This window comes from Haemaphysalis longicornis, unplaced genomic scaffold (assembly GCF_048455015.1).
Source record: "Haemaphysalis longicornis isolate Haplotype H1 unplaced genomic scaffold, Haemaphysalis longicornis Haplotype H1 scaffold_1, whole genome shotgun sequence".
Lineage (NCBI taxonomy): Eukaryota > Metazoa > Arthropoda > Arachnida > Ixodida > Ixodidae > Haemaphysalis > Haemaphysalis longicornis.
This window is the reverse complement of record NW_027526203.1, coordinates 135940203-136011244: the sequence shown is the minus strand read 5'-3', so window position 1 is coordinate 136011244 and position 71042 is coordinate 135940203. Positions and strand designations below refer to the sequence as shown.

Sequence of the window (71042 nt, the reverse complement as noted above, 5' to 3'; positions counted from 1 at the left end):
CGGTTGACATATTATGCGGCTGCGAATGTAAATATTACCCGAAAAAGACCATCACAAGGTTATACAAAACGCCCTACAAAATCAGCGTCCTCACCGCAAATAACTATTAAATGTGGCAGCCGTAATTCAGAAAAGAATAATTAAGGCCCCACGTGAGCACGCGTGGGTCCGAAGGACTTCCATTTTTCTCCGCAGCGGACACCAATGAGTCCCAAAACTCTTTCGTTTACATGCAGCTTATATAGCTTTAAGAAAGTTGAGAGAATATGAACGCTCGTTCAGTCTATATTTTCCCATTATTTATACGGCATTGTCGAGTACTAGTAATACGTGCAATTACAATTTTTCTTTCACTTCTGCCCACAAAATATGCACGTTGGAGTATATGCTGTACGAGGATAGGTCCATTTAAAGAGAATGTCGGGGGTATATGCACAGTTTGTGTATATCTTGTTTGCAATAACTTCTCCTTTTCTGGGGAGACGTTTTAGAGGTGTTACTCCAACGTGCATATTTTGTGGGCAATCAGTCGTTTCCAATCTTTCACCTTATCTGGATGTGTTCTGCCTTTTCACAAGGACGATCGGAACTTTTAACACTACACTCCATCCCGTGTGATGAACAGGACCATATTAGCCAAATGCGTGCTAATCCCTCTTTATTAGAGGCAATTGTAGAGTTCTCTCTCCAGAATGGTCTCTATAAAGCAGTTTGATTCGTGATTGATTCAGCCCTGTATGGGCCAGTGATTCTGTGACAAGTGCGAACTGACTTTCTAATGGGACAAAAAAAGTGCGAATGTGTTATCGATTACTTTTCTTTTCTTTTTTTTTCTTTTCCCACTCTCCCCCATCCCCTTCAGGGTCTTATGACCTCCTCCAATAAACAGCCAATCAATCAATCAATTTCACTTCTGCGAGCCCGCACGGATGCCGCCGGCCGCCTCCGCCGGAGCGACCGGTCCGCCGATCACCATCTCCCGGCTTCGGACAAATTCCGCGCGGCGTCACTAGCGTCGCTGGAAAGAGCGAATAGGCGACAGAGTTCATCGACTTCACAGAGAGTATAGTCCCTTGCGCTACAGTCTGCTGTGCAAGTTCGTTGTTTTTAGGAAGCACAGGAGCGCTTTTGTGGCCTTGTGCGTAGATTCTAGTTTTTAATTATGGTGCTCTACCTTGCGTCTGAGGATATTTTTACCACTCAAACGACAGCGTTGTCAAATATTATGCATAGTCTGTATCCCACAACCCATCAGTTTCCCTTCTTATTATTACCCTCAACTTAGTGCAAAGTTGTCCGTATATGCTACCAGTTTGTCTTAGACACTCCCCCTTTCCTCCAATTTTCATTTGCATTTAGAATAATATAAGTTCGGACGTATATTCCGAGGCAACCTATCATTCTTCGTGGTTCCTACGTGCATGGTGTTTCATATTGTGTAAAGTTTTCAATGTGTTGTTTATTCAGGTACATCATCGACCATAAATGCATTTCATCCACTTATTCTAGTTTGAATAGGCAGTAATATACAAACAGCGGTGAGACACAAACACTCGCAGTCCTCTACGTCACCGGCTCTTATTGTACAGTGACATTGTATTGTTCACTGCTCTAAGAGAGCATGAGAATTAAAAAACAAAACAACCTTGCGGCCTTCTCAACTCCACTTTTAAAGCAGATGCGACAGCATTTCCATATAATCTTGAATCTGCTCAACCTTAAAATTTAAGGGGCGCATGGATTAAAGCCGGTGAATGCGGATTAGCCGGTAAACAAGGGTGGATTTAGTAAGATGAGTGGGTGAGCTAATGTGAAATAGTGGATTGCTGTGTAGATTAGTTTGAATTAGAGCCATTAGCGGGCCGATTAAGGTGGATTGGTGGGTCGGACCAACCTCGCTACTTTTGGAGTCCTTGGAATGTGGAAATTTTGCGGCGCTCTCCCTCTCGACCAATTAGGAAATTTAGTTGCGAGCAATATAGCCGGAAAGTTTTTATGCGACGCGGAATGCTATACAATGTCTTTCTTTATGCACATATTGCGTTATTATGTTGCTCCTAGCGTAATATTGGCACTTCTCACGGAAGGTTGTAAACAAATGCCTAGTCCACATTTCATATTCATCCAAGAGTTTTCAAACAAGTATATATACAAGGTGAGACTGTAGGAAGCAACTAAACTGTAAGAAAAAAATGAGGAGCGATCAACTGGTTTGATGAGAAGGACAACCGATAGCATTCTTGAATACATTCTCTTCATTTGTGCTACCCTTCTGCAGCTTTGGACTACCAGCGACCACTACCGCTGCTAACGATCTCGCGTTAAAGGAGTACTGACACGAAATTTCAAAGCTGTGATAACTATGTAAAACGCTTCCTTTTTATCAGGAGATATCTCCCAGCAAGTTTCAACAGCAACAGTTCAGCGAAACATATTTAAAATCCATTTTAATCTTCGCCCGCACGAGAGAGAGAGATACAACTTCTTTATTGAGCCTGCGTGGAACCGTTAGGTCACCTACTGACGCCGCCCTCCAGCCCCCTGTGGGGGGGTGGGTAGCAGCGATTTCGGCCGCTGGCGCTCGATGGCCGCAAGCGCGAGCTCGGCAGCCATCTTCTGGTATTCGTAAGTTCCGCTGGTCGCCGCGCGCTTCATACGCGGTGGTAGCGGGTCGTCTTCGTCTGCTAGTGGTGATTGGTGGCAACCCCACAGCATGTGCTGCATGGTCGCCCGAGCGCTACCGCACAGCGCACACGTGTCCGTTGGAAATAGTTCGGGGCACACGTGCTTGGCGAACACGGGCGTCCATATCGCTCGCGTTTGAAGCTGTCGCACGAGCACCCCTTCCCTTCTGGTAAGGTTCCGGTGTGGCGGCGGGTAGGCTCGTCTGCCCTCCCTGTACCATGCCAGCACGTCTCTGTAGGAGCTAAGTGGGGTTGTCTCCTCTTCGTCATCCCCGTCTTCATCCGTTTCTTGGTTGCCTTCCGCGTTCGATGGAGGGGGCGGACTCGCTGCGGCCGCAGCCGCCACCGGCGCCGCCGCCCCCATTGCGGGTGCGGCAGCGGTAGCAGCGGCCGCGCCGACGGCACTGCCGTGACTTGTGAGCACGCGCGCCGCGCGGTCCGCCTCCTCGTTGCGGTTGGTCCCGGTCCCCACTGGTCCCACGTGTGCCGGGAACCATTTGAGGACCACCGGTAGCGTCCGTCGGGGCAGGGCCCCGCACACCCTGATCGCGCACTGTGACACCGAGTTTCTGGCGTAGTTCAGCACTGCACTTCGCGAGTCGCACAGCACTGTCGCGCACCGTAGGTCCACTGGGGCCAGCGCGATCGCCAGCTCCTCCGCTTTCGTTGAGTCCCGGGCTCTGACGCTGCCCGCCGAGCACAGCTTCCCGGAGGTCGCTGCAATCACAGCCACAGCGTACGTGCCCCGGCGGTTCGGATATTCCGCCGCGTCCACGTAGTATGCATTAGTGTCCGTCGCGTGCACGGCCGTTAGGGCTCTCGCTCTGGCCGCGCGGCGCTCCCGGTTCTCTTCCGGGTCCATGTGCTTCGGTAGCGGCGGTATCTGCATGAGGCCGAGCAGCCCGCGCGGCAGCGACCGCGCCGGCACCGGCAGCGGCCGTCGCGGCTCCTCTCCGCCGCCGCAATCGCCGCCGCCGCCGCCCCCGCCGCCCTCGCCGCTCCCGCCTTCATTTTCCCGCAGCGTTCCCGATCGGTAGCCTATTCTGCGGAGAATTGACCTACCGGTTCTAGTGAGTGTAAGCCGCGTGAGCTGTGCGGTGTTTTGCGCTTCCGCGATCTCGCTAAGGGTGTTATGTACCCCCAGTTCTAGGAGTCTGTCTGTGCTAGTGTGTGTATACAGGCCTAACGCCGTCTTGTATGCTTTGCGCAGCAGAGCGTCCAATTTCCCGCGCTCCGCCACCGTCCAGTTGTGAAAGGCAGCAACGTACGCCACGTGGCTCACGGCGAATGACTGGACCAGCTTAAGGAGGTTGGCCTCTCTCATGCCTCCGTGTCTGGACGCCACTTTCTTGATTAATCGCATCGCCGTCATGACCTTCAATTCGAGCTTGGCAACGGTGAAGCCATTGTGCCCGTGAGCGTCGACGTGCAGTCCGAGGACTCGAAGCGTCTTCACCCGCGGAATGGCCGTCCCGTCCCGTGTCTTTAGGTTGATGCCCGGCTTCTCTTCTCCTTCTTCTCCTCTCTTGTGGCTTCTTCTTCTTCCCTTTGGTGTTAATATCAGCAGCTCCGACTTGGTCGGGGAGCACGTCAGGCCCATGTCTTGTAGTTGGTCTTCGACTGCGTCTATGGCTTCCTGCAGGGACGCCTCAATCTCGCCGTCACTGCCGCCGGACACCCACAGCGTGATGTCATCTGCGTATATGGTGTGTCCGACCTTCGGGATGCCCTGGAGGCGCTGGGCAACCCCGATCATTACGATGTTGAACAGCGTCGGCGAAATCACGGCGCCCTGCGGCGTTCCCGTGCTTCCCAGACTCTTCTTCGGCAGCTCCATGTCTCCGGCCACGATCTTTGCGGTGCGGCCCGAGAGGAAGTCGCGAATGTAGGCGAACGACCTCTCCCCCATGTTGAGGCGCGAGACCTGGTCGAGGATGGCTGAGTGGCGGACGTTGTCAAACGCGCCTTTCAGGTCTAGGCCGAGCACCGCCCGGTTGTCCATGGAGCCGGCCGGTCGGTCGAGGACCTCGTGTTTGAGCAGCAACATCGCATCTTGAGTGCTGAGCTTGGCCCGGAAGCCCAGCATGGTGTCCGGGTACAGGCCTTCCTCTTCGAGGTATGCTTGCCACCTGTTTAGCAGGACGTGCTCCAGCACCTTCCCCACACAGGACGTCAGGGATATGGGCCGCAAGTTGTCTATGCTCGGTGCCTTACCCGGCTTCGGGATCAGGACCGTTTTGGCCTCCTTCCAGCTGGCTGGGAGCTTGCTGGTCCGCCAGCACTTGTTGTAGTACCCCGTCAGCGTCCTTATTGCCGCATCGCTCAGGTTACGCAGCGCTTTGTTGGAAACCCCGTCCGGCCCCGGGGCGGACTTGCTGTTTATCGTTTGGATGACTGCCCGAACCTCCCACTCCTCGATGTCGGCGTCGAGCTTGGCGTTAGCCTCGCCCGTGTAACTCGGGAGGGGGGTCGGCGGGGTGGACGGGAGGTACTTGCCGTCTATGCGCCGGCGGACCTCGGCTTCGCTGAGCTCCTGCTTCGCCTTGTGCATCGTCCGTGCGAGGATGTGGTGTTGGGTCCCTTTCGTTTTACTCTCGTCCAGAAGGTGCCGGAGCAAGTGCCAGGTCCTGCTCTTGTGGATTTGGCCGTCCGCTTCTTGACAGACCGCCTGCCACTGCTGTCGGCAGAGCACTGCGCTGTGCTTCTCGATTTCGATGTTTAATAGTGCAATGCGTTTGCGGAGTCTTCTGTTGTGACGTTGCCTCTGCCATCGGGCTTTCAGCGAGTTTCTCGCCTCCAGCAGGTGCGCTAGGCGGCTGTCTATCTGCGGGATCCCTTCGTCTGCCTCGATTTCCGTGGTGGCTGCCCGCGCGGCCGCGTTCAGGGCTCGCGTCCACTCTTCGATGTCATCTTCCACCCGTCCAGTCAGGGCGTCCAGCTCCTCTCTGTACTTGTTCCAATCTGTGATTGCCTGCATGCGGGGGGCCGGGGGTCGGCCGTGCAGCGGCACCGCAATCTCGAGGACGCAGTGGTCGCTGCCGAGCGTCTCGCCCGTGTTCCGCCAGCGGACTCCGGTGGTGGCTTTGTTGCAGAAAGCGAGGTCCGGGTTCGTGTCTCGCTGTACCGACGTGCCGTGTCGCGTGTGGGTGTTCGGGTCGTTGAGCAGGTGGTATTCCGCTTCGAGGGCTTCGTCGTGTAGGCTTCGGCCCTTGGCCGTGGTCTTCGGGTACCCCCACGCCGTGTGCGGCGCGTTGAAGTCCCTGCACACGAGCGCGGTGTCGTCCCCGGCCAGCTGTTTCGTTTTATGGATGAGTGTCCTGAACTTTTGCTGGAACTGTTTGGGATTACTGTAGACATTAATTATGTAGGTGCTTTCTTTCCTCTTGCGACCCGTCACGACTTCGATTGCCAGGTGCTCGATGGTGCTGTTCTGTAGTAAGCCGTGTTCTACGTAGGTGATCCCTTTCCTTACCAGGGTACACACTCCCTGCCCCGCACCTTTCCCGGCCGTTCTTGCGCTGGGCGGGCTGGCGTAGGAGCGGTATCCCGGCAGGCTCGGGGGGTCTTCTGCGTGTGTCTCCTGTACGAGTATAACGTCCGGTCTTCTGCCGACACTCTTGATGTATTGTTGTAAAGCTGCCTTCTTTGCGCGCAGGCCATTCGCATTCCATTGCCACACCACGAGCTCGCGCGCTAGCGTTGTTCCGGCCATGTTGGGCGAGTGGCTTCGGTTGTTTGTTGGTGTTGTTGTGGCGGCTGCTGTTGCGGCGGCTGTGGCTGTGGCTGTGGCTGCAGTGGCAGCTGCGGCTGCTGTTTTTGTTGGTGGGTGAGATCGGGAATTCTTGTCAGTAGTTGTTGGAGCAGGCGTCCGACGTTAGCCATGCGGGTGTTCATGTCCGCTGTTGTTGCTTCCACCTTTGCTATCCTTTGGTTGATCGCTTCTAGCTCCCTTTCCGTGTGGTTGACACGCTCGTCCAACCGTTGGTGGCGGCGCTCGAGCGCTTCTAGCATTGTTACCCGCCTTTTGGCTCTGGGGCTAGAGTTCTCTGCTTCCTTTTCTTCTTCCGTGGTTGTAAGTTCGCCGCTTCCGCTTGTCGCTGCTATTACTTCTCCCTCTCCTTCTTCTTCTTCCTCGGTGGATTCCGCTGTCTGCAGGCCTGCCGCGTATTCCGGCTCCGACTCCTCCTGCAGCTGCATCTGCTCTTCCTGCTCGTACGCGCGCCTCTGCGCCTGTCTACGCGCGACTTGCGGTAGTGCCTGTAACGGTGGCTGTTGCCGCTGTTGTTGGTGTAGTTGGTTGTTAAGGACCATGTCCAGCTTGGTGCTGAGCTCTTGTCTGTCCCTCTGCGCTAGCTGCTCCTTGAGACGCGCAACCTCGCCGCGAAGCTCGATCGTCTCCGCCGTTGGTTGCTGTTGCTGCGCTTTTGGCTGCGGCGGCAGCGGTAGCGGCGGCGCCGCCACTGCCTTGGCCCACGCTACTCCTTCTCGTAGCTGACCGCTGCTGCTGCTCTTTCCGTGATTTCCCGCGCTGCCGGTTGATCTTTCCGCCGGAGCGCTGCCATCTGTTGCAGTTTTTGTTACCGTTGCCGCTCGGATTGACTGTTGCTGTTTCGCGCCTTTTTCGGGCGCGCGCTGCAGCTGCGGGAAGTCGGCCAGGCCTAATGTCGGCACACGCCGCTGTTGCTGCCTTTGTTCTTCCGCACGCCGGCGCTCCCACCGGCGTTGCTTTACCAAGTGGGGGGTCTTGTAGCGGTTACTGCATCCCGCCGCCCCGGTGGGGTGAGCCCCGCCGCACAATTTGCAGCGGGGTTTGCATTGCAGCTCGTGCGCGGGGCCCGGGTTGGGCACTCCGCACGCAAAGCATACTTTAGTGTTCGGGTAGGGGCACACGTCCGTGCGGTGTCCCAACCTGCCGCAGCAGTGACACACTTCGTAGTGCTGCTTATAGAGACTGCATTTGGTAATTAGAGCTGCGAACTTGATTGTACTGGGCACTGTGGTGCCCTCAAAGGCTACGATGAGAAAGCTCAGAGCGGGCCGTGTCATCATGTGACATCATGTGCTACTTGCCCCAAACTGCCGACGTCGGGGCTCCCGTGACAAAGCCGACGCGCTGGCTGTGGTTGGCGCGCGCTGCTCGGGCGTGTGTACACGTCATGGTTTTGGGGCTGACGTCATGCTGCCCGGGCCTGTGGGGACGGCGAAGACCTCGGCCGGTCTGGCGCGCGCGTGCGCTCGCTCGCGCGCGCTTCCAGAGGCAGCGATGCGGCAAGAATGATGACGTCATGTGATACATTATGTTAATGCAACCGCTCGGCGTTTTTCAGTCGAAACCGAAACTGGCACGAATAAACGACGCCGTAAATGAATGTTTACGCTGCGCTCGACCGTCTAATCTGTCCTTCTATGATTAGTGGGCTGGTAGGCACGCATAGCAGCGATAAAAACGTAACACGAAAATTTCGTGTCAGTACTCCTTTAAAGCAAAAACGCCGTTCACACTATTGGCACATGAAAAGCGTAACCGAACAATTGGATTGGATTGGAAAAAACTTTTATTGGGCCGGCGGTTAAAGCCTTACACTATGCATGGTCCCTAGAAATAGACTTCCGACTTGGTCGGCGTCGCTCTTGCCGTTGCCGCCAGGCCCGAGCCTCGCTTCCCATCATCGGGTCGCTCGGGCTCCTGCCTGGTCAGCGCTACGAGGACCCACTGGACGGCCTGGATTTGGAGGTCTTGGTCTTCGGATCGCTTCGCCTCCTCAAAGGCGGGTGGCAGTCTTCCTGTCGTGGATTCTTCCGGGAAGTTGAGACAGTCCCAGACGATGTACTCGAGGGTCTCGGTGGCTTTACGATACACCCTGCACGTGTCGTCTGGGTGCGTCTCCGGGTACATCTTGAGCATTAGAGACGGGCTCATGATCGTTCTCGTCTGGCGCTGTCTGTACACTACTGCCTGCTTTCTGTTCAGCCCATTGCAGGCCGCGGAAGCGTACGTCTGGCGAGTCGATATGCCTGGGTGATTTCTTTGTAGCTCGTGATTCTGTCTCTCGTGCTGTGCCACGGGCGTTTCCCGCTTGGCCCGGCGCGGCGTGTAGTTTGCGCGCCCGGGCGTGTGCGGTTTCGTTGCGGTTCGCACGGACGTCCGACACCTCTCCTGCGTGTGCCGGGAACCACTTGATTTTCTTCTTTTCCAAGGTTGTTGGCGCTCCTCTCAGGATTTTCTCCGCAGCGGGGAGACCCTTCCTTGTGCGAAGTTCCTGACCGCTTGCCTCGAGTCGCTTAGCACGGTGGCGCACCCTAGGTCTTTAAGGGCCAGTGCTACGGCCACTTCCTCAGCTTCTTCTGGTTTGTCGCTTTTCGGGCCGCCGCCCTGACGTTGCCTTCGGCGTCGACCACGGTTACGGGGAAACCGCTTCCGTTCTCGTACTCGGCTGCGTCTACGTAGCGGACTCCCGCGTCTCCGGCGTGTAGTTCCGCCAGAACCTTGGCCCTCGCTCTTCATCTGCTCTCGTTGTACTCGGGGTGCATGCTCCGCGGGATCGCGTCCACCCGGATCATGCCCCTGACCTCGTCCGGGATCGGCATCTTGACTGCTTGCTGCTCGTGGTATCGAAGCCCCAGCCTTTCCAGGATTCTCCTTCCAGTCTTAGTTGTTGCCAGTCTCTCCAGCTGCGCTGTTTTCTGAGCTTCAATGACTTCTTCTAGGGTGTTGTGGATGCCTAGGCTGAGCAGTCTCCCGGTGCTTGTAGACTCGGGTACGCCGATGGCCGCCTTGTCTGCCTTTCGGATGGTCGCCTCCGACTTATTCTTCTCGCCATTCTTCCACCTGTGGAAGGCGGCCACGTGCGTGATGTGGCTCATTACGAAAGAGTGCACGATTCTTGTGAGGTTCTCCTCGTGTAGCCCCCTCTTTTTGTTTGCACTCTCTTAATTAGTCTGATGGCATTGACCGCCTTGCCGACGACCCGCGCCACTGTACTTCCGTTGTTTCCGCATTCGCTGAGGAGGATGCCCAGGACGCGGATGTCTGATACCCTGGGGACCACCGAGCCGTCTTTGGTGTATACCGCGATTTCTTCTCGTTCCCTTCTCCTCTCGGCGTGCGTGCCTTCCTTGGATCTGTACAACAACAGCTCGGACTTGCTCGGTGACCATTTCAGGCCTGTGCCCTCCAGACTGTCCTCGACCACTCTCACCGCTCGCTGCACGGACTCTTCCACTCAGGCATCACTGCCGCCCTCGACCCACAGCGTGATATCGTCAGCATATATAGTGTGACCGACGTTCTCCACCTCTGCGAGTCTGTTGGCGACTTCGATCTTGGCTAGGTTGAATAGGAGCAGCGAGATCACCGACCCTTGCGGTGCACCTCGGTTCCCGACCTCTTTGACTTTCGTTGCAATGTCACTCGCGGTGATCTTCGCCGTCCGACCCGTCAGGAAGCTTCATGGGTTCTCTTTCCCATGTTCAGCTTCGATACTTGACTTAGAATCGCCGAGTGGTTGACGTTGTCGAATGCTCCCTGCTGATCGAGACCGATGATGGCCCTCGAGTCGCGGGAGTCCCTGTCAACGATTAGGTGCTTCAGCTGGATCACAGCGTCCTGTGTGCACCGGTTTGTTCGGAAATCAATCATGGTCTCAGGATAGAGGTCGTTGTCCTCCAGGTAGTCCTGCCATCGCGCCATCAATACATGCTCCAATGCTTTGCCCACGCACGACGTGAGCGAAATGGGCCGGAGGTTGTCTGTGCTCGACGGCTTGCCTGGCTTGGGGATCAGAATCATCTTCGAGTGCTTCCACTCCTTCGGCACGACTCCCGTTCTCCAGCACTTGTTGAAGAATTTCGTCAGTGCCTCGATTGATGCGTTGTCGAGGTTCTTGTGCGCCCTGTTCGGTACACGGTCCAGGCCCGGCGCCGACCTGCTGTTCAGCTCTTGCAGGGCAGTCCACACTTCTACGCTAATGTCTCTATCTAGCTTCTCGTTGAGTCTTCCGAGATAGTCTCCGTGAAAGACCTTCTGCGTGATGGGGATGTACTTCTCCGGCAGCTTCTTTTCCACCGCCACCGTTCTCTTCTCCTTGATTTCCGCGTGTAGTTTTCGCCAGCCTGTCCCTCTGGTGAGACTTGGTCTTGGTCTGGTCCAGAAGGTGCCGGAACAGATTCCAGGTCTTGCCGTTGTGCAGTTGTCCGTCTGCCGCGTTGCATATCTCGTCCCACATGTGGCTGCCGAGCGTGCGGCAGTGCTCCTCTATCTTGCGGTTCAGTTCAGCGACCTTCTTTCGCAGCCTCCTATTCAGCCTTTGTTTCGTCCACCTCTCCTGTATGAACTTCTTGGCGTCAATAATGTGGGCCAGTTTGCTGTCTATACCGTCTACCTGGTCGTCCGTTTCGAACTCTCTCGTGGCTGCCTTGACGTCCCCGGTGATTCTTTCCATCCAGGTCCTGATGTCTTCTATCTGTTGATCTCCCTCCGCACTTTCATTTCTCTGCTTCCTGAACGCTTCCCAGTCGATCCACGTGTGTTTTAGCACCTGCGCCGCTCGGACCACCTTCATTCGAATCGTAGTTTCCACGATCATGTGGTCGCTGCCCAAGTCCGTCCCGGTGTTTCTCCACACGACGTCTTCCGCTGCAACTTTCTTGACGAAAGTAAGGTCAGGTAAAGGTCGGGAGTAGTATCCAGGTTACTGCCCTTGGCGTTGCTCTTGTGTGCCCCCAGGACTGGTCTGCGGCGTTGAAGTCGCCACAGACCAGCAGCTTGGAGCCGTTTGCCTGCGAGCTCGCCTTGTGCGAGAGTGGCCTGAAGCGTTGTTTGCGCTTGCTCGGTTTGCTACACACGTTGAGGACGTAGACGCTCTCCTTCCTCTTCTTGCCAATTACCACCTCGGCCAGTACGTGGTCGACTGTGACATTTTTAGTTGAATTTCCAGCATTGTGTGCTCCTTTTTGTTCATGATACACAGTCCCCTGCTGTCTTCGCTCTGTAGCCGTGGAGTGGCCGATGCGTCGCCAGTGTTTCCTGTAGTAAGATCACGACCGGTTTCTTCTTGCTGTTGTCGACGTGCTGCGGTAGTACCCTCCTTTCCAGGACGCGGCAGTACCACTGCCAGATGATCACTCTTGGTTCTGGGTCCATGCTTGTTCCGTTCTAGCGATGCCTCCCTGCGGCGCGCTGCGCGGGTCCTGATATTGGATAACTGCTTGCATGTGGCTCTGTAGCTGTTGGACGGCCCCTTCTATTTTAAGGAACCGCCCGTTGTCCAGCCTGCTCTTCTCTGCGATGGTCGCCTTTATCGTCTCGAACACCCGTTCCATTTTCGCTTCCAACTTGTTCAACCTGTAGTCCATATGCGCTCCTCGATGCCGCTCAGACATTCTTCCACGCCGACGTCGATGCTACTGATCTCCTGGGTGCCGCACTTTTCCATCGTTCCCTTCTTTATGGCCGCCTCTCGGGGTTCCGGGACGTCGCTCGTTATATCCATCGGCTGCGCTTTCGGCGGGCGTTCCGCCGTCGCCGCGACCGGGGGGCTCGGGGTAGCAACCTTGTTCTTGGTTTCCGTCATGCTTTGTATGGTTTTTTTCATCTCTTCCAGCATTCTACGCAGTTCCCTGTTCGCTTCTCGAAGGGCCCCCATGGCTTCGTTCTCTTTGCTCGGCTTTTGTTGTTGCTTCTTGGCTCTTTTTCGCCGGTCCTCCTTGTAGCCTTGGCCTTGCCCGCCCAGCTCACGCGCTGCCTCGACGGAGACCTCCCCTTCCGCGTGACGCTGGGACTCCGACTCTGCCTCCGTAGAATGCCGCCGCTCGAGGGCGATCTGCCTCTCGATTCCGAGGGCCCCCTGGATGGGGACCGCGCCTATCTTGCGGAGTTCAGTTCCGGGAAATCTAGCTCCAGCGACAGCTGATCCTCTTCTGTGCACGCGAGGCGCCGCTCCCATTGTCTTTTTCTGACCACGTAGGGCGTTTTGAAGCGCGCCTTGCAGGCCCTGTCACCCATCACGTGTTCCCCGCCGCATAGCTTGCATTTCGGCTTGCATGTGCACGGGTGTTCTTCCCCCGGGGCAAGCTTGTCGCAGCCCGGTCATCGTTTATCGCTCGGGTTTGGGCACACGTCTTTTCGGTGGCCTACTCGACCGCATTGGTAGCACACGTCCACCTTCTTGCAGTAAGTACAAAGAGCATCGAAGCAGCGCCGACCCGTACCTTACGTAGTTTGGCTCCTTCGTTCCCTTGAAGACGACGATGACCGTCGTCGTCTCTCCGATTCTCTTGGCTCCTAGCGCCAGCGGGTTGCGTCGGTTGACCACCCTTTCATCGATGACCGCGGGAGTTTCGTTTGTCGGGATTCCCCTGATGATTCGGATCCCTTCGCCGTGTCGTGTGGCGCAGTTCTGTAGGCCCACACCTCGTACTTCTGCCCTCTCACTGCGATCTCTTTGACTTGGCTGTAGCAGATGGCTCTTTCTTCTTATGCCGTGCAGATCACGATGATGTTCTGCTGCGCGTTTACGTACAGGGTGCCTTCGTATTTGGCTTCCTTGGCGGTTCCCGCCGCCGCGTGAACGGCCGCGGTCACTTCGGCCAGGCCTAACTTGGCCACGTTGATTCCGCCTCTCGGCCTCATGACGATTTTGATATTGTCCCTCGGCAACGCTGGCATTCTCGCCGCTTTGATTGCTGATGACCTTGTTCTTGCAATATTTGTCGCTTTCCTAGCCTCGATAGCGTTCTTGTCCGTTCTCGACGCGGTCTCTCGTTGCTGGCTACGGGCGAGTCGGTCGCCGGCAACTTTCCATCCTGCCTCGTTCATTGTCTCCGGCGAAATGTCTTCGCCCTCCACTTGCACGCCCATTTTGCCGAAATTGCTAGTATAGACAGAACGGGCGGCTCCATTTCTGCATCTAAACTTGTCATCTTCTAAGGTTGAGCCAGTGATTTCCCTACACCCCCCCCCCCCCTAGGGGGTGTGTAGACCCCCCCTAGTTTTTCTGGACACCCCCCCTTGAATCCCCAAATTTCACTCTTTTCAGTCCTTGTATGCACCTTTTTCAGTATGGATCTGGGCATGCGCGGGCTGCCCGTCTGCTATTCTTGGCAGTAGCCTCGGGCAAAATAAACAAAAGTGCGCCCCCCGAGCTTGCCGTTAGCGTTGCACGTATTTATTTCCTTTTTTTCGACAGCTCGTGGCAAGTTCGTATGTGCACACAAAAAAGGCTTTCAAAGGAAAGGGGCAAAGTGGTTTGAGGCTGACCACGCTGCGAGCACATTGCTACCAGCCAGAAAGTAGCGAAACTGAAAAAAAAAAAAAGTAAAGGAAAAGGGGAGCTTCAACGGCCGCAGATTAGTCACGGAAACTTTCGCCTGCTACCGTGACATGCATATGAATGGTACGGGTGACGGGTGGGTGCGGGAGCAACTGCAGGACGAGAACATTTTGTGCACGAGTTCTCCGAAACCCAGATATTCCCAGGCAGACGTCTTCTGCCATCTCCTGCTGCTGCCGATCACAACAGCCACTGTTGAGCGCTCGTTTTCGGCCCTCAACAGGGTTTTGTCATCAGAAAGAAGCCGCCTTCTTCCCAACCATGTGAATGAGCTGATGAGCATAACTATCGAAGGTCCGGAGGTACCCGATGCGGGAGAAGCTATTGACGTTGACCGACATGTTTTTAATCATTTCATCGCAAAAGCGGTGCAGTGCTACAGCAAGAAGCCTAGACGGTTGTAAATAAGGTGCGGCGTTATGAAGTTCTAGTCTTCAAAAATGCGTACTTCTCCAATTTTTATTTTGGAATTTATTGCTTGGTTCTTTCATTCGCAATAAAAACGCTTTGTGTTTCTGTTAATGAATAAATAAAATTTCACGCTTTCGATATTGGAAGATTTTTTTCAGCGTCTTTATTTGGCCTAGTACCATGTGCCCGGTCTTCAATTGCTTTTGTTTTTATGGACCCTGGATGATTAGCGCTGCTTTCACGCTGCGTCAAGTAAGACGTGTGCAAGTTTAATTATAAGAACTGCAAATAAATAACATATCGATTCGTCACGGGGATGAGCGTTTGGTTAACAGACGTCTATTATTTAACTAGTAGGATAAAAAAACAGCTTTTCTAGTTTATGAACCATGAACCATCCCCCCCCCCCCCGAGCCATTGAGACACCCCCCCTTGATTCGATGCCTGGGGAAACCCCTGGGTTGAGCCAACCCCGACCGGCGCGGCGCAGGGCCTAACCTCGGCGACCACGCCTAGGCTTAGCGGCCTCCCGCCGTTCAATGGCTTCAAAGTTCGTCAAATCGACGAAAAAGCACTTGCCTTAGTCGATATTGGTGTCAATCGATGCCTTGCGTCATCCCGAACACGTTGGGAATAACAGATTAGCTCTTCACACGAACTGACGCTGTTAATTTTCCACTAACTGCGGAGCCGATGTTGAGCACGTCCGCTCACGCGCAGCCTCACGTGCATCCTCCTAGCCGAACAATTTTTTTTATTGAGAAATTGTTTGCCCCATTGCGCGAAAATACGTGTGGGTGCGCGCGTGCGTGCGTAGACATTTGATGGTACCAAGAAAGACGGCTGGCCGGCAGGTTCTCTGCTACCCAGAGCAGTTGCCAGCCCGGCACCTAGACTTCCCGCTTGCCAGTGAACTACCTGTCTGCCTGCCTGCCTGCCAACCAGAAGATTTCGGCGAGGATGCGTGATTTGGAGACGAAGGATCGCCCGTCATGAGCCACCCAGGTAAGCGCGGGGGGGCGGGGGAGGGGTACAGTGCCGCACCTTGGCGACACTTAATGGTACCGAAAAACGATGCTGCCCATGAATATTCTGGCGAGGATGCCACACCGGAGGAGAGGGGGGCGTCGGCGGCACCGGGGCGCTGTCAGATGGACAGTAAAGAGTGCACCACCGCAGACAGGGTGTTATAACAGAGAATCCGGCTTTCGCGCCTGCTCGAATGGGACCGCAGAGATAATATGCATATGCGCACCCCTTATTATACCATTTGAAGGTAATAGTATTTTTGAGCTACTAAAACGCTAAAATATTGGCGCAGCTTGCACTAGGGGAAGTGCAAGGCTGGAGAAACAGCGGAGCTGGGGGTCGTCCTAGCTTCTTCCCCCCGAAATCCGCTGTCAGTGTGATGGGCCGACCCGAACGGTCATGTGAAATATGGCTGAACTTGGCCTCACCCTTCAACACTTAGCCTAGCCTAGCAAGATCACCGCAGAACAAAACAATAAGTACTATAAAACTTAGCAAAACCTACCGAAACCGGAAGAAGATAGGGCGAACCCCCAGCTCCGCTGTTTCTCCAGCCTTGCACCACTTGTGCAAGCTGCGGCAATTTTTTAAGTGGATATCGAATGCATTCATTGCTGCAGCTGAAGGAAAGCCGGCAAATAGCCGCTCCCCTGCTCTATTGACGTAATTTAAGCGGTAGAAGAACGCCAGGACCAGAAAAGAGAAAAATCTGTAGGGCATTTTCAAGTTATTTGTGGGCATAGAGCAGTAATTTTTGGCTAAGGCACTCTGCGACCCCCTAATCTAAAAGTACTGGATGTGTTGGTTGACTCGTTCAGCCATACTCCTAAACCAATGGTATTTCTACTTAATTGTTACACTGATACTGTTTTGTGCTCCGCGCCGTCGTTAAAAACCACGATCCCCGATTTTTCTCTGCTAAAGGATGGCCCTAGGTGCGTCGCTTCTTCACCGCATATCCATCAAGCCCTGCTTACTTACCCGGTTGTCCGCCATCAACAATATGTCGTCTGCATACATTAGCCCTGGAACCCAATTGTTCCACCACCTGCCTGTTTTTTCATGTATGATAGGTCGAACCCTGCAGCGTATACCGACTTTTAGCTTCCTTTTTATAACCCCACCATGTAGATCATGAACAGCAGTGGAGAGAGAGGACATCCTTGTTTCAAATGCTTGTAGGTGTATACAGTCCTATATGTTATCCCCTCCTACACTATTTGCACTTGGTTCTCCCGGTATAGCTCCCTGAGTAAGCTAATGAATTCTGCCCCCACTACCTCGTCCTCCAGGATACTCCATAGCCGCTCCCTGTCTATTATCATACACCGCTTTAATGTCCAGAAAGGCCAACCGCAAAGGCCGGTTTTGCATCTTCAAGACCTCTATGCATTGGCTTACCACGAATAAGTTGTCTTCTAGTCTTCTGTGCTTTCGAAACCCATTTTGAAGTTCCCGTAATATCCTATTTTCTTCTACCCACTGCTCTAGTTCGAACTTCACTGCCTGAATTACTAACCTGTACAGCACTGACGTGACGCGTTACTGGCCTATACGAACTCGGGTTTGTCCCGTCTCCTTTGTCCTTGTACACGAAGTTCATCTTGCTCATTTGCCACGCGGCCGGTATTGCCTTTTTTTTTCTACCCTTGTTCTGATGGCTTGTAGTACCTTTCCCTTGCTCTTTGGTCCTAACTGGTTAATCAACTCCATCGGTATCCCATTCATGCCTACCGCGGTATTTTTGGGGACCTTTTCCTCTGCTCTTTTCCATTTCAGCTTGTCCCCATCTATCTCCAGACATTCCCGCCGACCCGTCGCAACATGTCTGTGTCGCTGCAGGGTCTATGCATCCACCTTACCGAACTTCTCCGTGACGATTTTGTGTAGGTATTCCAATGCTTTCTCTCCCTTGAGCATCTGCCCCTGCTCGTTTTCTGTAGTACCGCCTTCTGTGGGACTCGTGCCTTTCCCTAATGCCTGCACATGGTTGCAAAATGTTTTCGGCGCGTCTCTACGTACCTTCCCTTGTACTTGCACTACCCATCACTCGCTGTCCCCCTTAATTTTCACCTGCATTAATTGTTGCACTTCCCGTTTTATTTGCTTATATTGCTCCCATTTTAGGTCCACCTCCTCCTGATGTCTCCCCGTCCTCTTGGCTTACCTGTGCTCTCTAGACGCCTGTTAACGTCTCTCTGGGTGTTTGTTCTCTCCATCGATTGGCCCTCTGCTCTACTCCAGGATTTTTCTGTCAGCCCATGATTATCATAGAAATCCTGGAGTGGGTGACAGGCTTATCAAAACTATGCAGGAAAAAATAGTCAAGGCAAGAACCCAGACCTGCCAGCCCCTTTTCCTTCCCCTACCCTGGAGCAGTGGGAGATACTGCTGTCCAGCTCCCTCCCTCAAGATCAACTTCTGCTGGTTGAGAGGGCCAGTCGAGCAGGGACGGCACATGGTTACCTGAAATGAGGAACCACCCCACCTTAGTTCAATAAAAAAGTTTTCTCTCTCTCTCAGCCTCAATGCTTTTGGCTATAACCGCAATTTGTTTGCTGTTTTACTACCCCAGTCGACCCATTTTTTCGCTCCCCAGTTTCCCTAAACTCAGGTTTATACGCTTGTGGTCACCGCCCAATCTGTGGCCCCTTTCTCGTCTATGCTCATTCCATCCAACCATTCATAGTCCCTCTGAAATAAGGCAGTCAATACTAGACTGTCTCCTACCACACTCCGCGATTTGACCCTCGCATTTTTGTTCCCTATTTACCATGATCGGCTTTTGGTACTCGCACACATCTAGCATTAGATTTCCGTTGAAGTCTGTGTAGCTGTCTAGACCTTCAATGTGGGCGTCCATGTCCCCTACTAATCTGCCCCCAATGCTGCCACCTGGTTGGGCAGCTCTGCATTATCTGGGCCACAAAGCGATCCCTTATTAAGTGGACAAGTGCGCCGTTCAAAGCAGAGCTGATCTGCTTGGTGTCCTCTGCCGTCTCCCCTTCCAGCTGTGCCACTCGGCTGGCAGAGGCACTGCCCGCATGCCCAACCACTGGGCCCCGCAGCAGGAGCGAACCACTCGCCCGGCAGAAGGAAGGGCACACAAGGAGCACACAGGACGCTGGCCATTCCATCGTTTTATTAGCAATGTCGCCTGCAGTGTGTGCCAACCAGTGTTCAGCTATGAGGAGGAATTACATTCAAGGAAAACACAATCAAAATCTGCCTTGAAAATTCAAGTACTATCATTTCTCGTCCACCGCACCTGGCCTCTGTGGGGGGAGGGGGTGGGGGATTTGCCAAACAGCCTACGTACAATGCAACAATACCAGGGTCACAAAAGGTGTCACGCACCCTCACCCCCAGGCTGCAAGTAATCGGTGGCTACACAGTAACGGGCACACTTTCCTTCGCTGCCGTGCCAGCAGTCCTTGGTTAAGATGACAGACTCTATACAAAACCAACATGGTGGCAACAGGAGCGTCCAGTCGTGTGGCTCGGACACTCGGTCCCGCATAAAAAAAGGAGACGGCGCCACACATAATACTCGGAGGAAGAAACTGCAGCGCACAGCTATCACATCCCAACTGGCCACCCACAAGCAGTGGGCTTAATGTACAGTCAAATGAATCACTCACACATACACGCGCGCAGCAGCACGAAAGGTGCACGAGGGACCAGAGACGATGGGTTGGTGCACATTACCTCGAGCCAAATCTGAAAGCAAGCAACTAACTCAGAACACTTGCCGCCCAGCGCTGCGACAGGGCCGGATAGGGAGAGAAAAGGCGCCTCACACCGTGCCACAGTTCGGGGCCCTGCCCGCTGGTGGGGTGGGCACCCGTTCTGTGGCGGGGCTCCGAAGGGTGCAGTGCCTGCCGCGGTCAACTCCGACGAGCCTCCCACGTGCAAGCAGGGAATGTTTGAACAGAGGCCATGCACACAGAACAAGGGCACTGGCACAACAACACTGCACGCCTCCTCCCAAGCTCTCCCGCAGCCTCGGTAGGTTACACGGGGGAAGAAAGCGCACACGGCCAGTGAGAGACAACCGCACAGCTCCTCTAGGTGTGCAGTTGGTGCGGAGGCCGAAAAGAGGGGCACAAGGAGGAGCAGAGGGGAGGGAGGGGGGGAGGGCAGTAGAAATACGCTAGGCATGCTTCTCCACCAAGTTCCAGCTCATGGAGATGGGCGGCAGGGTGGTGAGCACACGCAAAGAATCTCATTTATTTCTGCTAGCACCAAGGGAAGGACGAAAGGAGAAGGAGAAAAAAGAGAAGGGGCCGAGGGTGATGGAGAGAGAGAGAAAAAAAAAAAAAAAAAAAAGCCGCCGTCCCTCCGGTCGCAGACCCGTCATGTGCAGCCCTGTGGGAGGCTCCTCCTGCTTCCCGCCGGGGTAGTGGTTGTAGTCCCGTAGGCTTGTCTGCCGCCTCCTGTGCCCGGCACAAACACTCTGCAAAGGGAGGGGGGGCGTCCGTCAACTCTGGGCAACCAATGCTGCACTATTCAAAGCGGCATGGCTAAAGCTGCGCTGCCAATGCAAGGGAGTGGCCCAACTTTCCCACTGCCTGCAGACGCTAAGAAACGTTCAGCAAGGCCACTTGACGGTCGTCGAAGTAAGCACTGGTGTAGTGCGTTCTGCTAAACACTGAAACTGGCTGAGGCATGATGGGTGGTGCTGCTTTGTGGAGCACAATGAATGGCAATAGTATCAGGCACTCTGGGTTTGAGAACACCCCAGTGGTGACTAGCGCAACTGAGGTCCAAGATTAACGCATGGCCTGGCCTCACCATCTTGTCCGGAGAAGATGACACTTTGCAAGGCATTCCCCCTAAAGTTACTGGAGCACAACACACTGCGATGGCTCTTTTGTGGACTGTGAGATGGGGTTGCATTGGTGATGAAGCGGAGAAGTGTCCGCCCTCACCTCTTAACAGCCGCAGGCTTCCTTGTCGGTGGTGGCCTCGTTGGTCAGGCTGGTGGTGGTCCGCGTCTGGGGCTTGTGCTGCACCCCGGACTCAGCAGCATTCAGGTCCAGGCTGGGAAGGGCACAAAGGGCCCGTACTCTTAGGGTGGGCCATGCAATGCTCACAGACCACTCCCAACCACTGCCCTCGGGAGGGCACCTGTCCCTATTGCGTTTACCAAATATAGTAAGCATCCACATACATTAAATGAATATCCATCAGTGTCCAAGTCCTGGCCTGGTCATGCACACGTGGACCCTCTTTAGAAGAGAGAGTTTTAGTTTGGCGTTTTTACGCTCCGCTCTGCTTCGGGTAGCAACGCTAAGCTGCAGCGGAGCGGCATGCGATTTTCTCGTTTTAGTTGCGCGTAATGCACAGCGGAACGGACCTTTCGGACTAGCAGCGCCGTCTGGCCAAGTTGGGCGTAATGAAACAGAACCGAAAAACATTTCGCCACTTCAACAAAGTAAAACCAGTACGTATAGCTTATTTGTTTATTAAGTATTGACGCGTGCAATCGTATTGTGCTACTAGTCCATTGCAATGGATGAAAATAAATTTTAAACTTGATAGCCACGCAATAGCCAACAAAGTTGTGTTCCAGATGCATTCGAATCCCTCTCGACGGCAACGATCCAACGCAGCGTTTAGTTACAGTGAACTAGAATAGTTCTGTGTAGTTTTCAAATGGGTTCGCAGCCACCACTTCTCGCAGCAAGCAAAAGCCCTCGTCGATGCAGAACCCTTTTCGCGGTTTGCACGTCAAACAACAGCCTGAAGCTGCGGCGCTCGTCGCAGGCGTGGCAGCCATCTTAGAATAAGCAAAGTCGTCGCAAGCGCGCGAGACGGCGCCCGCATCGCCCCGCCGCGCTAGCGGAGAGGGCCGTGACGGTCCGCTCAGGCTGCGTTTTAGTGGACCGTGCTTCTCGTTCCGCTAGCCCGCTTAGCCGCCAAGCGGAGAGCGCATGCGCAGTCGCAGTCGCACTCCCGCTCCGCTTAGCTGCTGAGCGGAGCGTAAAAACGCCAAAACTAAAACTCTATAATATATTACCAGGCCCGGGCCGGGCCTGGGCCAGGCTCACTTATGAATTCCCGAGCCCGGGGCGGGCCCAGGCCAGGTGTTACAGGCCCGGGTCGGGCCTGGACTTAAAATGAGGCCCGTGCAGTGCTCTAGAAAGAGTTGGTTCATGCTTAAAGAAAAAGAAAACATGGCGCTAAGCAGATGTAGATGAAGACAAGATACGACAGATACAGCTGCCATACTGCAGCTGTACACGTCATATTTCGTCGTCTTTGCGCCACGTTTTCTTTTTCTTGGCAAAAGTAGATGAAGCTCAGTGTAATGTTGCAGTCGTCCTAGCAGCTAATTTCCATATAATTTGTTTCTGGATAGTTTCCATAAAACAAGAGCTGCAGCCATTTTCCGTAACCATACTCCCTCAGTAAACGGCCAAGTATCAACAGCGGGCAGGAATTCTGTAACGTTCACAACTTCCCTGTGAACAAATTACGACAAGTAAATGAAACGCGGTCTCACGATAGCGCCGTCTTAGCTGCCAATTCCAGTGCCATTTTCTCTGAAGAAACATTACATTAAAAGATAGAGATTCGTGAGAAACTGGAGACATTGTTGTCTTGTTGACGCAACATGCACACGGACGGACATCAACCACCTCCAGAGGGTAGCTATGCAGAGCTTCACTGTAAAAAGCAATGCTGAACTGTAGAGGTGTGAATATCAAATTTGGGACTGTGAATCAAACTGAATACTACTAACCGTGAAAAATGAGCACGGGTTGAATCGAATATTCACTAATAGGGAAGGAAGCATCTAAATCATAGCTAGGAAAAAAAAAAAATAAAAATGCCTTAGGCTGTAGGGACGTAACAAATGTAAGCATTCATGTACTGATGCTTCATAAAAAAATGGTGCAACCATTCGTGCAGTAACACAGGGAGCACACATTTGACTACTCTCTCCAGCCACTGCGCAGAGGTTGGTGACTGTAGGGCCTCGTTTCAAGCCAGCTGGGTTCCACACACTGACAGGAAGCTTCTTTTTATGCTTACAAATTCTACACAAGCAGCGTTTCGCTTCAGCTCACACACGGCAGAGTCAGCATGCACTCGGGCTTGCATGTGTCAGGCTTTCCTGCACAGTTTCGGAATCGTGCAAAAATGCCAACCCACTAGGGCGCGACGTGCAGCGAAGCTCAAGAGTTCATAATTCAATCGGCACAGCAAAACTTCACTCCTAAATTTTGGATGTTCCAAACCTTGGAATCATTTGAATGGCAACACTGCACTGCGCGTAGGACAGTGAACACTACTCGCAAATTTATTCAAAGACGCATTTGCACACCTTGAAGAATATCAATCCGCTTTACAGGCAGCATGAAATCTCCCCCCTTTTAGGGGACGCTGGTGTCAAACTCACCTGCCATCCTGAATGTTCTGGAAGATCTTCTTAGCAGTCTCAAGGAAGGCCTCTTCCACGTGTTCCCCCCTGGTTGGAGAGGAGGTCTTAGAAGTGCACACGTGCCAAGGGGTCCATTGCAAAAACTGCCACAAGTGGAACCCCTTTGGGAGAGCCACTGTGCCCATGTGGGCAGCCCTCCCCACCCACTGTGCAACTGCGGGGTGCCATTTGATTGCAACGTTTGCGTGCCAACACTGAGTTTTACTAGTGCACTTTTGGCAGTTGAAATCACTGCTGGCAGTGTGCAGAGGAAAATTTGCTGCCAATATTTGTGACCTCAGTGGGTGGAAGCGTCCTTCAGGGTCGGAATGGAGTTGGCAAACTAGTCTCTCTTGCTTTTTGCTTTCCAACCAAGTCTGAAGAGGTTTCACAGGCTTGTTCGGTTTTTAGCTGAATATCCAATTAGTTCTGATGCACGGTAATTAGATTGAGGTAATTAAAAATCTCATTTGTTCTTGAGTACAATAGAAAAAAAATCATCAACAAATACTCAAAGTTGTGGCGAATGGAAGGTTTTTTTGCTTGGCAATCATATGCAAGTTTACATAAATTATAACCCCTAGGTTTAAACTATGCCTGCTAACCATTATAAATAACGCTAATTTTATTGAAACATGAAATGCAAAATCTGCTTCCCTTATTGCAAGGTTTAATCATTCAGCTTCACACTGCAAAAGAAATTATCTTTCTGGCTACACTACATTCCTATCGCTGGGATACCGCCCAAAGATGGAAAAACTTATTTTGTTGTCACAACTTCGTCGTAACTGGGTCTGAATGCAGGGGTGGGCGCGGGCTTGAGGCTTTCGGAGCAGCTTTAGAGCACCAAAAAGACCTTTGGAGCAGTGCAAGTCAGTTTGGGAGCAGATTTTTAGTCAATCTTTTTTTCTTACAAACATGCACAAAAAAAAGCAAGAATTTTAATTGTTCTTTCTCAACATTCCATCAATACTGAGACAACATAAATTGAAAATATATGTTCAAATAATTAAAACATACCAGCTGGTGGAATCCTAACTAAGAGATAACTGGAGATGAGGAATGCTTTGAGTTCATACAGTTAACCAGATTTCAGACAAATGAAAAATATTCGTGATATTAAAACACAATTACAGTTATGAGAAATACCCCAGGGAAGAGTGAAGATAGAGAAAATGGTTCCTTTTGCACCTAAGCTGATAAAATTTTAATTTCAATCTAACCCAAATGAGACAAATAAAATAACCAAGAGTAACAAAGGAAGAAACTGGGAGAAAAATAAACTAAGAGGAGACAATAGGTAATTTGATGCATTGCATAACTAAACCTGTCTAGACTCCAGAGAAATAAGCCATTATTCTATGCGCATAAAAAATGTCAAGCAACTGCGTCGTGCTTATCCGAATATGCCGTATACCAGTGTTTTGTCAACTTTTTTTATTCAAGCGTAAACAGAGGGCTCCCTCCCTCCCTCTCCCCCCCCCCCCCCCCCCCCCCCCCCCCCCCCCCCCCCCCCCAGCCTTCCAAAGCACTACTGTACGGCAAGACACACCTACTGAGCTGATTACTTTCACATAGCTGCTAGCTTAATCTCCTCTCTGGCTTGTGCAAGAGCCGCGCTTTATCTCGTGCTGCTCGACAGGGCACGGCGGCATCTAACCCTTGAAATGGTTAGCGCCGATAAGACAAAATAGCAAGAGACCGACTGAGGAGTTGTCTGCTTTTATGAGTAAGCAGGAAGATTGCAGACAACCCATGCTTCACGGCGCAACACGCTGCGCGGTGAAGCCGCATTCACGGCTAAAGTTCGCGCAGTGCCCGCACCCCATGTCCCGTAAAACTGCGCTGCCGCTTGGACAGCAGGAAATTGTGACGAGTGACTCAGAGCTTTAGTCCTTTAAGGAGTCTGCTGAAGCGAGCTATGTCGTGAATGACAGTTCAACAAATGGGTCCCTACTGCTCCCTGTGCAATTGAGACTGGCACTGAACATCATTTCACTGTTGCCTCACATTTTTGCGGCACCCTACTCTAATACCGTTTTTTGGAGCAGGGTGGCACGGAAAGCCGAATTGGCACAGCGTGGCGCAAATGGCGCAGCAGTTCCACCCCTGTGTATGGCTTTTACAAATAGCTGTTACTGTACTGAATTTTCAGAAGAAAAACTTAGCAAACTAAGAAAAAAAAGGCCCGTACATTTTAAAAAGAAAAATGTTTTTCTGGGCAATTCTCTGGTCCCAAAGATCCATGTGCCTGCCCCTTAAAGGCCAACAGCATTTCCCCATGACCAAATTTATTTTTAATGTGTAGTAAGTACCACCAAAGCAGCTGGGACACAAGTGGCAGCCCCGTGAAACAATTCGTTAATCAGTCAGAAGTGTTTACAAAATGAAAGACGCTCACACTAACGCGTAAGACTTGAAGGTAGCGAAGCTGGATGCAACAGTAGCGCATTTCCTCTTTTTCACCTCACGGTGTTGGTTAAGTGTCGCCGCTGTACGAGCGACCACAGCTGGATGTTCGTCCTACTGCATCACACACGGCTCTGCGTGCACGTTGCCTTCCTTCGTCGCGCGCACTTATCGCTACGGCGGCAGCGTCCTTGCCTTCCTCTCCCGCAGGTGACGGCACGGGTCCCGCGCGCTTCTCCCGTTTCCTCCTCGCCTATCTCTCCCTGCCATCGGGCGCTGCTCTAATCCGGGCACTTGCAGAAGAGGGTGCGGTTTGACCTCTACCTCTCAAGGTCAAAACTGGTCACCCCGCAAAGACTGCCCAAGGTAGCGTGCTGTAGCTTTCGCTATCAAAAGCTTCGCCGCATGACCGCACTGCACCTGCCGGCAGATCGCGTATAAACAGCCATGATGCATCTGTGACGCTCCAGCCTGTTGAACAGGGTATTCTTCCTCTGGCCAGCCACGCAACTGGAGAACCAGTCGAGCTCTGCTCGAATGCTTCACCCATTTGCTGCCCTGAGCGCGCGCAGAGCTTGCGCGAAGGCTTGCTCCCTAGAGGCTGACCATCAGGCCATTCGCTGAACGGCTGCAACGCCACTTCGATGGTCGCATTCTTCTCGATTTCGATTTCGAAATTGCAGATATTTGGCGACTGCTTGCAGCGTCCACGCGCGTATTTCAGCTGTTGTATTTTGCAGCTTTCTTTTTCAGCAGACTACACAGAAATGGTGTTTTCAAGAGGTCAAAATTTTGAGTGCAGTTGGCCTTTAAGCGAATTATGAAGGCCCACTGCTCCCAAACAGAATGAGGGCGCATGCTGTCTTGGTGTCCCTTGGTGTGGACAAATGCAAGCACGGGATGGTCCCTTTCAGGATTTGTGCAGAGTGCCATGCCTCCAATTCCAAGACGCAAGACAACGGGTAGCTCAAATTGGTTCTCAAAGCAGGTAAAAAATGGTGAAATAATACAAAGTGAAATAATGGTGCAGTTTCATTCAGAAAAATAAGCTCTACAAATTAAGTGAAAATAATTTTTCGGTAAATTTGTTACTTTTTTTTTATGATACGGAACGGGTTAGGCACGAAAATATTTGGGCGAAGGACGTGAAGGACACGGACATATTGGCAAAAGCAACAACAAAATACTAAACAATGTAGCTGCGCAGTGTACAGGCACACACTCATTCCCCATGCCCCGACGTCTTGTGCGCCCCCAGGAAGGCCAGTTCTTTCGCGGTCAAAAATACGGAGGTCATGCCGACGCAGTCTTTGCCCCTGCAATTTATTTCACCTGCTTCCATAATCTCCCATGCGTGCCGATCGGGGTCACGGGACACAACAGTGGCAAGCCCTTGCATTTGTGGCAAAGACTGGCCAAGTTCCCATCTGCCCTTTTCCACTCGACTGGCAAGTTGACGAAGGCGTCGATTGAAGACACTAAATAAAGGCTGACTGAAATTTTGTTTTTAACTGAACTATCACACGTTTCGTAGCTCTCACGGCTTTTTTGACAAGCAACAATGCGTTATTTGCTGGGGAATAAGTAAATCAAGATGGCATTTTTCTCTCGCACTTCCCTTTCATTTTTTCAAGACGTAGCCATTGCGTAACTAAGTAGGATCAAAGCACCAGTGCAGTCTAGAGCGTAAAAAATCGGCGCTAGGCGGCTGGCAACTTACTTTCACATCTCCAAGCAATGGCCGGCCATCCTCGAGAAGGTTTCCCTGGCCGAGGAGACTGGCTTGGACTTTAAAGGCTCGGACTTAGTTGTCACTTACAGAACGAGGAATGCTTTTAAATGCTCTAACAGCCGGTGTGTCTGCCTCGACGGGACACCCAGACCCCATCCAACCGGCAGCCTACAAAGCCCCTTCAGAAGCAAAAAACACCGTTTCAAATATTGTGCAAGCGAGACTTCCCGGCTAGGCGTCGCTCTGATGGGCGTCTTCATTTCCCTTCGTCTGGCGATCCCAACCATATCATATACTCTTCCCTCACGCGAAGCAAGCGTGAAATATGCACTCGCATCTTGAAACCTGTGTCAAATAGTCTCCGTGGCTGAGGCTCACCCGGCCCAAACATGGGCAGATTAACGGGACTCACGATTTACGATTGTTAATGGACAGCTGCTCGCAGTGAACGAAAGAGCACAAGGTCGAATCGGTCAGCCAACCACTGCAGTAAATAACCTAGACCCTAGACATTTCACGACCGATAAGGTTCGAACCAGGTGCGGTAGCCCTTTATTGAAAGCAACATCTGCGCGCGGAGAATGCAAGATTAGAAGCTCAGGCAGGCTTGCCTAACCACCTGCAGTGCACCTTGTTCCTATTGCCATTTCCTGCCGGGGATGTTCCCACAGAAGCTCAGGCGGTCACCGTCGTAGATCACTGACTTCACCAATTGCGCACCAATGCTTTCCCGAAACAAAACAAAGCACGATGGCTCGCTGAAGCATGAGGGAGGCAGCCTTTATCGCAATGTATAAAAGCTGTACTCTTGTGTTCTTTAAATTAGATCAGCTCACGGAAAGCTTTGATTTACGTTTATTTGACGTGCTGAACCACTTAGGAGATACTCCTCCAATAAGCCATTCACAACTATTGTGACGTCACAAAACATAGAACCCAAAAGTGTACGCAGCGTCGACACAAGGTTTCATATTTCCGGCATTTTCTGCCTTATTAAACAACAGCTAGTTGTGAGAGTGGCGTGTTTAGATTTCGGCACCTAAATCTATTGATACAGGCCAACTTGTTTCCACCCCCAGTGCCCCTTAAAGGGGGACTCAACTGACCACATTCCTATGGCACTTGTTAATTCATGACCCACGGGCTTAAAAAGCATCGCGTACCGATACAAACGGTTCTACAAATTGATAGAACTTTTCATAACGGCCTAGTTTGCTTCTTTTAGAAATATATCACGTCTTTACTGGGATCAAAAATCACATGAAACGTATTTTGGTTCATCGAATTTTCACTAGATGGCGCTAGAAGTGTAGCAAGTAGATTTATTACTTCTGCAAAGAAGTGACACATCTCTAAAATAAGCAAACTAGACCATTCTGAACACTGATATGTATTTGTAAAGCTTTTCGTATTGGTGCACGATGGTTGTTAAGTACGTGGGCCATGAAGTAGCACTTCTTAAAAAGGAGCCACGCAGACTAAACACAAGTTCGGTTCATTCAAAAGATTCCCTTGTTAGAAGCATACTGATACCACTTTTAGCGTAAATATAATGTGGTGTCAGTATGATTGTAACGAGGCAATCTTCCAAAATGAACCAAACTTGTGTTTTGTTTGCACGGCCCATTTAAGGCACTGACCCGTTCGGCCAATGTAAGCCCTGCCGCCTGACAATAACGGCTCATACACAATTCCCTCAGCTCCACGACAACGATCAGCGCACACGGGAGGATTGCGGAAGCAGCGGAAACGCATTGCGAGGGGGATTGTGTCAGCATGACCTCCATGACCGTGAAAGAGCTGGCCTTCCTGGGGGTGCACAAGACATAGGGGCATAAGAAACGAGTGAGCGCCGCTACACTGCATAGCTACATTGTTTAGTATTTTGTTAGTGGTCTTGCCTATACAGTTAAATTGTTGTTTTAACCAAATTGAAGGGGCATTGCAATTTGCTCGATGTAACCAACATTTCGTTATAGCCGTAGCGGGCATTTACTGCAGATATTGTGCACTGTGTACTTAAAACAAATAGCAGGCGAAATTGGATCTCGCCGCATGGTAGTACACAACAAAATATAGTAACACCTCGCTACAAGAGACACTGTTAGAAGACACTTGGTTATAAGAGACATTTGAATGAAGACAGTTTGGTTGATTTTCCTATGTTTACCCTGTTAACAACATTGCATATAAGAGACTTTGGTTACAAGAGGCATGTTTCTTGGGTCCCTTGACTGTCTCTTGTAATGAGGTTTTACTGTAACCGCATTCTGGAGATAAAAAGGAAAAACCGTGCACCTACTTTATAGCGGTTCAAAATATGTAACTCGTATGTATTTCAAACAGACTTCGCTGCAAAGGAGTCCATAATTTGACCTTGATGCACGTTTCTGATGCGAATGATGCGAAAGGACAGAGGTGGGCTCCTCTATCCTTCTACTGAGCTTGTGATGGTTCTCCATTCACTGAAGAAGTACGCTGAGGTTTACATCGCAAAAGCTTGGAAGTGTCAACTGCAGCCACTGAAGGCTGCAGTTGACAATGCCACGGAAGTACTTCAGAAACGTGAACTGAAGTGCTCAACCCCAGGCCACCACGAAAAACTCGTGAACGTTGTGTTCGTCAAGTTTTTCCGAACACTTGTGGTGAACTTCGCGACGAGTGTGACGAACAGACACGACACTGCAAAAGTTTTTGCGTGCGAAACCACTGTTTCGGAAAGTGCTGAAGCTGTAGCGCGAAATCAAATAGAAAGCTCGCATTGCATTCTGATTAAAGTTTTTATGCTCAAAATCCACTTTTTACCGTCGACGCATACCGTATTTACTCGCATAATCCTCGCACTTTTTTTTCGGAAAAGTCAATGCAAAGTTAGGGGTGCGAGAATTATGCGGGGAAAAAAAAAATATCCGGTGCACAGTGTTGCCAATTTGCCTTATGCCAATCCCGCTAAATGTAGCGGCCGTTTTTTGTATAGGTAAGCTCAGTGTTGCCAACAGCAGCTATTTCTTTTTATTTTATTATTTACAACGTAAACAATCTCCCGTCGATCAGCGATCATGAAATTGCCGCCTTTGCTTTCTGGCGCGCGCCCTATCTCGTCGTCGTATGTGCGTGCCCTACTCCAGTAACGCACGTTGAAGTCGGTGACGCCGAAGTGCCTGCCTGCGGCACGGTTGCCGTGTTCGATCGCGTACTCATTCGCTTTCAATTTGATAGCGGCGGTGTAGCTGGCGTTCCTCCCCATGGCGAAGCGGCACCAAGCACAAAATAATTAGATCAAAAAGTTCTCAAAACGGCAGCGAGCTATCCACCACTGATGCGAGTGACTCACTGACTGCTGCCGCTCAACGGCGGGACCACGACGGCGACACGACAGGCGGGCTGCGCGAACACCGTCTAGTTGCGCGCACGCGAAACACGCGCGAAACCGGCTCAAGGACAGTGAGTACCGTGTTAGGGCGCCTGTTAGGGAGTAGCCATGCAGGTTGTTAGGGCCATGTTAGGGCGCCTGGATGGCCTTGGATACACAGCGCTCTCCGCCGAACGGAGAGGCGGCGGGGGAGGGCGCGCGTTGGAGAGCGCGTGCACCATGCGGGTTTCGCGAGCAGGCAACTTTCGCCGCTGCAAAGTTGGGGGTGCGAGGATTATGCGAGGAACCAAAAAATTCAAGTTTTGGTGGTTCACATTAGGGGTGCGAGGATTACGCGAGTGCGAGAATTACGCGAGTAAATACGGTAACTCCTTATGCAACGGAGACGTTTTAAACCGTCACCCTCGCAAGCAAGCATAGGCTGCATCGCCTGCTGCTACAGTTAAACCTGGATGAAACACCTCTATGTAACGAATAGCTGGATTAAACAAAGTTTTTCAATTCCCCATTGCCACCTCCACTGAAGACCATGTATTTGTGAGCTCTACGTAACGAAACGTTGTGGCGGTTAACCTTAATGTAACAAAGTCGCAGAGCTGAAAAGTCATTGTTTTTTGCTCTTTTACTGAAAAATCGGCAGGAGAAATGAGCTAATTTACCGAATACCTGCACTACCATAAGGAGCCAGCAGCAGTGAAATGTCCGCAATCGCCTAAAAAAATTCGTCAAGATCATGATGATGATAAATGGAACGGATAGCACCATCCCGTGGCTAATGTAGTAGTCGCCTCTTGTTCTGCTTGTGTAGAGCGACACCACACCAGCTAGCAAGAGGTAACTACCCTTCACGTTTTTTGTTTTTTTTTTCCCGCTCGTACTGCACACTACCGCGCTTTTCCATGTGTGAATTCGGTTTCGGTTCCAGACTTAGTTTTGAGGTGCTAGGCCAGCCTGTCGGCGTATAGTCACGCGTCGCTACTTTCTATCTGCAGTATCGGTTCGTCGGTGATGAGTGCTGCTGCTAGAAGAAGAAAAGTTGTGTCCTTTCATGAAAAGCGCACAATTTTAAATGCTGTCGCCGCTGGCGAGAAAGAAGAATGTTGCCCCATGGTATGGTAACCCAGCTATCACCCTCTCTACAATCTTGAGTGGGGTAGAGAGCACCCAGTTCGCAAAAGGCACCCTTCCAGCATAAGGTTGGTACTTGTAACGCGTTAAGACACCGGGAAGTGTCAAAAGGCAAAAGTGATACTTCAGTTACGATTGTTAATACGGGTGTAAGTGACCCTGCTTCTTTGCAGCGCCGTGTAGTGCCTAAGCTCGTGCGAAAGCGGAAGGCACTACTCGAGCAGTTTTTCTCCAAATTAAATCCACGAAAGGCAAGTTCACCTTCACTGATTTCTACCATTTTGGCTTCGTTTATGCTTCATTCCACGCGAGCCTTAACTCGAAACCTGCATATAACGAAAAATTGCAAACTTCTGTCAACTTGGTTACATCCAGGTTTAACTGTATTGTGGGATAGGCGCGGCTTCCGGCACCAAGCTCCAGAACTATGAGGGACAGATGTTGCCTGTGTATTCCGTGCCGATGCGTGGGCACAAAATTTATAGGCGTGGCTGTGCCCAAGCTGTAATCTTGGTGAATTTTAAGCCTCTATGTGTTGTTTTCCTATCTTTTACGTGATTTCATACTTTTGTTTGCATTTTTCTCCAAACAAGATTTGGCAACACCTAACGTTAATTAACGAACGTTCGTGGCTTTTTTCCCGGGTAAGTAATTTTAATATAACTATTTACACATACAGATGTGTGCAATGAACTGCAATAAAAGAAATCCGTACAATACAGTTGCCGACAGGTTTTTCGGACCCTCAAGGGGCCGAGGTAGTGTGCGGAAAATCGGGCAGTATGAAAAAAAATTCATGCAAAAAAAAAAGGGGGGGGGGGGGGGGGGGGGGGGGGGGGGGGTGCGGAAGTGGGGGGTCACGGTATTTACTGAACATCTTGAAAAACTCGTCAATCTGTTTCTGCGGGGCCCTGCGTTGCCATACTAATAGGTCAGTTTGCACATCGGCGTTCTTCGACCGTATTAGACTAAACCGCCTCTGTGGCGACGGACTTTCTTCCTCCTCGTGGCTCGTGAGACAGTGCCTGCTATCAAGGCTGTGTGCGAGATCAGCTGCATGCATTGCACAATTGAAGCTGCAGAAAAACAAAATGTCAGCAATGTTGTTTACATTTCCGGTAGCTTTTCACTCATGATTGAAAAAAAGAAAAAAGAAGGAGCCCGGAAAATTGAACTAGAAGCCTATTAAACATACGAAATTTTGGTCACTGTTATACACTGCCTCTATGGAGCGCGTGACAGTGCCATGGCAGAGTCTGAATATACAGGCAGCTCCAGAAAACGAAGTCCGAAAAAACTGTCGGTTACTGTATTTTAAATTTCAGAGCTCATTCAGCAAAAAAACTGGGCAAAATAGGCAATTTTTTTTGTTCTATGAAGTTTTTTATCGCTACTTCCTTAAGTATTTGGTTCATTGCACAGGCCACACCTTTAGCTAGATAAATTCCAACGCTGTCTTATATGCAGCATTTCCCTACTTAGTTATTGCTGACATGACAAGCAATTCTGATGCATTTTTCGATAAAAATTCAACGTTTCTTAAACTGTTGGTCAAGATAAGAAAAGGTATGCTTTCCCCGCTGCGCCACGGCAGCCACGCTCATTTGACTGTTTGAATCGGTGCAAGCACCCAGAAATGTCAGAGGTCACTGCTCTTTTCCCGCCTCTCTCTTGATTGACATCACGCGAAGAGAGCGTGCAGGCCAGTTCGGGGGCTCCGACAGCTGCTTTCCACGCACATGTGGCTAGTTCTGTGTGTGCATTGTTTGCGAATGCCTGCGGCAGTATTTTAACTCTGCCATGTTTATCAGCTACAGGCTGAAACCATGCTCAGGGTGGGAGAGCACGTTTTAGAGCAGTTGGTGATGTAGTACAGAGATGCGAATGCAGTTCCTCATCCAAGTGGAATTTAATTGGAACGCTGAGAACTAATGCAGCGGTGGAGCCTTGGCCCTTCTGTCCTCGTTTTCTCACAGGGATTGCACACATTGACAGTCATTGTAAGAATGGGCCGAGTGCAGCTGCTCTCGTAGAGGGAATGTCAGGTAGGTGGCACTTTGTTTTGGACAAAACAGCACAATTGCCAGAAAAATCTATGCAGGAAATGTGTACAGGTGGTGTAATAATTTGGAATCAACGTATGCCCAGCAGGCCCTAGAATCCTACACATATTGGAATCTTTGCCAATGCTAGGAAGCCCGTACTGTCTGCTTCGTTTCCCCTCTTATAAAGTTTTACAGTGGTGTCGCAAAGGGCACACCACTCGCGTAGCTAATGTCGTTCTCATGCTGACAACGACCTCGTATTCCACAGGGTACGAGCGGCGCGCTTACAGTCGGGACGCCTGCTTGTGCTGTTTGTGCACTGCTTCACACGTAGCTTCTGCCTTTTGCCCAAGGCTGCAGCAGCACAAGTACAGCCACTGTTTGACCATCTTCTGAGCCAGCCATGTCAGCACCAGTTCGCGCTCACCTGACGGCAGAAGTAATTTGCTGCAAGTTTCAGCGTTACGCCAACAGTGTCAACATCGAGTCTGCTGTTTCCGAACTGTGCAATGCATCTCTGCGCCTTTGTCAGTAATTCTCAAACTCCTCGTCAAGCGCCATCCCAGCCGACAGGTGAGCTGCATCCTCCGGTGGCAGAGCGATGTGGCATACATAATTTCGTAGCTTCGGGCCCAAGAGCCAGCCTACAAGAGGTATTGCAAGCAGTGTTGCGGGATGGTGGGCGCCCCCATTGCTTTCCCATTCCATTCCAGGGAATTATAATTTGTGACAATTCCATTTCTTTCAATTCCCCAGAATGCCATAACTTAGGCCATTCCCACTCCTGGAATGGCCAAACAGTTCAATTCCATTACTGGTTCCTTGACGTAGAAACCGCCTTTTGACAGCTGCATGCAGTAATTGATGAATACAACACAATGCAGACATTATCAGATGCGTCCAGAACTGCAAACATTTACAAACCGCACCAGCAAAGTAGAGGGATGGTAGCAGCTTGGTGACAAATCTTGAAATTCCTCCCCTTGTATGCACGGCAATATTGCTTTGATAGCTTGCTCTCTGGTGGTGCTAGAGAAAAGTGCAGGAATGCACTGCTGTTTGCTTGCTTTGCATCATTGCACAGCATGTGGCATTCTACCTTGCCACCTGTTTCGGACCTCACTTGTCAGTTGTTGTGGCTGAACAGACACGTGGTGCGCACCTTCCCGTCACCTAGATGCACTTGAAATCACTGTAGCAACGCCAGGGGCAACATAGGCCACGTTACAGGGCCTCAGGGAGACACCGCCACTGCACACGCTTGTGGACGAGATGTTCTGGAACCACATCTGCTGGCCTATGTACCTCCATCTGCTGCAGTTTATGTGCGAGCATTGATGTCCCCTACTTCCACACGGAACAACCGAGGAGGAGTTGAGCTGAGCTGAGCTTCACGCATCTCAGTGACCCACCGATTTGCGGCCGTGAAATACACCTAGCAGTCACCTCCGGTTGGTGCAGTTCCTGCCTACCGTAGGCGTGCCCTGCCTTCAATAGAAGACTTTTCCAATTGTTTTCGCGAAAAACAATGCCGGCACACTCTTATTAAACAGGGCCCGAAATGCGCCACAAACAATCCTGCCGCATTTAGGCAACTAATCGCAAGACTGTGCCAGTGGTACGAACAACGCAATGCCCCTAACGCTTGCAGCGTGCCTATGTCTCATGAGGCATGGAAAAGGCAGACAGACATAGGCACACTGCAAGCGTTCCTCTGGTATGAGCTCCTCCGGTATGAACTGTATCCACCAAAATGCTACTGTAATCAATTCCCTGAGGTAACATACCCAACATTGGGCTCGAAGCTCTTATTTATATGGCATGCACCTTTTTCGCAGTAAAAGGCCATTTGTCGAAAAAAAAAATGGTTTGGGTCTTCTGGGATTCCCCCCCCCCCCCCCCCCCCCCCCCCCAATACGGTGTTCAGTCTTGGACGAGCTATACAAATCCAGGGCCTAATCTAACTACCGGTTCAAAGCTGCTGCCTCGGGCAGAAGGTCGCCATCAGCAGCTTGGGTGTCCCCGAGTGAATGAAAAAGTGAGCCCGATGCGCCCATGCTGGGTACTGTCAAATGCCCCCACCGCACACCACCACCCGCCCAGGAGCAGCCGACAGTCCAGGCACTGCGGAAAACAGCGAGGTCAGACGGGCTGGCTGGCTGCAGCCGGTCCATCAGCTGCTCCGACACTACTTGCCCCTTCCACAGGCACAGCGCCAATACTTGCGCCACACTGGCCGAACCGCCACCCACAGCCACAAAAACGGGGGCGCTCCTGAAGCAGCACAACATTGCTGCCTTGAGCAGTGCTCTGCTGCTTGTGACAGACAGGGGTGAGCCTCTGCACCCAGGCGGCCCCTCCAACAGTAGCAGTAGCAGGTCAAGCACAATGAGAAGGCGGTACTTACGTTTTTGCGCTAGCCTCCACAAACATTAGGCCTGTTGGGTACAAAACAAGACAGCCGTCAGTCAACGCTGCCGCCGCTAGCGGAGCACACACAGCACCCACTCGCTGCCTTTGCCAATGCCCACCCTCTCTGGCCTGGACTGCCACAGGGGGAGGCTGGCAAGGGCAGCGTGCGGGGAGAAAACACTGCCCGCCACCCAATGGTGTCCACGATGCTACTGTACCCTGCTTGGCATTCACTCGCACGCTGTTCTTGGAAACATTTTTTGGGCCTGCTGCACGCTAGAGTGACCTCGCACCCACCAGGAGCCCATTTTACAACTGCACTGGCACTGAGTGAGTGAAACGCAAACATGTGAACACTGGCATCATGCCACCTTCTACCCAAACAAGACCTCGCCTTTCCCCTGCATTGACCCCACGGCAGCAGACAGTAGCTGCCCTGAAGTAAGCTGCATGGCAGGCACTTCGCAGTACGTAGCCTTTACACTGTGGAGGAGATGGTCTGGGAGCAACAAAGCCGCCACTGCGAGACAGAAGCTTTACCCACTTCCTGAGGGGCCGAAGCATCACTTTCCCAATTCAAAGAACACTACGGTCGCACAAACAAGAACAAAAAGGAATGCCCAAGCACTAACACAGTTCACTGAAACCTAGCACAGCCACAGAAGGGTGCGAAAGGGACAGAATAGGCCCTCACTCCTATCGTAATGAGATTATCTACATGCTTTCAGATACAACACACACTGGCCAACTCATTAGGTTTGGGGAATGATGATGATGATTTAGGGTTTTATGGCGCAAGGCCGACGAGGCCAAAGAGCGCCATGACAATGGTGGGATGCTATGAGACGATATTAAAATGGAATCTAAAAAATCCACTACATTAAAATTAAACTATGGAAGTTGGTGTATAGGGCCATAATTAAAAGTAAGAAATATTGGTATGCAAGGTGTTAACAACCAATTCACCCCAGTCTCTTGATGATGCAAAAAGCTGCATTCCCTTCCCACGCCATGGCACACTGCTGCGTTGCAACTACTCAGCTTGGGAAGCTAATGAAGCTTTTTGCATCAAGGCCTGAATTTGCCAGCGAAATGGGCACCCTTCTAGAAGTGATCAAGTGGTGCTTCTTACCCGGGTGGTTTCGGTAGTTTGGTTTGTCAGAGAGTGATGAGGGGGAGGGGGGGGGGGGGGCACTTGCACGGGTAGGGGTGCTTGATCGGTATTTTACGGTAATCAGAGTGGCCCATTAGGGGCAGTCGGTCGCAGCTTCAGTAATTACATACAGCCTCATTTATTTGTGGCAGTTCCGGTTTCGACAAAACGAACAGCGAGGCAGCTGCACGACAGGACGGCACTCGTGCAACCCCATTCTTGTCGCACAACCGCCGGTATGGACGCGCACGTCTCCACCATCTTCATGCACCCGCTGGCGCCAACTGCAGCCAGTGCGTTGGCCCCGTCACGGGGGCCCTCACAACGGCAGTTTGGGGCCAGGAGGAGCAGATGGTGCCATGCTGATGCTGATTGCAAAAGGGTATCCATTCTGGGCTTTCTCGTGTGTGCAAAAATTAAAATGGATATGTTATAGGTAACGGTTACCGCTGAAACCTGCTGGGAGATTTCTCCATATACAAAGGAAGCCTTTTACATAGTTATCTCAGCTTTGAAATTTCGTGTCCCTACTCCTTAAAGTATGAGAAGGCCTGCTGGCCCTCTTGATGGCATTTGTCGCTGCCTTTATGCTGACTCTAAAATGGTGGTAGGCACTTGACTTGATTGATTGACTTGATTGGTGTGCACAGTTACTGCGGGCCCTTTTGTTATTCAACTGTTTATGTGCATTCCACACAAGTGCTGCCCAATTTTGGACAAAGTGTCATGTTTCAACCTGGCGCTGACCCTGTGGGATAAAAGAGTAAGGAGCGCATGCTGTCCTGGGGAGGCCCTCACCATTTTCATCAGCAAACTGCTTCGCTTCGTCGTAGGTGACGTCCCTCTGGGCCTCGAGGTCAGACTTGTTGCCAATCAGGAAGATGACCTGCGTGCAAGCATCACGCCAGCTGACTGTGGGTGGATGGGCCACCCAGAACGCCCTGCACCCGCCAATCTACAATATCAGCAGTCGGTTCTGTGAGAGCTTCAAGAGAAATGGGCTTCAACCAACGCAGCACTCATAGGCTGAAACTGGTGCCACAGGTTCTGCACACACACCCCCCTTGCACAGGGCCAGGCCAACTCAGCCGCTGAAAGCACCAGGCAGCAGCACTGCTGCAAACAGGCGTCCTCAATGCAGCCTAGACTAAAGTACAGTGGCGCTCGTCCCCCTTCTGCGCAGCAACTACTTGCACTGCAACTCACCCACTCTGCTGCACGCACGTTGTACACCATTTTCTCAGCCCTCTCTGCCAGCTCTAGCAGTGCTGTCAAGGATGCCACCCCTTCCTCCTACCAAAACTGAACATCAAGCACTCGCAGCACACAATTTCCCCACACAGCTTGGGCTCCGAAAAACAACCCAATCGATTGACAATGGTGCCCACTGCATGCTGCGTCGCTGCGATAATGAGGCTTCTTTGCAGGCCCTTCTACGTGTCGGGATGAGAGCCCAAATAAGTAGCACAGGTTATGCCAGTCCTTTAAAGAGCAGCTGATTAGACTGGGCAAGTTGGCACATACTGCTTGTACCCTTCATAGTGTGTTTTAGATTTTTTCGCTGGTTACGCTTTCACTTGCCTTACGTGCTAACACCCCCAACCTCGCCACACAGATAACAACGACAGTGAAACATGCAGGAGGCAATGAAAGTGCAAAAGGTTGATCTGGGCTGGATTTCTCGGTTTAGGCCATTTCAAAGTGCCCACTTGGAGCGAGCCCTGATGAGCTAGAAGCAGACCGCACAAGCACAGAAGCAGTTTCTGTGCACATCGGAGGCCTCGCGATTGAGACACCACTCGCAATGCCACCCCTGGAGACGGGGGAGAGATTGCCAGTGGACTCCCGTGCACAGCCCGAGATCAGTGTCACAAGCATTGGGGAAACAAACGTGCCCAGCTCCTGCCGCAGGTGGCCACACACGGGCAGCAGCCAGAGAGGGAGTGCTCACCGTGTTGGGGTTGGTGAGGTTCCTGGCGTCGGTGAGCCAGCTGCTCAGGTGGTTGTAGGTGCTGCGCCTGCAAAAGAACGAGCTCGTCACCTGCTGGCCCCCTCTGCTGTCGGATCTCTTTGCTTAGACAGTGACAGTGGGTCCTCGGACTTTTTTAGTGCAAAGTGAATATTGACTGTTCAGGGCATTCTTTTTACGCTGATTCTATTCAAGAGGTAAAAAGCTTTTAAATACAGCCCAGTAGAGTTTGGGTTCGGGCTAGTTAGTATTGATGATCCATGACTCCGTGTAGTGGGGAAAAAAAAGAAAAAAGAAAGCACAGACAAAGGAGAAGGGCAGAAGCGCTACTTTCAACTGAGCCACAAATTGAAAATGCAGTGAATTTAAACACACATATGGGACATCATACACAACAAAGGAAAGAAAAAAGGCATTATGAAATTCACACACAAAGTAAATACCACAAAGATGTGATGTCGAGAGAGACAGTACGAGGTACTGACTAAGGTGGAAGCCACCCCCTTTTCAGATAGCCAATTTCCTTATCATACAATCACGCACCCCAGTGTACTATTTTAGCTGCCTCAATGATTTCCCTTGTTTTGTGATTGGCCTGCACAGCTTTCAAAAAGGGGAGTACAACTGTAATTGCGGCAATGAATGCCCAAGTGGCCTTCAACTACCTTATGCAGTGCTTATGCCAGTCACTGTAGAGGGCGCTACACGACATTCTGGCTATATATTATTGTGACCAATAAAGGTGGCCGTCATTCGTTCGGCTAGCACTGCTCCAGTCACTGGTGCGTGCGCGGCTAGCAGCCATCAGCACTCATTTCCCTACATGGTGTCAGAAGTGGGATAGCTGAGTACGGTCGTCACTGTCGCTGCTAGCTTTGTGCAATGGCAAACAAGTCAGAAGCCGCATTTGCTGGGATACCTGGACTTCATCCGCCACCGAGCTTCGACTTCGCCGACCCAAGTGCGTGGCCTACCTGGATTGAGCAGTTCGATGACTATGGGTTTGCTACAGGACTACACCAAGCTACAGACGAGGTCCGGGTACGAACACTTCTTTACTGCATGGGTACGCAGGCTCGACGCGTTCTAGCATCTTTGAACTTATCTGCCGCAGAAGTTCAGGCATACAGCGCTGTGAAAAGCAAGTTCACTTCGTATTTTGTGCACCCTGTCAATGAAGTTCATGATTATCGTTTTCACAAGCGGACGCAGCAAGCAGAAGAAAGCGTGGATGCTTTTTATTCCGCAATGCGAAACATGGTAGAGGAATGCAATTACGGCTCAGCGTCCGTTGAGGCCAGGCTCATTCGGGATCATTTATCGTTGGTTTGTTGGACAGCAGTTTATCGGAACAGCTATGCCGCACTCCCGACTTATCGCTTGACAAAGCGCTCCTGCATGCGCGACTGCACGAAGATGAGGAACGAAAAAACCGGGAACGCGAAACCCAGTTATCGGCACCAATCTCCGTCGATGCAGCAAAACACAGGCCAGCGCCAAGGCAGTCATGTAATCAAGCGCAAGGGTCAAGGAAAACGCCCCCCGCTGCCGCGCACCGATCGTGTCATTTCTGCGGATGAGATGTGCATCCACGGGAATTTCGCCCTGCCAAAAGAGCCGTTCACAAGTTTTGCAAAAAGAAAAGACATTTTGAAGCTGTTTGCTTAGCTAAACAACGTTAACAAAGCAGGCAGTCGCACGCTATCGCAAGGCGAAAGCGTGGGCAAGGCGAGGCGAAAGTCAAGGCAGTCGCAAGGCGAAAGCCAAGTTTGTTCGTGTTCAAGTGAACGGCGTCCCGCTCGAGTTCAAGGTCGACTTGGGAGCAGAAGTTACTGTTGTTCCAAGCACTTTTCCCGGGGTACCTTCGCAACTCGAAAAACCGGAGGGTCATTTCACTGGTCCAGGGAACCATCCCTTGACGGTATCGGGCCAATTCACAGCTAGGGAACCATCCCTTGACGGTATTGGGCCAATTCACAGCTACATTGGAGTGGAAAGGCCGCAGCCGCGTGCAGCCAGTGTAAGTCATGCCTTCACAGACTACTCCTCTTTTGGGATATCCTGCTATCCTCACATTGGGTGTCGTTAAATTCATCGATGCCGCCGAGCGAGGTGAGAAACAAGCTTGCTCTGCAAGTGACTCGGCCCCGGGCCAGGATATGTTTGAAGGGCTAAGTACAGTAGGGGAGGAGTACACGATTCGACTCGAGCCAAATGCAAAACCATTCGCTCTCAGTGTACCTCGCAGAATTCCCATCCCTCTGTACAACACGGTAAAGCAGGAGCTGGACCAGATGGAAAAGCAAGGTGTCATAAGGCGCATTACGAAGCCGACACCATGGTGTGCCGGACTTGTCGCAGTACCGAAGGCATCGGGCGGATACCGAATATGCGTAGACCAACGAAGCTCAACAAAGAGGTTCTCCACCAAAGGCACGTGCTTCCAACGGTCGAATGGGCACTCGGGCAACTTGGAGACGCAAAGGTGTTCTCAAAACTCGACGCCACATCAGGGTTTCACCAAGTGCGGTTGTCTCAAGAATGCCAAGAGTATACCAAATTTGTCACGCCATTCGGACGCTACTGCTACTGCCGTCTTCCTTTCGGACTGACTTCGGCACCAGAGTATTTTGAGTGTGAAATGGCTCATATTTTCGAGGGACAGTAAAATGTCGTTAACATGATAGACGACATCCTTGTCTTCGGAAAAGACCGAGAAGAGCACAACAAGTGACTTGCTGAGGTTCTTGAACGGCTGAGGAAAGCCGGCACGAAGCTCAACAAGGCAAAATGCTGCTTTGGTCAGGCCCGAGTGGAGTTTCTGGGTGTTGTCATCGACGGCAACGGTATTTCGCCAAGTCCCAGAAAACTCGAAGCACTGTGCAACTTGGAAGCACCCAATAACGTTGCCGGTGTCAGGCACTTTCTCGGCATGGCCAATCATATCGGTCGCTTCCTGCCCAACCTTTTGCAGGTAACTGCCCCTACTAGCGCCTTGTTAGGCGAGCGAAATGCGTGGCAATGGGGACCGCCTCAGGAGGCTGCCTTTAATCACCTCAGACCTGTGCATTGCGAAGTACCATCCTGCTCGCAATACCATTGTCTCTTGCGACGCAAGCTCATTCGGTCTGGGAACTGTTCTTCTGCAGGAACAGCCATCGAAAGAGCAACGCGCTGTAGCATTTGCGTCACGGTCACTAACACAAGCGGAACAGCACTACAGCCAAACAGAAAAAGAGGCACTGGCGGTAGCATGGGCAGTGCACCGTTTTGACCAGTATGTTCGTGGCATGAACTTCATGGTAGAAACTGACCACCAGCCCCTGGTAACATTACTGGGGAATGCAGACTTGGACACAATGCCCCGCGCATTCAACGATTTGGCATGAAACTTGTGCGCTACCAATTTCGCGTGGTCTACATTCTGGGCAAACAACTGCCAACTGCGGACACTCTTTCGAGGGCTCTGGAGGAGAAGCCATCGATCAGTCAAGTGGATGTCGTAGGACAGTTTCTAGATCTCCAAGTTGCTACTGTAACAGACACGAAGCTGGTCTCTGTTGATGATGTTCGCAGGCATCAAGAACTGGATGGTGAATGCAACTTGCTCGTCAAGTACTGCACCCAAGGCTGGCCTCGTCGAGGCCGGCTTCCCGAACATGTCAAGAAGTACTGGAGTCATCAAGGTGATTTTTCTCTGTACAACGGCATACTGCTGAAAGGTAATCGCTTCGTCATCCCGGCTTCACTGCAAAAGGATACACTTGAACTTATCCATGAAGGCCAACAAGGGATTAACCGATGTCGCCTGAGAGCCCAGGATTCCGTGTGGTGGTACGGACTTTCGCAGCAGCTACGAGACAGAGTCAACCACTGTAGACAGTGTGCCGTCACACGGGTGCAACGAAGTGAGCCGATGGTGGTGACCCAGACTCCAGAGCAACCATGGCAGGAGGTAGGCATAGACTTGTTTTCTTTCAAGGGACACTGGACACGACTACCTACTCGTAGTGGATTATCGTTCTCGCTACCCTGAAGTCATCTACGTGGGGAGCACAAACTCTTGTGCAGTCATCGATGCAGTCAAAAGCATTTTCGCTCGTTTTGGCATTCCCACAGTAGTGCGAAGCGATAATGGACCTCAGTTCGCATCGCATGCCTTCACAGCTTTTGTGTAACACTCCCGCTTCCAGCACCTAACGTCCAGTCCAAGCTACCCGCAGTCAAATGGGGAAGTTGAAAGGATGGTGCGAACGATCAAAGAATTGTTTACGAAAGCAGAAGACCCTTTTTTGGCGCTCTTGTCGTACAGAGACACAGCAGACATCACCGGGTACAGCCCAGCACAGCTGCTGATGGGAAGGAGCCTGCGAACCAGGCTTCCCAAGATGACGAAAAGTCTTGAACCAAAGTGGCCTGCACCGGACGACGTCAAGCGCCAAGATGAAGAGGTGAGAAGGCGGCAGAAGAAAGACTTCGGTCGCCGTCATGCCACGACCGTCCCTCCCCTGCTGTAGCCGGGAGATACGGTGTGGGTTCGAGACGCCAAGGCTACGGCGTGTGTTCTCAGCCCAGCTGCCAAGCCCCGTTCGTACGTCCTGGAAACACCCACCGCTGTGCTCGTGCATAATAGGGTTCATCTAGTGCCCTATTCAGATCCAGCTACGCAGCCAGCTCGAAGTGAAAACGGCGAGGAAGAAGGTTGGAGCAAGGTAACACCCACCCCAGCGACAGCAACACTAGGAGTGTCCGGTGAACGCGCAGTGCGAGTTACAAGGTTCGGGCGTCAGGTCAAGACTCCGAAAAGACCTGTCTTGTGATGTGCTATCTCGGGGAAGAGATGTTGAGGGCGCTACACGCCATTCTGGCTATATATTATTGTGACCAATAAAGGTGGGCGTCATTCGTTCGGCTAGCACTGCTCCAGTCACTGGTGCGTGCGCGGCTAGCAGCCGCCAGCACTCATTTCCCTACAGTCACCTCTTTCTGTGCTTGTACGTTTTTTCATTTGTTTCGCGCTACACGGAGCCATGGATCTCTTTGAAATAAGTTAATTTTGACATTTACAACGGGTCAAAGCCAAGCACAATCAGAAATAAGCTTTGAAAAATCGATTCAAGCTTCACATTAGTATCACTTTTCTCTCACTCAGTCCTGTCCCTCTCCCACTAACAACAAAAAAAAAAAAAGCACACACACTCACTAAGTATGTTACTGTACCACAAACCCTTGCGCAGGGAAGTGCAACTTCGCAAACTGTTTCCCATTGTCCCATTGATGCCTGTACCAACTACAGAAAGGCACAAAAGTCCCGCAATACAGTCTACGCTCGTTACAGCGGATCGGGCAACAATGGATATCCGGTTACAACAGATAATTTCTGTTGGTTTGTTTGGTCCTCATGCATTTTAAATGGAGTCCACTCCACTCATAACGGACCCGGCTAGAGCAGACTGTATCGACTATAAGACTAAATTTTAGGTGAAAATTGTTTGGACTAAATGTTTATAGCGGACTTCCGCGGGGCTGGCATCCGTTATTCTTTTTCTTTAATTTGGCAAGAAAACTTATGCCTGGCAACATTGTCGGCAGCCAGGTCACTGGTACAGCCAAGCCAAGCCAGTGCCAGTGGCCTTTTTTTTTGTGCGACCAGCGGCATGAGCGGCAGGGTAGCCGATATCACTGTCGGATAAATTAAGTATAATTAACGCCGTCAAACATGGGCGTAAACAGGCAGACATTGCCAGAAGTACAAGCCTGTCTAAGCTCTGAGACGGTCTGCTCGACCGTCAAGAACAGATTGAGCAACAGCGCTATCGAGTACGCGAAGTGGCCCACCCGGAGTCGAGTCTGCCCTCATCACAGTTTTTTTTTTATGTAATAAGGAACTCGAGTTCAGTGAAGTTCAATCTTTATTATTCCCACGCAAGCATCATTCCCGTTCAGTTTGGTGAAAAAGGTAAGAAATGCCCCAAGTAGACAGGTTGGTTCCCATACATTGTGTGCAATCTGCCTGTGGCTGTGGGCAGACCAGCTGGTCTAAGTTTCGATTTCACAGCTGTGCATCAGATTATTCCATATCAGCTGTTTCAACGCCCAAACTAAAATAAAAAAAATGTGGCAGCTACATTGGGGAAACGTCAGACAGAGAACTGTTTCGGGGAATTCTGCCTCGTCATGAAGGGATTTAAAATAGCCTAGCGAATTTGGATGGCCACGACTGGTTTCTGTAGCTGGTTAATATTTATATTAATCTAGTTATGTTGCTTTATTTGCTCAGCTTATCATGCGTCTCTACCCACTTGACCGCATGCGCTAGGCCTTTACCAGGTGCTGGTGCTAAGCTTTGGAAACGGTTTTTAGGTGATCTTTGCCCTCGCGCGAACACTGCGGAGGTACTGCAGGCATGTAGAAAGAATGCTGTTCAAAGCACCCCTTTTGCACTCATATACACTGCATACTTCAGCTACAGCGGACGTTTTTTTCCGGATTAAAAGGGTCCGTTGTAACGGGCGTAGACTGTACTGCCCCCCCATCCATACTAAGCGCAGCTTTGCAGGCCACTGAAGCAGCACTGGAAAGCGCGCTCCTGGCAGTGTTTATGGACGCCACCGCTGGTCCCCCAGTCGGATGCCCAGTGGTGCCCTACACTGCCCTGGGCAGCCTCAGTGGGGGGGGGGACCAACTCAGTCATGCTGACTTGGGTTGCCACTGAGATTAGACGCTGCTCCTGCATGACAGCGCACTGCACCAGCCTGTCCTTGGGAAGGGAACGCAGCGACATCAGATTGGGTTCCTTGCTTTTATATATTTCAATGCTCAACAGGTCTTTACGAGTTGGCTGGGCGTATGCACTAAGAGGGTCCTTACTCTTGCCGCTCTGTGTTCAGCTCTTCTTCCCCACGGTCCGTGGCACTGACACTTGGCGCATCTATGTGGGCTGGGGATATGTGGCCATTATTATAAACAGTCAAAAGCTTCCTACACGTATTAAAGTAGGAGGGTGCTTCTGCCAAAGGATGGAACGATTGCTTCGTTGTCATGTCTCGCAGTTACTCGTTCCACTGCTATTACCCTTAGACGGAGATCTGCCGTGCCATGCAAGAGTTCCCTTTCAGAAACGGTTATACTGAGGTCCCATGTGCTCATCTGTCTGGGATGACTTGTTTTTTACACGTTTTTTCACTTATGCACTTCAATGGCGGGTTTAACAAACGTTGCAATCTTAACTACGGACTTGCTGAAGACCGTTATGTCTGCTTCAGCCCACTGGATGACTACAAATAACTTTGGGGCTTGCCAATATCAGGCAAGACATTGACTGACACTTCTGTGCAGATTCTTATCGGGGCCCAATCATACAGTTGGGAAAATTCAGAAGATACCATACAGCATCAGGGAGGGAGAGAAAAACCACAGAAATTCTGAGATTTTTCCACCTACTAATGCGTAAACATTCAATACAGGGTAGCCCTTTAAAGGGACAGACAACCGATTTTTGTCACGTATATGTTCTCTAGCTCATACGAAAGCGAGCGTTTTATATGGCCCGGTAACCACAGCAATTTATAAACAAATTGGCAGAAATAAGTTTAATTTGGCAGCAAACTTTCTGAAATCGGAAGGGTGGCAGTTCAGTGTCAAAAGTTGACACTACAATGTGTGTCCCTGTCACATGACCTGCAAACCTAGTAGCTACTGTAGCTGCTGAAATGTTTATTTACCTATTGAAAACCTTTTAACACAACTATTTGAAAACCTTTTAACACAACTATTTGTATATGTTTAAATTGTATATGTATTTTTAAGCATTATTTTGAAAATTTTTAGGACACGCCGCCCGACGTCGCTGGGTTGCTCTCAGTGTGGCTAACTGAGCCTCCATGCCCAAAATCAACGGCAGCATTCACTACACAGACCCAGTGAAGGAGTTTTGACGAGACTGCCTGAGTCCGGGGCGTTTGTTCTGCCAAGATATTTGATTTCAGTTTCCAAATACGCCAACTACAGCTTAAAAAAAAAAGGGGGTTCGGCCAAGGAGAATTTAACTTCTGACCTCCACAACATGAAGCCAGGTTCTACCTATTGTCTGTCGCAACAGATGGTGCATCCGTGCAAAATAGAGTGTTGAATTTAAAGAACACATAACCTGTGATTCACACTTTCATTTCACTTACAGACAAAATGATTTTGCTGCACTGCTGTATGTCATGGTTGCCAGCATTATTTTTCGAGGACACATACGGCTCGTAGATCTAAAAATTCCAATTTAAAACGTTCTAGGGCACTATCAGCAAAACCGTTTTGGATTAAGGTGTTTGAAGTGATGCCCTTTCATTTGGGATAGCGAACATATACTCAACAAAAATCAGTTCCCAAGGCGCTGCTGAGAAGACCAGGGGCACTGCAACGAGTCGGGCAAAAGAACGAGGCCCCCCCCCCCCCCCCCCGCGTATAGCTAGAGAGCGCCATACACACACGCACTTGTCAAGCGTCATGTCACATTTTTGCCCTTAGTGTCATTTATATCCAGAGGTACCAATCACAGGGGTGGAACAGGGTGCATGGATGTGGAAGCAGTCCTGGCAGCAGGCAAAACTGCCTTTTGTAGCAGGTCTGGAGCAGCCAGAAAGGCCATTTGGCAAGGGCTGGCACAGGCGACTGTGCCAGCCCCCTGCCAATTCAGTTTAATCTATCTACTATATCAGGCGTTCTACTGTGCACTAGAACCTACTCCGAACCAGGAATGCAATCCTCCTACAATATCTAGAAATTCACAATAAGCCGAGTTATCTACTTTCGTCCCTAGCAGGTGTGCCGCGTTATCACCATTCGAAGGGTAAACCTCACGTGCGTAGTCGACGGGGATCAGATAACAGGCCTGGCTTCGTGTACGGAAGACGGCAGTGTTAAGCGAACTCACTGCGGCATTCCGTAAGCCAAGGCGTTTGCTTGCATTTGTTCTATCGAACAGGGGTTTTCGTTGCGCGCAAACCAGAACAGCCCTTGTCTTCAACCGTCACAGAGTGGTGAGAATCGATGAATGTACGCCTTAGACAACGTAACGACAGCATGTTCGAAGGCACAATTAGTGCTGGGCCATCCTCCACGTAAGCAAAGCTAACCTTGAAGTTCACAGGCACAAATGAGTACAATTACCTCACAACAAAGGCAAACTGAATTAAGAAGCAAGGGCAAAGCGTCCACAACCCTGTTTGTTCAATGCATGCAGCTATGCTCGTAAAAATGGTCGACTGAATTGAAGTTCACCTCCAATAAACTACAACCTTTCATGCAATTATTATTCTGTTTTCTATCTGTTTGCGATGTGACACAAACACACTTCACTCACGTTTGGTCATTTTCTATTGATTGCGGCCCAGCGGCAGGCACCGGCAAACGAAACCGTGCAAATTCAACAAAATAAATCGAAACTGCAAGGCAGAGAAGCGCGTAGTGACTGCGGCCTCAAAGCTAAGCAAAAGCAAACTTCCGTAGCCACCCCATGCTGCAACAGAGACCACGTCGGCATGAAACCACAGAGATGATGTTTCAGCCAAGTTTTCAGCCACGGGGAAACACAGCAGTGTTGCCCCGTGGCTCAGTTTGGGCTCTGCAGTCCAGGGTGGCGCTCAAATTATGTTGGTGCAATGGGGAGGTTTGGCGCAGGATGGCACAGGTAAACAAGTTTGGCGTTCAATGGCGCAAATGGGGCAACTGTTCCACCCCTGCAATAACCTGCACTTGGAATAATTTAAGATTTACATGTGTATCAATCCGTTTTGCATAAGGCATCACACTTTTTCGGTTTACATAGACTGTTAGGGTACCTGTCAAAGAATGCTCACGCATTAGGGGTACTACACGCTGAAGCTACACCTGGCCATTGAGGCATGTTCCAGAGGTGGGCTCTGGATTATTTCGACCAGTGGAAGGGGGGGTGCCAAAATACAAACTGCATTCCCATTTTTCGGCTCCACCAGAAAAACAGCTGCCTCGGCTGGCGTCAAACCCGTGTGCTTATGCGCAGCAGCACGACGGCAAGGCACTGCAGCGGGTGCATACGGCATTGTGAAAAGCACAGTGCGGTTGACTTTGCACTTAAGCAAGGTGCCTGAACTCCTTGCCTGGTAGACAGGCTACAGTGCGACTAAGTGCCGCGTTGATTTATACACATCGCCACGGAGTGGGTGGCCACTCACTGCCGCCTGGACTGCCCGAGTGGCAGGGACTTGGAACACCAGAAACCCCACGAGAGAGAAATCCCTCCCCACGCTCCAGAGGGGGAGGCGCACCTGGTGATGTCGTAGACCATGAGGGCTCCCGCGGCACCCCGGTAGTAGGAGCGGGTGACGGCGCGGAAGCGCTCCTGTCCCGCGGTGTCCCAGATCTGCAGCTTGATCTTCTGGCCACACACCTCGATGATACGCGTGCCGAACTCCACCCCGATGGTGTGTGGGCAGTCAGCCATGAACTTCTTCTCCGTGAACTGGTGCAGCAGGCACGACTTGCCCACCCCCATGTCCCCAATGATGATGTACTTGAAGATGTACGAGTAGTTGTACGGACCCGCAGTCATCTTCCTGTGCTGGAGGGTGGGAGCAGTCACCTGCACCAGAGTTACTCGATGTAGGAGTTGCGAAATTCCTCATACGCCCCACGTATCAAAAAGAGGCCCTGCAATCGGTCCACTGTTTTGGACTTCCTGTACAATGGCGCCATCTGTTGGTGACAAAATAAACTATACGTGGTTCGCGCCTCTACAACCTGGGCAAAAAATCGTATTTGGGTGCTTGCGTGAATTTGTTATGCCAAAGCCCAAGGTGTTCAACCACACAAGTGTTTTATATGCATTCAAACCAAGAGTGCGACCATGTGGTCAGCAAGATGCGTTGTCGCCTTAGCATTGTCTGCTGTGAGTCATCTGCAGTCTTCTAGCGAGGAAAAAAAAAAAAGTTAGAAATTCGCTTTGAAGGCTTTACGCAAGCTTGAAAAGATTATTTAGAGCCACTTGATCAGCTACTGGATTAGTTTTGGCATACAGTGTGATGTAGGCCTAGCGGCAACTGCAAATTTAGTACTTCAGGTCGGACCTGTTGTGCCAGACTGCCCGCACAAGCGCCAATCGGTCGAGGCAGTTGCACAGACGCAGAAACGACCAAGACAAGAAACTGCAGTTAAGAAAGCAATGAATAACTTAGAAAAGTACAAAAATAAAGAATTATGCACCTTGAAAATAAAGTTTATCATTAAATTTTCATTGTGACTAATTACTGTTTTTTGGATAGTGTGCGCAGCGGCCACAGTGGTGCCACGGTACGCATGACCCAAAGCAAGGGGGGTCCAGGGGAGCGCCGTTTTTTTGAGGTGGGGTTTCGCAACTGCCTACATCAAAGAGCTCCGACTTGCACGCAGCCGCTCACTGCAATCGCTTGGAAAGCCCAAACGTTGAGCACTGAAATGTCTCTTGCAGAAGTTTCGTTCATAATGGACTCACTGCACATGAGGCGCCACATTAAAAGTTGAAATGTCTCTTTTTTTTTTTTTTTTAGTGAATTGTCTGTCAAGTTTTAGTCAGCGGTCAGCATCTGGTCATCTTATGGTTCTTTTCAGGACACGAAGTCCTGAAGCTGTGTGTGGTCACCAAGTGACCAAGAAACACCTGGTCCTTCCTGACATCCAAGCCAAATTTACACTCTCTTTAGGCTTTTAAAGTAAACACACTCTGTGCAGACGCCATGTTTACAGGTGGCTTACCCTGCCAGGAAAACACAATTACACACGTACCAAATGACCAACTAAAGAAAATTCCTCAATTTCTTGAAGTTCTAGCGCACGCGGAAAAATTGCAAAATGAGAGGCAGGTACTACGTAGAGGTTTACAAAAAATCTTGCATTCACCGTGTGGTGTAAGACAGGAGTACCCAGTGCTCTCCACGACATGCATTCACAATTAATTCATGCTGTGCACCGGCTATGAAACTACTGGTTCCCACTAAATTTGCAATTTAAACTCAAAAGTTTAAATTGATTTCCTTCCATCCATTGGTCATGTGGGGGGCAAAGGGGAAACTCCGAGGTCTCACGGCACAAAGGAGGAGTCTCAGCAGCTGGACGCATTAAACCAATGCTGCTTATCGAACATGTGCCCAGATTTCTTTTTAGGCACCACGTGTGCTGCCAGAATGAGCAGTATGCATGAAGCTGCCTGTCAAACCTTGGTAGGCCTTCAGCAGTAAGCTGGTGTTGGCACGCATGCAGATAGCTTTCAAGGGACAAAAAAGCGACGCGCTGGGGTACTATAATATGAGGCTACACACACAGCACCTCTGATCTTGCTTCTGGAAAGAAAAACAGCTGAGGCTCTAATGAAACATGCGCGACACCTTTCAACTGGCACACCAGCAATGGGGCACTGGAGCTTCTCTCTAGGGCTCACGCATTACAGGCACCAGGCCTCCAGCCAACTCCATTTGGGGTCGGCACACAAACCCAGGATTGATCGACATCCCGTCTGGCACTCCTTTCCTTACACATTATTCGGCGGGAACGACCTCAGTGTGCTTGGCAAGGCAGCTTCGAACGAGCACTAAACCGTCCCAAGCAAATGAGCTTGGGAAAATGGCCAGAACTGGTGGCAATTGCGGCAATACTATGGCAATAATGGTATCGCTACACGCGCCACACAAGTAGTACGCAGACATCTCAAGTCCAGCGGATGGCCTCCTTGCAAGGACGGCACTGCTGATGCCCCCGCTAGTCCGTTCCACTGCAGCAACAAGCTGCCGCATCTCACTGCTCCCTGCCATTGCAGCTCGAGTAATTCTAAGCGCTAACGGCCTGGGCCTGAACCCCTGTGGCTGCACCAACTTTGTGTACTTTTCGTTGAAAAAATCTATTCTACTCTTAACGGCGAGCAAGTTTCCTCTAGGTCGATATAGGTGTTCTGCTTTGTACCGGGCCCAGGCCTCTTTCTGGGCCATCTTGCCCCCCTTACATTGCGAAGCTGCGTGCGTCATTGTCCGCACCCGGGGCTGCAGACAATGGCAGCAAAACAATCGCTTCCGTTATCTCCGTTATTAGCACCTTCCTGCAGCAAAATGAGATACCACCAGATAACGCGCCGGAAGCAAGGACGAATTAGCTTCCCAACTAATCACGTTTGCCTTCCTTAATTAAAGGCAAAATACAACTTTGTTCAATATATAAACTATCGTAACTCCACAGCTGTCCTGAAAGAACCGAAAAAGAACAAGAAACACTGCACAATGTTTGCAGTGACGCAATAAGGGGAACACTAGAAACATAACTGCATCCGCACACTATTCCACTAGTACAATCTAATGACAGAACTAGCAGCACAGCTACGATCGTGCAGTTAGGTTTCTGGCGCAGCGGCCGCCTATCGTCAAGTGATGTCAAGGGCCCGCAAAGTGGCAGGCAAGTTGCCACTGTTAAGGGTTGGTGTAAAAACTTGGCATCACTATCATTTGGCCAGTGTATTCTTTTCACCGAACCAAACCTCTTCCTGGTTAGGCTATAGTTCGTACAGCAAGCTACATGCAGCACTGTGGAGGCTACATTGCTGTTAACAGTCCGCCCCCTGAGCACGCCTAACTTGCCGTGAAGGGGGCCTTGAAACGAGATTTCCTTCTCTCTGGGCAGGTGGGGCCCTTTTTCACTTCCCTCACGGTGAGTAAGGCGCCCTCAGTGAGTGGACTGTTGATAACTATGTAGCTTCCACAGTGCTGCACGTAGCTTGTTGTACGAACTATAGACCCAGGCCACTGAACCAGTGCACAGCTGTCGCAAGTGCTCCAGCCACCTTCATTTATCTAGTCATTACTGTGCCTTGTGGCAGCACTCTTGAAACTGCCATACAAACCGCCTTTTGCCACACAACTGAATGTGGCTCAACAGCACTTATCCTGATTTGCTTGCATGCACACTGCTTCCAAAGTAAAGCTTGCATGCATATGACAGTGCTGAGCGCAGAAGCGCCCAGTCAATTCCAAGTTGCATACTTCAAACAGGAAAGGAAAAAAAGTGACATCTGCTTGAACAGTGAAAAAACTCCAGCAGCAGAAGCACACAACCGTTAATTTAGAACTGCCCTTTTGTGCAACTCCAGCCTGGGTGGACCAAGGCATAACATGTTAGACTAATACCCCTGCTACACTAGCGTCCGAATGTCATTTGAACCAAATGTCACTTGACTCACATGCCAAGTTGTGCTGCTACACTAGGTTTTGAAATTTCAAATGCCATTTCTACCACTCTCGCGCACAGCGTTCCAAGTCAGCATAAACAAATACATTACTGGCGTACTTAAAACGAGCAAAATATTCTTAATTGTGGGACTTTGTTTACTTCTCGTTCACTTAAATCGTGATATCAAGATGAAATAATTCCGTACTCTCAGCACCAGTGCGAGCAAGCAACGAACCAGTGTGGCCAGACAGCACAAAAAACCTCGATTGGGATTCAGAATGAAGCAAAAACCGTGTCAAAGTTTACATTATTGGTAATTTCATATTATTTTAATACGAAAGACTGCCACTAAATTTGATTGTCACATTATTGTGTAAAAACAGAACTCGACAGCAGCAGCGCCATGCAGCACGGCGAGCGAATGCTAAAGCTTTCAAATGCCATTTAAATTGTAGTGTAGCACGGCGGATTCTGAATGGCATTCGAAGCACCCCATTTGAGTCAAATGACATTCGGACCCTAGCATAGCTGGGGTATAAGGCTAGCGAGAATGACAAGGGCAGCAAGCTGACTCGTTGAATGAACCCCCCCCAATTAAAGAAAAGAACCATGTTTGCATTTAATGAGCCAATACTGGCAAGGCTCAAATGAATGCAACCACTTATTCAAGCTCGTGAGCCTCTGCAAACAGATGAGGCTGATGTGCCAGACAGCCAATGAACACAGCACTGCATTGCCCTTTCCACTACTGACACGAATATTTCCAAGGGCGGCACTTTGAGCAACTCTCCTGCAAGGAAGGTTGGTCCAGTGCACTGCTCACTGGGTACTGCTCCAAGGCAGGAAAGTGCGGCTCCACACTGCACCCGTCCAGGCGCCAGCCAGGCTACGACCACCACAGTGGGCTCACATGTGCCAAAGCATGGCACGCACACGTGCTGGTTGAGCCAGTGCTTGGGCAGCCCTGGTGGCTGGGCCCCTTCTCTCAGCCCAAGCCTTTCAGCTCTCTCCCCACCTTACATGCACCACGGCGCAAAAGGGGGCGGCCAGAGTATGGAGCCACAGACACGACGGTTTCGACCAAGCGAAAATAGAGCGTGCTGCAAGCACGGATCGCACACGCATAAGCGGCGCCTTTTAATGCAGGGCTGGGCAGTGAATGCGCACACTACACGAAGAAGGCGTGTTGAGGGCTGTGCACGCCCGAGGGGTGGCCTTTCTACGAGAGCTACGAAGTTGACTGGTAATGGTTGCAGCACTAAAACTAGACGGTTCGCAGAGAAGGTACGCAAACAGTGCCCCACGCAGCTTGCACAACTACTGAACTCGCACCTATTGCCCCTACCCGAAGGGCTCTCTCTACTTCCCGGTAGCTGACTACGTCCACAGGAGTCCAGTTTAATGTTTCGGGAACGCGCGCGCGAATCGGCTCCAATGCCCGAACGCCTTCCCCGCTCCGGGTTAAATTCGAGAGGTTGGTTGAAAAAAAAAAAAAAAAAACGGCCCATCATCCAAGCAATAGTTGCCACCGAATCTCGCGACACTGCGACAGCGCGCGGCCCCGATTCTTACGGCCACCAGCTTCGAAGCAGGTGCTAAAGGTGCTCGAAAGCGCTTGAAAATGCCGGAAAGATGGTTAACCGTGGGCAGAATTGGGCCCTTACCGAGTGCCGGAGACGCCCGGTGGGAATCGAGAGCAGCTGAATTCAGCGGCCGAGACCGGACATGGACCGTACACACGCGCACCCAGAAATGCGCACCAGGGCTGAGCGCGAGGCGTGGAACATCTGTGGCCGAGCGCGAGTCGGTTTAGGTTGCGGAGCATGCAGGGACGACGAAGACTGCGGCGCGTGCACACGGGATGGGGTAGGCGTTCGTCGCAAACTGACGCGCCTCGAACGGCGAATAAACAAACAAAAAATGGGCGCTTCCGAAAGCTGGCGACTCACCAGCTGGGAATGACGGCTCTCCGCTTGAAACTCAGAGGGGCCGCGGGACATCGCGGCGGCGGCAACGGCGAATTCCTCTCGCGCGGGTCATCGCAAGGCGGGCGTAATACGCGATGCAAAACCCGAGCATACGCGGGGCCCAGGCGGTCCCCTCCCACGAGACGAACAAAGAGACGGCTGAGAATGGGCAGATTTTCCCCACTCTCGGTTGCACGCGCGAGTCGCCTCGGCGGGCTAGCTCGGGCGAGAAAAAGCGGCCGTGCTCGGGCAATGCGACCAGCGATCGGACCACTGCAGCTTCGCACTGGGCCAGCCCAGCCGTACACGGGCGGACGGGGAGGGGGGGGCCAAGTGCGCAGCTCATGGAATGAATCGCAAACGCTGCCGCTGCGGCCGCGGCGCAGAGGGCAGCGAGGCCTCACCTGGCTTGATGTTTCCAGTCGAGGCCGGCCCCGGGTGCGTAGCTGAGTCCCGAGCTGCTGTTGTACACCGACCGAGCGCTCTTCGAACGGAGGTGGGCACCTAATATGGCCGACAGATGACCGACCACGGACGGCGGTGACGGCAGCAGGCTGCTGGCGGCTTGCGGCCTTGCGCGATCAGGGAAGAAGAAGACGCACAAAGCAAAAAACGTTGCCGCCTCGTTCCAATTAGGTCGCCAATCGGACCGCAAAAGGTTATATTTCAAAACTCTAAAGGCAGTTATGGCATTTACGGCGACAATGTGGTTTTATTTTATAAGCACTCAGGTTGTGGCTACTAGTTCAAACTGTAATTTAAAGAAAATAACTATGCCTGCTGAACTGTTTTTTGTATAAAATGTAAGCCAACAATATAAAGAGCCAAGCAACGATATTTGTATTAAAAGCTGTATACAAGAAAATCACGCTAAGAAACGAAACCAGCTTAGGCAAAAGAGTTAGTCGGAATCAATCCAATCCAAAAAATATTTATAAACCGTGTTAATAATTTCGTACGCGGTATTACCTCTATGACGTAAGCCGTAAGTTGTCTGTGCCTTTTAAATTTGAAATGAAAATACGTTTATTTTTTCTGACTAAAATGGAAGCGGTTGTTACCAGTTATCTTACCCCCACTGCTCTCTGCACACGAATCCCGCTGATACAGCAACGGAAGCGCGTCGTCTGCTTCTAGGACGCGGCGGCGCCAAATTCAAACGGGAAGGCGCGGTGTTGTCGCACGTCGAAACGCACCGTCGGCAGAGAGAAATGAGACCGTAAAGTGCAAGCCATTCGGCGCATTCAGCTTAGCCTAGCGACGAACAGCTGATCTGACAATTCGTGTCAAATTTGGATGTGCGCTGGCTGTGGCTAGGCTAATCGGCGCTAGCATGAGCTTTGTAGGGCTGGGCATCGATTAAAAAAATAATTCGATTAATTGACAGGCAATAATCCATTAATTGATCGGTTAATCGGTTGGTGCCAAAAATACATTTCGAGTTCGAAGGCTTTTTTTTTTTTTGCTTTTGCTATGGGGTCTTCCACATGGAAGAGTCAAAATCACATACATTCTTGAATTTTAAGGCAATATATCATCTATGTGCGTGGTTGTCCAGATGGGGCATTAAAGAGACCCTCGAGTAGTAGATGTGGCTGGCATATGGTGGCTGGAACGCGTGCTTAATGTCACTATTTCTCAAAGAAGTGAACCCGGAGCCTCTGGTGTACCTTAGGGCAGTGTACTGGGACCACTGTAGTTCCTTCTTGATATAAACGATCTGGTGCATGTAATTCCTGAAGTGGTCTCTGTTAGGCTGTTTGTCGACGATTGTATCGTTTTTAGAGAAATTCGCTCACCTGACGACTGTGTTGTGGTGCAAAAATTCCTTGTTGATGTAGAGAGTTGATTGATTGATTGTAGGGTTTAACGCGCCGACGCAACGCAGGCGATGAGGCGCGCCGTAGTGGAGGGCTCCGGATTAATTTTGACACCTGGGGATCTTTATCGTGCGCCGAAATCTCGCACACACGGGCGTTTTTGCTTTTCGCCTCCATCAGAAAAGCGACCGCCATGGCCGGGAATCGAACCCGCGACCTCGTGCTCAGCAGCGCAACGCCTTAGCCACTGAGCCACCGCGGCGGGTTGATGTAGAGAGTTGGTGTGCGGAGTGGGAAATAATGTTGAATGCCGGAAAATGCGCCTTTTTAAGAATAACACGTAAACAAATTGTTTCGTTCCCAGTATTTGTTGCAGCACACGTCAATCGCAGACGTTGCAGAGTATAAATACCTCGGCCTCACTTGAAATTCTTATCTAACTTGGATCCCCATACCTCGGCAAAGTTAGCGTACGTGGCTCACTCAAACTCACGCACAATTGTTTTTGTCGAATCACCACTCACTCAAACTCAGACTCAATGCTGAGCAGCACATCTGCGCTCACTCAAACTCAAACTCACATTGAGCGCAAAACTCAGAACTCACTGGGACTCAAAACTCAAAATGTACTCAAACTCAAAATGGACTCAAAACTCATATGTACTCAGAACTCAAAATGTACTCAAAACTCAATATGTACTCAAACTCAAAATGTACTCAAACTCAAAATGTACTCAGAACTCAAAATGGACTCAAACTCAAAATGTACTCAGACCTCAAAATGGACTCAAACTCAAAATGTACTCAGAACTCAAAATGAACTAAGAACTCGAAATGGGCTGAGGACTCAAAATGAATTCAGAACTCAAATGGCCTCACAACTCTCGTGCTAGGAATTTACTGTGGCTCAGATGGACTCTGATTTCATTAGCATTCAGTGTTGTCAAATTCACGCGTGGTAAAAATATTACGGGTGCAATTTCGTGAGCTCAAACTCTGGCATTGGGCACGACATGACACCGTAGCTCCTGTGAGGTCGGAAACAATTTTCGTTGCAGAATTATTACAGCTATACCTGCTGCTCATGATGACTAGCGCTGGTTGCAAGCAATTGTACGTATATATTGGATACCAAACTCTTGATGTAGGCTCCGTGTTCGTGTTTATGACAGAGGTGGCCCAGACTCGATGGTGTGCTGGGTCCCTGGGTCGAAACAAGCAAGATTGGGCGAGGGGATGTGCGCTCACTGCTCCGTTCATTTATGTCGAAGCTTTTTAGGGTTACGGTTCCGTGCATTCTTGCTCTGCATCCTGAAAAAACACCTTGCGTCAAAGCGAACTGTCCCCGCGAATCTCTGAAGCGCGAGGCGTTCATGGATATGCCTTTGGTTTTTTAATGCGTAGCATTCTTTGCCGAGTACCCCCATCCCTACCCCCACCAGGATCGTGTAACGCCCTGCATTTACACAAAAATGCAGATATCACGCAAGTTCAACCTGTAATAATTATAAAAGCGTAAATGTAGATAATTGATCAAACTAAATGTTAAAAAACTAAAAAAATAATAGAAAGAAAAAATATCGAAAAGGGCGAACCGTGTAACACGGGATAGTCTCAGATTGGGTTAAAATTCAGAGAGAAGTGGCGCTAAAGAATGTTGGGTATCAAATTGAGGGTCTCGAGGAGGGAAATCACGTGGGACAAACAGAACAGTGCCTCGTTTTTTGCTGAGGAACTTGTATTAGTTTTTATTAGCATTTGCTAGGTGGGATGAGCTCTCGTAGCTCGGCTCAGCACCACGCTATCGTTGTAAATTACCGCCACCGTACCCAGCTGTTAATTTCCAGCATGCACGCGTGTGCGAGTGCGCGTGTGTGTGCGAGTGTGCGCGTGCGACTGCGCGTGCGTGTGCGAATGCGTGCGTGCGAGTGCGCGTGCGTTTGCGTGTGTGCGAGTGCGCGTGCGAGTGCGCGTGCGAGTGCACGTGCGTGCGCTCGTGCGTTTGCGTGTGTGCGCGTGCGTGCGTGAGTGCGCGTGCGTGCGTGTGCATATGCGTGAGTGCGCGTGCGTGCGTGTGCGCGCGTGTGCGTGTGTGCATGTGTGCGTGTGTGTGCGTGCGTGCGTGTGTGTGTGTGTGTGGTGCGTCAGTCACCTGTTCTTTCATTGTGTTTGAGATGTAGTCGTTGGAGAACTGCAGAGCCCGAGTTAATTCTTTCCCTTTACATTGTCGACCGTCATGTGTTAGTTTTGATATCTTGCGCTGATTTCTAATTGTAATAAAATCAGTTCGAACGCACACACAAACTGCGCTTGCTTATTTTTCTGAAGTGCTTTCCTTCTGCCGCGATGTCTGTTTATGTCTTGGTGGCTCTGTTGCCTATATATATCTCCTACACTCTAGCAAGGAGTTAATGTCTCACATGTTTTTGGCCAATTCTGGATTCGAGTGCACGTTGGTACACTGTGGGAAGGAAATTACGGACACGAAACGCGGCCGCAAGGCTTATTCATAAACAAATGTGAAATTCGCCTTTATGATGACCTCTGATGCCCCCTGTTACCTATGGTCATCCACAATTTCCACAACACCATACGTGTCGAACGATTTGCTTGTTTGTTGGGACACGGGGAAATGGAGGAAGTAACGTTTGAATGGCAGCTATTAGCAGAAAGTTTTTGAGTCTGGTGATTTAAGTTCGAGAGCTTGGCATGGCTTTTGTTCTTACCCCATGCCATCCTGCCTCGATGATTCAGCAATTAGACGCCAATATTTTTATTACTATATACCGCACTGATGGACATCTCTGGACAAGCCCTCAGATGTAATAGCGCAACTGCCTTACGGGTTGGCAGGGAATTTGGTTAAACCCTACCTAGCAATTAAAGAAAGATACCATTTGCTATATCCTCATAACTATAATCAGAAAGCATTTTTATATTTGTCCCACGTGATCCCCCTCGACGAGACCTTTAATTTGATACCCCACACACCCTAGCTGGATCATATGGAATTCATACCAGTCAAACTAACCATGACTCTCATGACTGTAACCAGGACGCATTATTTAAATGTCCCACGTGATTCCCCTGACTGAAACCTTCAATTTGACACCCCACATGCTTTAGCGGCCTCACCTTGAATTTAACCCAATCTATGACTCATAATGACTATCTCCTGATTAGAACCACGAAGCCTTTTTTTATTTGTACCACGTGATTCCCCTCGTCAAGACCGTAAATTTGCAACCCTACACGCCCTAGGGGTCACTATGAATTTTAACCCAATATAAGACTCGCCATGACTATCTCATGGTTATAACCAGGAAGCATTTTTGTATTTTTCCCACGTGATTCCGCTCATCAAGACCATTAATTTGATACCCATCACATCCTAGCGGAATCAATTTGAATGGTAAACCAATCAATGACTAACCATGACTATCTCATGATATAGCCATACCGCATTTTTTCCCACGTGATTTCCCTCATCCGAACCTTCAATTTGATGCCCCCCACACCCAGTGGTGCCATTGTGAATTTTAACCTAATTTATGACCCACCTTGAGTATGTCATGATACTAATCAGGAAGCACGTGATTACCTTCATCGAGACCTTTAATTTGATACGCCACACGCCCTAGCGCAATGAACTTAAATATTTACCGAATCTATGACTAACCATGACTACGTCATTATATAACCATTACTCATTTTGTCCCGAATGATTCCCCACATCGAGACCTTGAATTTGATTCCCCAGATGCCCTCGCACCGTCATTTTGAATTTTAACCCAATCTATCACTCATTATGACTGCCTGATGACTACAATCAGGAAGCATTTTTTTTATTTACCCCGCGTGATTTCGTTAATCGGGACCTTTCATTTGCTACCTTACACGCCTTAGCGTCATCAGTTTGACATTTCACCCAATCTAATGCGGTCATTATTGTCTAAAGTGGCGTTGCCCAGTCAATTCAGCTAATTCATTTGAAACAGCAGAAAGGACAGCCCCCGCCCCATTTCCCCCCGGCTCTCACCTCTTCCTTTGTGACCCCTAGTATATCAAGTCGTTAACAGTAGCAGGCGAACAACAAGCAAGCAAGCGCCGCAGTGTGCTTTCCCACCACCCTTTCCCACCCTCTTAGTGGATCTATCAGGAGGAAAAGTTAAGACAACCCTTTTTTATGACCTCACCAGTCAATTATCACTCACATGCCAGCCGCGAAAACTTGGTATACAGCAAGTGCTTAGAGTCATGAAAATTCAACAAGAAAGTAAAAAAATCAGACACCCCCTCCCTCCCAACCGATCACGCGGATCGCGAATGGTGCCGTACCCGTAGGTACCCTGAATTCCGAGCCCTCAGCGACGCATGAAACTTAACAGCCAACCATAGCTGCCTGCTAGGCTACTCATATGTAACTCAAAATGGACTCAAAACTCATATGTACTCAAACTCAAAATGTACTCAGAACTCAAAATGGACTCAAACTCAAAATGTACTCAGAACTCCAAATGGACTCAAACTCAAAATGAACTCAGAACTCAAAATGGACTCAAACTCAAAATGGACTCAAACTCAAAATGTACTCAGAACTCAAAATGGACTCAAACTCAAAATGTACTGAGAACTCAAAATGAACTCAGAATTCATTAGATCTCAGGCGTACTCAAACTCAATCGGACTCAAACTCAGTCGGGCTCACTCGGCTCAAACTCACTCGAGCTCAAACTCACCATGCCACACTAGCCTCGCGCGCACTCAAACTCAAACTCACGCGTGAGTTTGAGTCCAAATGAGTCTGAGTGAGTGGACTCGTGAGTGAGTTCGCCGACCTCTGGTCGTCCCATGTATCACGTATTTGTCCAGGTGCATTTACGAAGTTGTGTTATTTGAGACGCAAATTAAGACACCGTCTAAGTCACTTCAAGCTTTTAGATTATTCTAATTTTGCCAGCGCCAAACTCGATCATGCCTCCGTGATATGGGATCGCACTTCAAAAAAAGAAATCTACTTGCTAGAGCTCGTCCAAAGAAAAAAAGTTCGGTTCATTTTTGGCAAATATGGTCGTTACTATTCTCAGTCGAAGCTCATGTCTGACAGACAATGGCATTCAATCCCTAGAAGTTCGAAGACGCTTGGCCTGTTTATCCTTCGTGAACAATATTGTTACGCCTAAAGTGAAAATAACTCCGTGTACTTTATTCCAACCTTTGAAGGCCATCTGAACTCAAAGTTTCGACCTCCTGAAACCAAAAAAAAAACTGTAATTAAGATACAAAACATGACAGCTGAAATACGCGTATCCATGGCGCAAATGACCATCCAAAATCGGAGATTCTGAAAGTGAAATTGAGGGGAGCGTGGCCATTACGGCCAGGCTGAAGTGACGTTCCAGCTGGCCCAGCCGGCGAGCGAGCGGCCGCACGCGGCCGGCCGACCGAAGAAAACCTGCGCGCAACGCTCCTCCCTCGCCGTAGCCCAAGAACAAGCGCACCCAGCGGAGCTCGACCGGTTCTCCTGTCTGGCCGTAGGAAAAAGCGCATTGCCGGCCGCAGTGTCACTGCAGCTTAATGGCTGTTTGCGCGATCTCGATAGGTGCAGCGTCGCCTGCGACTGAGCTATTTCGAACGCTTCTAATTAATTAACCACGCATTTCACGGTGATACCAGTCGTGTCGCAGACGGTTTGGTGGTACGTACTGAACGTTCAAAGTAAATGGGGAATTTGAGTGCAGTTGGCCTTAAGCACGAGGACGCGTCACACGCGGGCACACTCCCTTCAGCCTATTTTCGCTAAAACAAACCAGTTTTTTTTTTTTTTTCACGTACCATTTCTGAATGGAATGCGCTCCCGGAAGCCGTTTGAAGCCAGAAATATTTCCGAAGCGCTTCAGGAGAACATTGGTCATTGAGTGTATGCATTGTACGGTGTAATATGCGTTTACTGATCTGCTTTGTGCTTTTTATTTATTTTTGTTTGTTTTCTTATTTGCGAAAAATTCCTCTTTGAATAGCAATGTTTTGTGTATTGCCAGTTGCCCCTCCTGCTTGGGCCAGAAAATCTGGCCTGCTGTATTCGCAATAAATAAATAAATAAATAAATAAATAAATAAATAAATAAATAAATAAATAAATAAATAAATAAATAAATAAATAAATAAATAAATAAATAAATAAATAAATAAATAAATAAATAAATAAGTACCAGTCTTAAACATACAGGCACCATGCACAAGAACACCGCTGTTACCGGCGAAAATTACACGAACATGACAGGATGATCGCTCACGTATCAGCCATCGGTATTTGTCAAGCCATGCCAGTTGAAATTTCCGCTTCTGTCTTGAGTCTCTAACGCAGTCCATGTTGCATCTTCTATCAGGTACTCTGGGCGGACATGAGAAGCTGGCACTTTGTAACATCGTCAATCTGGTTGGCATTTCGGTACAGCCCAAATGTCCAGCCTGCTGTAATGTGCTCTCCTTTGGTGTTCTGAAATATTACATTATTCTCTGTCAAGTTTTCAATGCTTCGTGCATGAATGGTCTGTCTGAAGGCATGTTCTATCCAGTGACTTTTCTGGGGCGGCCATCCCCTTAAATTAATGTGTAGGTACCACTCCTGGATAAGGTAGAGCAAGTCACTGCAAAGTTCGCTATTCAAAGCCCTACCGAACAGTTTAGCATGAAAAATAATAACGCAAAGACGGCGGTGGCTGACCATACTCTTCTGTTAGGCATGTTGCAAGTTGAGCAAAATCTTGCTGCGTTTGGAATTTCGTCTAGAGATCTGAGGAAGGAAATGTAATGAGGTCTTACTATATTTTGGTTTCAAACATTAATGCAAGGACATACCTTTTAGCGGACGCGTGCGCTGCCATTGTTCAGCCGAGTACAAACTGCCGGTTGAAGCCTAAACGATAACACAGGTTTTTGGAGTGTATGAGCATGGGCGGCTCTTATATGGATGGGGCGCATATAAATGTTGTAGTTTTCGTTGGTGACGCGGGAAAAGAAAATTATGTTGGGAAACTCCTTGGTCCACCAGAAAATAGGGAGCATTGGGCAGTTGTACAGAGCCAGAATGACCTTTGGGTATGGGTCGAGCCAGCATTTTGTTCCCCGCAATGCATCAAGGAAACACGCGTAATGGCATGACCCGGCATACATACCGTGTTTCAGCATGAAAAGGACAATGGCGCAGTTAAAGCATTCCCTTAGTTGATGGCGATCGTGATGGTCAAACTGAAACATCGTTTCAGACTGCGAAATGATGGATTGGCTAAGAGATGAAAAGTTGTTTACAGTGGTAATTCCTCGGTCATTTTGGTTACTTGAGTAATGCTGACGATTGTTCAAAATTCCCTCCATGCGACATAGAAAACATTTTAGGATGTGTAAGTAACAGTTGTGGATCCGGGAAGAATCACATCAACGGGCACCCGGGTGTTGGGGGCAAGGGGGAGTGCGGAGGTGCGCTGGTGCTCTTGAGAGGACCGGTGGTCTGTTTTTAAATTACGACATTCGTCTGTTATGCCATACTGATTGAGCATTGAAAGAACGATACTCTTGCACCCACAAAACTTAAAAAGAAGGTCAGGAAAAGTACCAGAAAGGCACATTTGCTTCCTCGCCATCAGTACGAAGGTCGGTCGCTTGCACCCGCTGTCATGATCATTTGAAAATTGGTGCACGCGTCGGTATGAAACGCGTTAAGAAGAGTCCCGATAACGAGCACACCATGAGACAGCGGCTACCTGACATGGAGTAGCGTGATTGTAAAAGCAAACTACTGAAATCGGTGACCGGTAAAAAGCGCAAAGGCTCACGGGTACGTCGTCTGCTGCTGCCACTGCCGGTTCGAGATCTCTCCTGCCCTCCCGTACACCGGCGGCTTTCAGGCGCTTGTGCGCGTGTTGTTTATTTGTCACAGGGTGCTTAACTGTCAGCTGAACACCTAGTAGGGTCTATAGTTGTATTTATTAAATTCCCTCTGCATGAGCGTTTTTTTTTTCTCGGTAGAAACAGATAAACAACAAGCACACACACGCGTGAAAGCCGCTGGCGTATGGGAGGTCAGAAGAACTCCCGAACCGGAAGTGGTGGCACTCCGCGGGAGAAAACAATGTTCCCATGACCCTTTGCGCCTTTTACCGGTCACCTATTGCAGCGAGAACAAATATATTTTTAACTCTTCATGTACTGATGCTAATACACTCTGAATATCCCTCTCCAACTTCGTGCATCATAAAATATTCACGCGTTTATAAGAGTTGAATTTCAAAGTTACCTATCTGCTTCATCCTGGGCGATGCTTTGAACAGCCAATTTAAACACAAATATTGCATTCTAAATGAAACGAAATACGAATTTTCTGGCTCGCAGACACAAAGGTTGCTGAGACATAGCGTAATTACTGTTGAACCCCGATGTAACGAAGCCGCTGTCAACCGCGAATTATTTCCTTAACTCAAGAACTTTGTAAAATCGGGACTGTCATTTTACAAGCAGTTGACTCCATAAATTCGTCGCCTAAAGAGAGGCGCACCCCCCGCTGCTACCATGACATAATTGCGGCGGCCGCGACGCCCCCCCCCCCCTTCCCCCCCCCCCCCCCCCCCACCGATAATTTAGCAATGCGCTAAACAACCCATTTCTGAAGCTCCAACCAGTGGCGTTGCTCGGTAAACTTGCACCCGGGGCCCGGAAAATTTGTCACCCCCTCACATATACGAAACAATTAATAAAAACAAAAGAAGTATTATTGTTATTATTAATAATATTAATGTCTTGCATCGTTACCATATTAAGGCTAGTTTACACTTGCGGCTGGAGACACCAAAAGCGATTGCTGTCGCTCGGCATCGCTCGGCATCGCTCTGGTCGCGCGACAAGACCGGTTGATCTCGACCAATTTTGTACCTTTCATTTAAATACCAATGTAAAAAAAAAAAAAAACTTTTCACCGATTACCGAATGCGTGGGCTAGAAAATGTCAATGCAAGCATGCATAATATACAACATGCGATGCTAAATGATCGAAGTCACAGGAAGATTGATGATGTCCTGTGATTCCTCTTCCCTCTTACCGACATCCGAAGTGAAACCATCGCCAACGTCTTCGTTGCCGGCTGGGTTTCCCGCTATGGTGTCCCATCAAGTATCACCGCCAACCGAGGTCGCCAGTTCGAGTCGGCACTCTTCAATAACCTTCTGACCCTTCTTGGCACTTCCCGCATTCGGACCAGAGCGTACCACCCCATTGCCAACGGGCTTGTTGAGCGTTTTCACCGCTCCCTCAAGACTGCACTCAGGGCACAGCTGGACGCTACCCACTGGTCCACCTCCCTTCCGTTGGTTCTACTGAGTCTTCGGGCTACTTTGAAGCAGGATCTGCACTGCACGCCCGCAGAGATGGTCTTTGGTGCGCCGCTACGCCTGCCGGGTGAGTTCTTCACTGATTCCGAATCATCACCGTGCCCTGAAACTACGAGGTTCGTTTCGCTCACTTCATGCGCCCGCACCACGCTGCCAACAGCGTGCGGATGCCCATGTTCCCAGCAAGCTGACAACGTCCCTCTATGTTTTTGTACGCCGTGACGCCATGCGCAAACCACTTCAGCGCCCGCATGACGGACCCTACCGCGTCATCCACCGTGCTGATAAGCATTTCACCGTGGATTTGGATGGCAGACAGGACACTATTTCTGTAGATCGCATCAAACCAGCCTTTATTGAGAAGCCGCTCTCTACACAACCAGACGAATCCACGATATTAATTGCGGACCACCCTCCCAAGCCACCCCAGTCGCAACAGACAACAAAACCCACACGACGACCTCCAAAAGTATCCTTCCGGCTTACTCCATGGCTCCGCCACTAGAGGGGGGGCCTCCTGTAGCAGCATTAGAGCCACTAAATAAGCTAGTGGCTCTAAGCAGCATCGACGAAGACGCCGACGACGAAGCACCACTCTGAGGCTCACTACGCGAGCCTCGTGGCGCAAGCGGTCAGTGCTCCCAGTAACTCCGGGCGTTCGGCCAGGCAAAGCCGCTGGCCCGTCAGCTGGTGACGTGTTCAAAATATATGTGTTGTTCTGTGGCTCGGCGTTTTCATCGCCTCTTGTTGCCACAGATTTTAAACATCCAAAATTTCGAGAATGTCACCCCTTCTCGGGAAACGCGTAGCCGACAAACAGGAGAGCGAAAAATATTTGCGGGTTACACGGAGGTTGGTTACATTTAGAAATCTTATCCGCAAATATCCGCATTGCCCTCTGCTTTCGCGGGGAAAATGCATTGTGGCTAAAAACGGCCTGCGCGCCCCGGCTGACGCATTATTTTGCGACGCTGCTTTCGGTAGGACCCTGTTCGCCCGGCAAGTGCTTTTAGAGTCAGGATACAAAATGGAAAATATGTTTTTGAGGCGGTCTAAACGGAACGCAGACACGAACCGATGTTCGACAAATTGAGCTCTTTAATGCAGCGAGGTTGCCGTTGATTGCCTTGCTTGCGAGTTTCGGCGTGCGCTCGATGGTGTTGCAGGAGCCAGTAGAAGACGAAGGCCGCGTCGAAAATCGGGCTGTCCGCCTCGGCCCCCAAGGGCAGCCCGTCCCGAGAGTCATCACTCCCGGACCGTCCTCCCGGTTCTCCAGGAAGACGTGCTCCAAAGTGCGGTTCAGCACCCGGAGGTGGTAGGCAATCCAGCAGTCCGGAACTGCAGGCCCTCCAAACTGCTCCCCCTTGGCCACAAGCCGTTGGGGCTGGAGGCGCGGCTCCGCTTCGACGAAGTCGTGCAGGAGGCGCTCGAGAGGGCCTGCGCTGGCTGCCGCTATGGCCTCGGGCAGCTGCGGAATAAGCGACGAAAGAGAAATGCTTCACGTTGTCACCCGGTCAGTCAGGTAGATGCGTATACGACAACGCCCCAGATGTGAGTGAGCGCACTTATTGTGTCATATCTGCATGGGTTTCCGTCCTGCGCTGTTCACGTTTGGAGATACACGGGTTTCCGTCCTGCGCTGTTCACGTTTGGAGATACACTACATCGCTTCTCTAAATCCGGTTTTGTGCACCAGACATTATACCTCAGTGAAGAACAAGGCAATGAAAGATATCCCGATTAACTACTTATATACCTTTGGGAGTATACCATACCTACTGTAATAATGTCGTGCTGTCCCACACGCTACCAATGGTGACGAAATTATTTTCTATTTTTCGGCGAATGTGCGGATGGCACAGTCACCAAAGCGGCGTCTCTCGATCGGGTCTGAGTGGTGATATATGCAAATTACATTTTCGAATTTTGTTTTAACGTTGCGTTCGCGCCAGTGTTAACGTTTTCATTCGCGCCAGAACATCGCGCCAGCGTTTCTCGAGACGTGGTGGCAGCTGGAAAAGAAACGGTTCAAAGCGCAACGGTTCAATAGCTAGTAATCGAGAATAGTAATCGAGAATAGCAGGGCTCAGGCCACAGCCCCTTAAGTGGTGCCTACAGCTCCTATATCTTTACCTTCATGGCGGGCTCCGGACGTTGTTCAGACGACAGCCACCGTTGGGGCGGCAGGTCGGGACGAGCAAGGCGGAACGGCCCCCGGTACGGCGCCCGCAAGAGAGCTGGGCCTGTCTCACGCCGGCTACCGATGGGGCAGCGGGGGCGGCCGCGTCGCCAGCAGCCGAACACGACGAGGACGGCGCTGCACGAGAGATTAGGCGATGACGATGCGGCCGTTCCAACGACAGAAAATGAGAAAAAAAATACCTCTCGTGCTCGGGCTGTCAGCGATAGAGCGTTCGAGCAAAAAAAAAAAAAAAAAAAGAAAAAAAAAAACCCCAAGACCGTGGAGCTCTCGTGGCGTGCAGAAACTGCGGACGTCGATCTCATACACATGAAAGCGGCATTTGTGGGTGGAAATAAGGTGTTTTTTAAAGACGATAGTCTTTCTTGGGCTACTTAAACCCAGAAATTTTGGTCTGTCTGTATGTCTGTCTGTCTGTCTGTCCGTCTGTCTGTCAGTGACTCGATTCAGCCACCCGGCCAAAGCAAAACAATGCCTGCGCAATAGTCTTATATAGTCAAAGCTAAATCTACCCGTCTATGTCCGGTGTAATGTTTTTACTTGTCAACATTGTTGAAGAAGAACAAGACATTTCGCAAATATGAGACAACAAATCAATGCAGAAGCGATATTTGCAGTGTTACTTTATAAAAAAGTCAAACATGCTTGACTTTTGCGAAATTAAATACTTCATCAACTGCAGAAAAAGAATTCACTCGGCCGTCGCCTGCTGCCGCCCGCACCACTATAGCTTCTGGCGCCATTTTAAGAAATCAACCGGCAACAGTTACGCAAGGTTCCACTAGATAAGTTCCACGTTCTGCTTGCAACGCACGTGGAGTAGGGAAACGCGGTTAGGGCGCCTCGATTAACGCACGCGACTTCGCCGTACGGCAGCGTTCGCATCGAGACACCCGGTTTGGAGCAGTGGAACGCTGGAAATTTAAAATGATTTAAGCAAACCTTTGGCGTCTTTACCTTGGGAGGAGCGCGACGCAAGAGGAACACCATGAGAGGTGAGCGGGAAAGCGAAGGGAGGCATTTACTTCTCAAAAGCCGATAAAGACTATCGTCTTTTGACGGCATTTGCAACGAAAGGAACAGATACGCGGCCAATTTTTTATTCTTTTCAGCTGCTGCCTTTCGATATAAAAAGGAAAGATGCATCAACCCAATGCTGCGGTAGCGGTAGACATCATAGCTCCTAAGTATTTGCTCTCTAGCTCTGGCGAATGACGCCAGCCTGGCGTTCGCTGAGAGATCGGTACAAGGCTAATCGGCTGTTGTCCTTGCGAAGAATCAGCTAGAAGATATCTGCATGTAGGCGGATAATACGGGGGTGGAGCGAGAACGACCATAACTCACCAGTGTGCCAGACGACGCTGACTGGAAGGCAGCGAGGCGATGGACAGATGTGGCTCGCGTCGCTTTGCACTCCAGTTTGCATGGGAGGCTGTGATGACGTGGTTCGCAGTATCCCGAGCGGAAAAGGTTCCTCTACGGCCGCCTGGCGACGCTGCTTTCGGTGGCGCTGCGACGCGTGGCTGGCATGCCGAAATATGGGTGAACGAAAACAGTAGTTCGTCTATAAGGCCGTCTCCTTTCTTTTTTTGCAGCACTCTAATGAACGTGCTCCAATACGAAACGAAGTAAATCCCTTGGCCGTTGCCGATTCCCCTGGGGTACGACGAGCGTAAGATTTTGATGGGGGCCCATCATCATCATCCTCGTCAATGCATAATCAGGCTTATGAAACTCAACCTTTCACAAACGCGAGGTACGATAGACGAAGGACCCGTCCCTCATGAAAAGGGAAGTTGAGTTTTAATAGACCTCCTATTGTGTCTCTATAGAGTCAATAAAAAGTCAATTAAAACGCATCGCTTATAGACTGCGCCCGTTAGAACGGCAACAAACTTTTTATTGCACAAACTCAACCAATATTTTATTGCATTCAAGGCATTGAGTTTTAATACATTTCATATTGCGTTTCTATAGGCTGAACTAAACCTCCCATCTTAAAAACTGCGGCCAACATAAAATCAATAAACTTTTGATTGCAAAACTGCAACATGAATTTCATTCCATTCACTCTATTGAGTTTTAACAGACACTGTATTGCCTCTCTATAGGGTCGATCGAACTCTTAATGTGTGGACTGTGGTCATTAGACAGGCAATAAACTTTTTATTACGAACACGCAGCAAGCATCTTATTGCCTTCATTAGGTTGAGTTTAAATATACATTGTATTGCGTTTCTATAGCCCACCCACGGAGGTCTGGTAGTTTATGAGTGCATATATGTGGGGTGCTATTGCGCCGCCTGCCCCTCTGCATCAACAGAGATCGCTCGATGGACATACCATCACTTTGTCTT

At 50.3% G+C, this 71042-nt stretch overlaps 2 protein-coding genes across 4 annotated transcripts; both read right to left on the bottom strand.

The window, feature by feature from the left end:
* Positions 1–18578: 18578 nt before the first annotated feature.
* Positions 18579–55931, bottom strand: LOC144180584 (ras-related protein Rab-14). Of its 3 annotated transcripts, none has more exons than XM_077708919.1 (8): positions 55687–55931; positions 49400–49713; positions 39087–39153; positions 37934–38021; positions 35978–36008; positions 22863–22931; positions 20386–20497; positions 18579–19910 (listed from the first exon to the last, which is right to left on the bottom strand). In XM_077708919.1, the coding sequence occupies exons 2-7, from the start codon at positions 49681–49683 to the stop codon at positions 20389–20391; spliced, it is 648 nt and encodes a 215-aa protein (XP_077565045.1). In that variant the 5' UTR covers positions 49684–49713; positions 55687–55931; the 3' UTR covers positions 18579–19910; positions 20386–20388. The 3 variants fall into 3 exon arrangements, with proteins under 3 accessions (XP_077565045.1, XP_077565040.1, XP_077565049.1); XM_077708914.1 differs by lacking the exon at positions 55687–55931 and adding an exon at positions 55265–55517; XM_077708923.1 differs by lacking the exon at positions 55687–55931 and adding an exon at positions 54980–55131.
* A 10899-nt stretch (positions 55932–66830) lies between these two features.
* On the bottom strand, positions 66831–70132 carry LOC144166110 (uncharacterized). Its single transcript, XM_077695738.1, has 3 exons — positions 70030–70132; positions 68619–68802; positions 66831–67953 (listed from the first exon to the last, which is right to left on the bottom strand). Exons 2-3 carry the CDS (start codon positions 68622–68624, stop codon positions 67501–67503), a joined length of 459 nt encoding a protein of 152 aa, XP_077551864.1. The 5' UTR covers positions 68625–68802; positions 70030–70132; the 3' UTR covers positions 66831–67500.
* Positions 70133–71042: the final 910 nt, after the last annotated feature.

Excerpts from the sequence above, each read along its gene's own strand:
- LOC144180584 (XM_077708914.1), bottom strand. The coding sequence starts at position 55,315 with ATGTCCCGCGGCCCCTCTGAGTTTCAAGCGGAGAGCCGTCATTCCCAG. Across the intron at positions 49,714-55,264 it reads AGAGCCGTCATTCCCAGCTG|GTGACTGCTCCCACCCTCCA; the intron begins GTGAGTCGCCAG and ends ACTCTGGTGCAG. Across the intron at positions 39,154-49,399 it reads ATGGTCTACGACATCACCAG|GCGCAGCACCTACAACCACC; the intron begins GTGCGCCTCCCC and ends GTTCTTTTGCAG.